We start from the raw sequence: 72,089 nt of genomic DNA, 5'->3' as shown, positions 1-72,089 counted from the left end.
TTTGCCCCAAATACCCTCCCCATTTTCTTTGGATATTAACCATTTTACCCTTTTTATATTTCTGCCAATGTGATATGCTTCTGTTCAAAGGCACTTTTAGTTGTTGCTTCCATTGCTTGGGACACTATTAACTCTACCTCACACATCCTCCCACTTTGTGAAATTGTACTCTTCCTTCTAATTTTAACTTAAAGATCACGTCTTCAGAGACTTTTTTTTTTTTTTTTGGTTTATCAAATGATTAACTCCTCCTCTTACACAATTTCAAGTTTATTTATTTTATATTTATTCAAGGTTACAACATGTACTGCTTCATCAGAAAGGTTAAGAACCTTGTGTGCTGGGACGCCTGGGTGGATCAGTCGGTTAAGCGTCTGCTTTCAGCTCAGGTCATGATCCCACGGTCCCGGGATCGAGTCTTGCATCCGGCTCCTTGCTCAGCGAAGAGTCTGCTTCTCCCTCTCCCTCTGCTGCTCCCCCTGCTTGTGCTCTCTCTCTCTCTTTCTCTCTAAGAAAGAAAGAAAGAAAGAAAGAAAGAAAGAAAGAAAGAAAGAACCTTGTGTGCTTTGCTCACAATTATCCCATTAATGTCCACTTTTAACTGAGCACACAGAAGGTCTTCATTAAATACTTGTTGAGAGAAAAACTGAATAAAAATACACAGAAACCCTGATGTAGAGCCATAGTGCTCCATAGAATATATTATAATTTCTCACAGATAGAGCCATTATAGGCTTACTGGAAGCATTCTGGTTTTAGGCTAACTTAATCATATTTTGTTTTTTAGTTTGTTTTGTTTTGTATTTTTCTTTTTAGAAGCGAGGTGCCAGAGGCATTCTGGAACCAATTGTTCAGAAATGCATAAGCTAAAAGAGGATTCTGGAAACATTTTTGTTTCTTGATTTGGACAGATGGCAGTTGCTCATGTAACAAAATACATGTCATGTTAAAAAAAATGAAATGAATTAAAGTCAAATAACAAAATTGAGCTCCCATGCCAATTGATAACAAGATGAAGAATTTCTTATATGTAACTACTCTGTTTTGTTTTACAAGAAGTAAAATATAAATGTATTATTTAATGAGACCAATTTAATACATATTAAAGTTTATTCACTAGAATTTTAAAATTAAGTATCATACCTCTAATCAATATGAATTTTAAACATAACATTAATGGAAAGTTTCATAAGGGAATTATTTTCTAGAATCAAGTCTTTCTTAAAATGCATGCCAGAGGGGAGGTAGGTTAGGGAATAGGCAAATGGATGAAGGGGAGTGGGAAATTGAGGCTTCCAGTTACGGAATGAATAAGTCATAGGAATAAAAGGCACAGCATAGGGAATATAGTCCATGATATTATAATAACCTTGTATGGTGACAGATGGTAGCTACACTTGTGGTAAGCATAGCATAATATGTATACAGAAATTGAATCACTATGTTGTACACCTGAAACTAATGTAACATTGTCAACTAACTCAAATAAAAAAAGGTTAAAATAAATGCTGTGTAAAGTCCTAATTTTATGGATAGCTCCTTCAATTTATATTTTGTATTTGTTACAGCTTAAGTAGTATAGTCTCCAAAAAGGACTACAGAGAATTCTATTTCCCTGGAGGCTCTGCTACTCACTAACTACTTGGCCTTGGGCAATGCACGTTGGCATCCTGGATCTTGCTCTCTCCCTATCTCAAATGAATGCGCTATTCTTGATTACTTCTAAGGGAACATTCAAAGCCATGATTCTGTGGTTTGATTTTCTTTTCTTTTTTTTTTTTTTTAAAGATTTTATTTATTTATTCATGAGAGACAGAGAGAGAGAGGCAGCGGGAGAAGCAGGCTCCCAAGGAGCAGGAAGCCCGATGCGGGACTCGATCCCAGGACCCTGAGATCATGACCTGAGCCGAAGGCAGACGCTTAACCATCTGAGCCACCCAGGCGCCCTGTGGTTTGATTTTCTAATTCAAATAGAATACAGTATTAATGTAGTTATAGATTTTTATCCCTGGAGTTTCTTTAATGGGGAAATTAAAGTAGCTTGAAGAAAATCACAAAAGTATAAGCAAAAAAGATACATAGATCTGCGGATTATTTCCCAAATTTGGACACTTTTATTGCTGAGAGATTGTTTCCATGGTACAGATTCTGTCAAAATCCCTCAGAAAAGACGTCTATATCACCATTATTTGCTCTGACAATATCAGCTGCTAACAGTCTTAACACCTCCTTTTCAAAAACAGAGTTTGAAGCAAGGACAAAGAATGAAATGGTGTAAACTCATTACTGTGTCAAAATTTAATTCAAACTCATTATCATTTAAAAACTATAATCTTGTGCTCTCTCAAGATGAGATACTCACTCAGGGATACTGCATCATTATCTTTCCTTAGGGACCATTGAAAGAAAATTCTCTGCAGGGAAGTGAAGGCCAACAAAAATTACCATCTCATCTATTTAAAACTAGAACATGTTCTACCTTTCGATGTATTAGATTTACTTAGAAATTAAATTTTTATTTTAAAAAATTAAATCAATTTTTATATTGCAACAAATAAATTAAATTGCATACAATAAATAAATTACATATTATATGTATATATAGACAAATATGTACATATGCATGCATCTACATACATATTTTATGAAATCAGAGCATGTATCATTTAGCAAAATTGTCCTCTGACATAACTTTGCCAGCTTATAATGAATCATAGATACCCATTAAAGTATATTAATCAAGATCTCACTCTTTTTTAAATAGTTAATTTTTCTCTACATAATTTTTTTTTTCTTTCAGGTACACACTTGGAGTAACTAAAATTAGGTAACATATTTTTGTATTCGACGTATTTTTGTATACTACATGTAATCAAATTGCTGAGTTCTGCTGATCCACTATTTTGTTAAAATTAACCATTATAATGAAATTTTCATGCCTTGACTGTTTATTACATTTTCCTGAATTTGGGTTTTCCTCATATATTGTGCCATTTTATACCTGTGGTATATACCAGAATACAAAATCTGAAACAGAACAAACTCACTGCTTTAGTATATTTACCTTTTATACAATGTTTTCAAAATTTACATTGCATTATGTTAATATTAATTCTGCTTTTTATGTGAGATATCTGAAAACTTTAGTTAATTAATTTAGATTCCAAGTGTTCCGTAGAGAAGCTTGGCCTGAGCTGTAGAAGGCATGCCCCACTGCAGAGTCCCAAGTCCTTGAGGGGGAATGGTAAGACCTGAGCTGGAGGTAAGGATTACTTACACATTTTAATGTGTGGCTACACTTTAAAAGCCAGGGACACAACATCCTGACCTTGCGGCTTCTGACACCCTGGGGCTGATGGACCAAAGAGCCACAGGTGAGGAGCATGAGCTCTCCTCTTCCACCTCTGCCCCAGAGTAACCCCTAGACTCATTTTAATCCATTTGCATTGCAGGTGCAGCACCCCAGGGAGAAAGGCTGCTATGACAGGTGCAGTACTAATCTTATAGGGTCAAAAACTCCCCCTCCCGGCCTGTTGGAGGAATCTGCCAAATGACTGGAAGCAGCCTCTCTAAGAGACCACCCCACTGTATGTCACAGTTCCTCCCAACTCAGAAAGACCTGATTGTATAGGATCCCAAAACAACCTAGGGGCTCTTCCATCTACGAGAATCTGCCTGCTCTCCCACCTTGAGTGTAGTTTCACTTTAATAAATGGCTTTGTGCTGGCTACTTTACTTCTGGCTGTATTTATTCCAGCATGGATCCCCACGTAAATCTTCTCGTGGGGAATCCAAGACCTCCATTCACACAACACAGACTCTCTCACTGGTAACAAAAGTATTTTTCAATAAAACTAGTATATAACTTTAATGCATTTAATTCAATTGAAAATAAAATATTTTAATGTTCTACTCCAAATTCTTTGAATTTAGTCATCCACCCATATGCAACCTAACACCTGGCATATATTGATTTATAAATACATACATACATACATACCTCAAGCATATGCATTTCTTTTTATTTGAACTTTGACCAAAATAACCTCATCTGGAAATATTTTTTGGATTGCTCTTGATCTGCTAGTTTCTGCTCTTACTCAGTCATTTTCATATTTCAACACTTGTACTTAGTGCTTGTGTTTCCTCTAATTTATCAATTTTTCTGACCCTTGTTCTGACCTTTGTTTATTTTGGCTTACCACTGTAATCATAGCTTTACCTGATCCCTGATTTTGACATTTCCCTACAGTTTTGAGTGGGGATCTCCCTACTCAAGGTTTGGGGCTAACGTAAAGGCTAGCCAAGAAGCCAGGTTACACAAGAGGGGGAATTAATGTGACCAGTTGTCATGGTTCTTATTGATGCAAACACCCAATTGGCTGCAAAGAATGGAGACTTGGCTGTTCTCCATCCTCACTCTCTGCATCTAGTCCAGAACTCAGACTCCCGAATGGTTTAGCTCAAAATTCAGTTGATATAAGGGTACTTCCAGTAAGTTGAAACATTCCATTCTGGTACTCTTTCAATTACCAAAGACGGAGATAGGATAGGAAATTTCAGTAATGTTTCTCCACATATGTATCTGCACAAGTATTCAGGACTTTTGGCTTGTGGTTGGTAAAGAAGGGATAAATTTTCTTATAACTGTTCAAACAGAGAGGACATTTTTACTCCTATAATGAGTAAAAATCCTTTTCTTAGAGGATTGCAAATAGACTAGTTCATTACAAATGGTTACTTGCCTAAGGGCAGAGTGGTTTCCATAGCCCCCCTTCCCTCCCCGCAAGGAAGCACATTGCTTTAAGATTCTTAGTTTGCATTTCACCAGCTAAGTGTTTGCCTGCAATTTTGAGACAATCCATAAAAAGAACTGCAAATCTTTCCAGGCTTCAGGTGCAAATTTTCAATTTCTATCTGTAATTCCACTACTTTTACTGATTGATAAAACCACAATGAATTAAAAGGTCAAGAACTTTTTTCTTCCTCCTTTTAAGTAGCAGGAGTGTACAAAGTTGTAAATCTCTTACAAACCAGTGGTATTGTTTCTTTTCACTGTTTCTGCCTTCCTGTACTTATTATGACTAAAGAAGTGAGCTAAAGAAGTGTATCTTTTTCCTACTTGATCTTCCAGCCAGCTACCTGTGTGGCTTTTTCTTTGGGTACCGCTAATTTCTTCATCTCTTAGCTTTGCAGGTAATGCTGTTATGGAATGAACTCTATCCCCCTCCCCCCACCCCCAAAATATATATGTTGTAGTTCTAACCCTCAGGAACTCAAAGAATGAACTTTTTGGAGATAGGGTCTTTATAGAGGTAGTGAAGTATTTAAAATGAGGGCCTTAGGGTGGGCCTTAATCCTGTATGACGGGTATCCTTATAAAAAGTCGGAATTTGGACACAGACAAGCCATAAATGAAGATGATGTGAAGAAATACAAGGAGAAGTTGGTCTTCTACAAGCCAGGAAGAGGCCTCGAACAGATCCTTCCCTTTATAAGAATAAATAAAAATAAAAATAAATAAGAGTTTCAATTCTCCCTCTTATGAATAAAAGAGACATCCCATCTGCTTCCCTTCTCTTAAATCCTTTACTTTAAAAAACTTGAGAGCCTAAGTTTTCCTCTGCTTCTTTGAAATGTACACAAATATTTTTAAAAATAAATGAGTTTTTTTGTCCACTTTATGACTTAAGAATGTCTTTTTTAAAGATCTGGGTGCCATTTCTTTGAAATAGAAATATCAAGAGAGATAGCATCCCCATCTCCCAGTGTCTGTAGAAGGACAGGAGCTTAACTTCATGACCATTTGCTCCAAATTGCAAAACCTCCTCCTGTGTCATAAAGACATGAGGAGTTTGTTTTCCATCTCATAAAGCCAATTAGCTAACGGAGGTGGTCACCCTAATTACCAGGTGAATCTGTCAAAAACTATGTGTGGAAAAAATGCTGCTGTGAAGACGAATTATTGTTCATCTTGAGAATACATATCTGTTTATCTGTTTATCTGCTTGACTATATAAAAGGCTGAGATTCCTTTCCGTCTTTGTAACTTCTTAGTGAATTGCCTGTTAGAGCATCACATTCTGCTTTAATGATCATTCAATAATAAAATTATTTTCTTTCTCTACTACTTTTATGGGGAAGGTCTCTAGGATAGGACAGAATTTTGTTTTTAATTATATTTCCGAAATACCTGATAGCCCTCAGAAGGAATGAACACTGCCAACACCCTGATTTTGTATTTTGTGCCTCTGGAATCTTGGAACAGTAATCTCTGTTGTTTAAGCCAACCAGTTAGTGACACCTTAGCAGACTAATCACATGTTGAGGCTGGGGTTTGCATTTAAGGACTGGGGAAAAAAGTAAAAAAATAAAACCTTAAGCCCAGGTTGTTAGACCTCTATTAAAATTTTGCCTATTTTATCCTATATACACATTTCCTTGTAATTTTTCATGGGAGCAGGCAATGTTGACAACATAGGATTCTGATATGTCTGGACTTTAAGAACATAATACTGTCCTAATACACATTTTACCATTATTTGACACATATTTGATAGCATTATGTTTCATCTACTGTGTTAAAGATTAATATCTCAGAAGCATATCATCAGCTTCTGTAAAGAAATTCTATAAGTTTTCACAAGTCCATAGTCTGCTTGAGACTTCAACCATTCCAGAACTTATTAAGAACCGAACCCCAGTTTCGTATCCACCCAAAAAATGTAATGATGAAAAATGATCAGTCAAAAGAGAGATTTTTAGATTTCCTTTAGTAACCAATCAAAAATGTCTTCAGCAGTCTGTCATAGTTTAAAGTAACTTTGTTCATTTTGGCCCTATATCTAGCACTCACACTACCAGAGTGAACCTCTGAACTCTCTCCAGAGTGATATGAATCTCTCTTTACTGCCAAATTAATAAATTCAGACTTGATATAAACTATTTTGCTGTGGTTTGTTACTCTTTGACACCTCTATTTGTGGAGATCAATAGGCAGATAGATAGAGATGACATGTTTATCTCTCAATCCATGATGAGGCAGACCACCATAAAAGAACATCACAGTTTTGGCTGAAACTTTTCTCCAACTTTTCACTGTCTATCGGATCTTTACTCTGAGTGCTAACATGGAGAGGAATCCAAGCAATTCCCCACCTGTCCCAGCTCTGTAGCCCCACTAAAGAAAAATGTAACATGGATAGGGGCTTGATAAAAGCAGAAGGGGCCACATCAGTGGAAATCTGCTGGGATTTCTTGTCAGAACAAACAGTTGGCCTTATTCTGCCCCTCTCTTTTCATCCTAACTCAAGCCACAGGGTGCTGTCAAATAAATATAAATCTAGACCTAGAGGGGGAAATACTTTACTTAGAACAAAGTTTATTATAAAGGGAGAATGCCTCAATCTTAGAAATCTACAAGTGTCTCAAAATCAAAAGGAAAAAAGGCTTTCCTTTATGTGGTGAGGTTTCTCTTATAAGAGAAAGTTGGACAAGTAAGGGAAAATGATCTTTATAGTCTGACAGGAAGAGAGTCTTGCTGCACTCAGTAGATTCCTAGGATAAGCGGATGAGAGGGCATGTTCCACTTTTTTTTAGCTCTTGCTCAGACTTGGGAGCAGTTAGCATTCAGGGACCTGCAGGGAGGAAAGAAGACTGACTGTTGGTCAAGACAAAACATAGGGTAAAAAATAGTCAGTGATATTTTAACAGTGACAGATGGTAGCTACCTTTGTGGTGAGCAGAGCATCACGTATAAACTTGAGGCACAACTGAAACTAATGTAACATTGTGTGTCAATTAGGCCCAAACAAAAAACATTACAAAAAAAGAGAGAGAGAAATGGGCAATTGAGAATATTTGGTCAGCGGGAATGGAAGCATTCTCTATTCTAGGAAATGTGGTTTCTCTATTCACAACTGAACTTCAATGGACAGGGCCCACTTGGTATTTCTGTGAACCAAAAGCCAGTTTTACTAGTAGCAATTCTTCCAGCGTCCCAACCTTTTCCCTACTGGGAAAGCACTCCCTTTGGAACATTTTAAAGCACTTCTTGCGGTGGGGGGAGATCACTTCAAAACCAGTCTCCAGGGAAACACTGTGCTTTTTAAAACTCAATAGATTAATAATCTTAATCTATTAATAATAATAATAATAATCTAATAATAATAATAATAATAAAACAAGCAAACATATTTATTAAATAATTATTCAAGTGTATTATCCTTTAATGATGCTTTTTTTCCATATATCCAAACGCTATTTAAAAATTGAGTTCATTTTATAAACTGAAGCAACATAAGAAATTACAAACACTTTAAAAATAATTTTATCTCCGGGCACCTGGGTGGCTCAGCTGGTTAAACATCAGGACTCTTGATTTCAGCTCAGGTCATGATCTCAGAGTGATGAGATCAAGCCCCACCTTGAGTCACCCCTCAGGCTCTACAAGGTCAGTGGGGAGTCTGCTTTTCTCCCTCTCCCTCCTCTCTGCCCCTTCCCCCACTCCAGTACACACTCTTTCTCTCTCTAAAATAAATAAATAAACCTTTAAAAAATACTTTTATCTCTTATGGATAAACATCAATGTGTAAATATGAAGCTATAGATTTTTTTTGGTATTATGGTATGAAATTTACTTATATGTGGCTTTAATGGCCCATTTTTAAATTATTTAATATGATTGTATTTAGTTATATTTGAAAAATAAAAGGTAGCATAGTATTTAGTTATATTTATCACATTTAGGACAGTAAAGTACAATCCAAAACTTCAGTAATGCAGAACACAACAATAAACCATATGAATAGAATATCTATGCAATCTATTTGCAGGTTTCCATTTATCATGGCACCTCACTATACATAATACATGAGTATCTGACAAGTTGCTTAAATATGATATCTCATCATTTTTCTTTTATTTAACTAATATATACTTGAAAATTTATAGGTGACATTGTAAGCAAGAAAATATCTTTGATTCTTAAGTTTGTGAATAATGTTATAATTATCATTCCCGTGATTTGTATTTACCACTGATTTAAGCTGATGTGATGTTCCCTTTAACCTCATAGCCTTTCAGCTTGTTGAAAACACTTTTGCATAGAAATCTTATTGAATAAACTAACACAAATATAAAAATACAAGACTCCTCATTAGTAATTGGTCAATTAATCACTTTTTTTAAAATGTAAAGAGTAGATTTTTGAAATTCTCTAGCATTGAATGGCCTAGATACACAAATCAGATTTGGGGCTCATGCTGATCTTCTGTTAGTGCCAACAATGGAATCACATTTTAAAAAAATAGATCTCTTCCTTGGGCCTTGTCATATTGCTATATTATAGACATTGGAAAGCTGCTGATAAAATATTGATGTTTTCAAAAGCCATTGTCACCTACAAACATCTCAGCTTGAATTCACTTCTGAGATTAAGAATCCTGTGTCTAAGCAGAATACCACAGGGATGAGAGATGACAGAGAGGAAAGCAATAAAATGATCACTGAGGAAGGTACTGAGCTCTGATTTAGTGGTGACCTAGTGATATGACAGTAGGCAAACTATTTCATCTTTTAATTTTTCAGCCTCCATATTTGCAAAAAAGGGCTAATACCTATACACCTATTAAATTTTAAGATGTAGATAATTTCTTTTCAAAATAGGGTATTATTAACCTAGCTCTCACCCTGACCTCCACAGGGTGGAGATAATTAACCAGGAGAAATTCAAAAGTCATAATTATACTTGCAAATAAAAGAAAGGAGTACTGTGAAATTTAGCTGGTTCTGGTCCACAGTGCATAGTTAGAAACCCCTGAGGCCAAATGTGACTTGAATTAAGAAATTTCAAATTTCAAAAATCTAATTTGATGCATATACTGTATATTGACTATTATACATATGTATTCTGCATACTTAAACAAGGGATTTGAAGAGAAACAAAATATTAGTTTGAATAAAATATGGAAATAGAGACATATTTAGAGATATCTTTCTAAATATAAGTTATGACCTGATAATCTAGAAGACAAAGCACTTACTTAATCTTTAAACTTTAGTGTCATTGAAAGGTACATTCCCTTGATATATGAAATAGAATTTGACCTTAGCCCATATATCACATACATCACATACATCACACCTTGAAGGTTCTGGGAAATTGACTACAAGTATTCATCATTATTCAATGTGACTAAAAGGTAATAACACTGACATTTGTAAAGTACACAGCAGGAATCATGTCCATCTTGTAGTACTGTCCAGTTTTTTATGATCCCATACAAGAAAAACTTAGCAACCATCTGCTATCTCTCCTTTTGTGTTTATTTCTTGTGCTTTTATAATTTGCCTACATTGTTTTTTTACTGCAGATATCATTTTCTAGTTAATGATCTCATCCAAATTAACCACCACTTGTCTTTCTCTCATGACCTCAGTTATCAAGTAAATGGCAGACTCCTTCATTTATCTAAACATCCACAATTCCTAATGTAGTCTTCCTTGCAGCAGTGCCTAGCCCATCCCTCTTCAGGTTGAGAAGGCCAGTTACTAAATTGCTCCCTTCTGTTGTAACCTAGTGTTAGACACCAGGCCTAACTCTTGCTGATTGAATCCAAAATGAAATATGCTGGGAGCTTCTGCAAGTTCTGATAAACTAAAAGATGAAAGAAGTAGAGCCTAGCCGTACTCTTCCTGCTATGGGCATTATTTTGGGAATACTAGAGGCTGAAAGTCACTGTCCTCATCAAAGAGAAGGGCCAGAAAACAATATAGAAGCTGACTTTGAAAAATGCTAACATTATTAAGTAATTAAGATAACCATGAAATCCATTACTCTTAGATTTCTTGGCATATAAGCCTTTTTAATGAAGCATGGTATATTTCAGCCAAACTACTTTAACAGATTAAAGGCCTTAAAATGATCAGTTATCATAATAATTTAGGGTTGTGCATTTATGACCCTCCACCAATTTTTTGAGTTAAAATACAAGAGATAATGTAATTTTCTGTTACTTAGGAGTGAGTTTTACATGAATATTAAGAACACAGAGAGTCATGCTGAAGATTCAAATATGAGAATAAATTAAATCTGGTCTTGATGACACTATATATTTTATCCATTCTAATATCACTTCTTTTTTTCTAATATCACTTATTTTATATGTTGATCATTAGTAAAACTGTTTAAAACAATCTTTAAGATCTTTATTTTTCTAGTATCAACTTTCTACCTGTTGTAAAATGCTGTGACTCTGTTTATGAGCTTACAGTATACATGCACAGATATTTTGGTATATTTTTGTCACCACTGAAGAAAGTAAGTTAAAATTTTCTCTTGGTAATTTCATGAAACTAAAGAAAATTGTCTTATTCACCCTAGTGTTAATGCATTTCCTATTTGGAGTTGATTTCTTAAGTAGTTTTCCAAGATTTCCAAAAGAATCATATTCACAGCATCACAGCTTCATTATACCATAAGCTTGAATTTAGTTTTGTCTTAATTTTTTAGAGAATCCTGCTGTGTTCAGGACAAATCACAAGAACTAAATGACTCACTAAACTACGGGTAGCCAGCTGTTTCAACCATTTTCTACAAATGAAGGGGAAAAAAAAAAAAAAAAAGACCTTCTCTGGCTAGAATTTGAGAAAACATGAAATTATTTAAGGTGTCAGCACATAATACAATAGTTGTCCAGACACTATTTATTTATAATAATATAGAAAAACTTCTCAGTCATTAGAGGGAACTTAACTTCAGGATGGTTTGGAATTATTAGATTGACAGTAACAAAAACCCTTCAGTCTTATATAATGAATACCTTTGGGAAAGTGTAGAGAATGGGCGTCCCAAGTAACTTTGCCATCTTTTGTACCCTGGAGAGAGACTCAGTCAACCTTCAAATATCACACATAAATCATCTTAAACTTCAATATCCATTAGGCAAAAGCTCCAAATTTCAGTGGGAAAGGGTTTTCTTAATAGGGTGAAGAAGGTTTATAAAGAATCTCTCATTGGTAACCTATCATCATTCTATTAGATAATATTTTTAAGATGCTAATATTAATATGTGCAGTTATATTAATTTTAATACCACTTTAGTAGAACTATTGAAAGTATTAGTACTGACTGTCATTTTGTTTTCACTTCTAATGACTCACTAGGTGTTAGAGCGTTACTTTTCATTATGTTGCATTCTTAAGACAGCAATTTATTGCTTAATAAACCAATATATGTTGTAAATGATTTCTTTATAGAAAACATACTAAAATGTGTATTATATTATTGGAATGAAAAGTGTTCATTTTAAATGTCTACCTATAGATAGATATATCTATATTTAGACAGGTAGATAGAAAAAATGATGATTAGATGCATTAAGTAAATTGCCTAAGCTTTAGCGTTAGAACCAGGATTTAAATACAGATCTCTTAATCCAAGGTGCTGTATGCTGTTGATGTCTAAGCAGTACTCCCTGTGTCTCTGGTAGGTTGGATGAAAAAGTCAGGACATAATGGGAAATAGGAAAAAAAGGTTGAATTACATTTGAGCCAAGAAAACATCATCATGCTCTGTGTCTATGAGTTACCTCTTTGACCACGGTCAGAATTTCCACAGGCAAGTTTTGTTAATCAAGAAGGGATACTGGTTGAAACTGTGTGTATATGTCAATGCATGTGCATATTTATAGTGTTTTCTAATTAATAAATGATTAAAAGACATTGAGTTAATATTGTTAGTAATTTGTGGAAGTTAAACACTTTTTTTTTTTTTTTTTTTTTTTAGAGAGAGGGAGTGAGAGGTAGGGTCGGTGTGAAGAGAGAGAGAGAATCTTAAGCAGGCTCCACACCCAGTGCATAGAGCCCAAAACAGGGCTCAATCTCATGACCCTGAGATAATGACCTGAACCAAAATCAAGAGTCAGATGCTTAACTGACTAAGCCACCCAGGCACTCCAGTAATTTATGGAAGCTAAAGAGAGAGAGAGAGAGAGAGAGAGAGAGAGAAGAAATGCACATTTACACATAAGATTCCACAATTGAAAAGAAGAATATCAAAATGAAGCACAGAAAAATCATAGCTCAATTCCTGGCACAAAGTAAGATGTTAATAATTGACAGCAAATATATGTTTTTAATCAAATGGATAAAAGATGAAAACAGTGATTAAACAAACCCATAAAAACTGTCCAAAAAAAAGCACAAACTCAGGAATTTGTTTTTTAGTTTCCTGTTGCTGCTGTAACAAATTACCACACATTTTGTGGCTTAAAACAACACAAATTTACTATCTTATAATTTTGGAGGTCAGAAGTCCATGTTGCATCTTCAAAATCTCACTCTGCTTCCACAGTTACATTGCCTTCTCTAGCTCTGACCTTTCTGCCTCCTTTTTATGAGGAGTCTTGTGATTACATTGTATTCACCTGGAAAATCCAGTATAATCTCTGCATCTCCATATCATTAACTTAATCTCATCTGCAAAATCCCTTTTTTCATTAAGAGTTACATATTTATGTGTTCTGGAAATTAGAAGATGAATACCTCTGGAGGGAGTATAACTGACCAATAACATATGTGCAAGTTATATCGGTGGTGTTAATCCATATACCAAATCTTTCAGGAAGACCAACTTTCTCACCTTCCCTGTTTGCCTAGGACTCTTACCAGTTTTATAACCTAAGTCCCATGTCCCACTATACCTTTTCAATCTTGGACAAAGAGGGATAGCTACCTTATCTAGGCTCCTAGCAATTCTAGTCTCCATTCATTCCTCATAAAACAAAAAATGGCATCTGTGTTTTGGGCAATGCTGGGTTTCATTTACAGAATACTTGGCTGGGTAAGGGATGTAGTGGTAGCCATGATTAAAGGTTAGGTTTGGAGAAGACTAGAAAGACTGTAAGGTATGTGAAATCCACGGGGACACTGGTATATTATAGTCTTCATGATATTTTTTGGCCATTGCTATGAGTTTTTGTGGACAAATGTATAATTAAAACTAACTTGATTCATCTTTAAAATGTGTCAACCTCTAGGTCACTCAAGTCAGAGAAGCAAGCATTCTTCAGAAAAGATTTAGTTAAAATCATAAAATTTTGGGGGGGAAGTTTTAGAATCATCATTTTTTTTTTTGCATATACCAGAAATGCTAGTATTGATTATTATCATGTCAAAACTATCATCCATGAAACCCATATACATATATACAAACAAATTAACTGGAAGTTTATACCTTATTTATTTATTTTTTTTTTCATCATGATGAGTGTACTCTTTAATCCCCATCACCTATTTCAGCCACTCCTCCCACTCCACCCCCCAATAACCATCATTTACAATATTTCCATATTTTGTCCAGCTTAACTAGTATTTTATACTTATTTCTAAGAAAACTTATTTTAAGTAAAATTCATATAGTGATCTTTTGGATACATGCTTTGCAATATCATTATTACTTAGGAACCACAGAATGCTTTTAACTATTGGTGATAATTAATTCTAAGATCCATATTAGTTATTATATTAAGTATTAATATAATATTAGTATTAGTATTATATTAATAACTAATAGTATATATAATAGTATATATAATAACTAATAGTATTAGTTATTATATTAAGTAATATTAATATAATAATATTATATTATAATATAATATTATATTAAGTTAATTATAAATATAATTTTACTTAAATTAAAAATGTTTTCATTTCAAGGAAAAGTTCTCACAATTAAAATATGTAACTGCATATAACAAGGTTATTTTCTTTAGTATTTAGGATTTCAAAGTTTAAAAGTTTCTAAAAAAATGTACTCTCAGGAAAGGACACAATAGGTACCTTCCAAGACTTTTCCTGCATTTTAATTATCTCAGTTCTTAAAGGAGATTTGGTTATTCCTCTTTCCTAAAATCATTCCTCTGAATTCAATGAGAAATTGATAGGCTTGCCAAATATAAAATATAAAAAAAAAAAATCCCTACTTTAAAAGCTATTTTATCCACAAGCTTCTTCTCAGCAAAATATAATGACCACACTGCAAATATGATAAACATCAAACACATTAAATACATACACACATACATACCACTACGACAAAATGACAAAATCACAACAGTTACTAAAAAAATGCATTTTCCAGGAAGCAAAATCTAATACCTACTTCCAGAGAAGTTTTGGAAGAAACATAGAAAGAAACATAAAAAACACGAGAATGTACTGGAATTAAAAGATAATCTCAATATGTGGTGTCATAATAGTCCTTCAAAAATTGCCCTTATTTCTTGATATTCTATTTATGAGAAGTCTAGTAAAAAGCAGTCTACAAAAGATTTTTGGACAGGACAAATAAGTATAAAAAAGTAATTGAAAATTAGAAAACACTTGAAGAAAAAAAGCCTTTATAATATACTAATTTGTTAATTTTCTATTCCATTAAAAGCAGAGGAAAGAAAATGTAACCAGGTATAGAGATGATTCGCTATTTACAAAGTATGAGCAGCTAAGCAAGGAAGCAAGGACATACACTATAATTAATAAAAGTAATAATATTAATAAAACAATAACAAAGCACAAATTGAAACTTTAAAAATGACAGCCATGAAGTAAAACTAAACTTCCAAAATATTTATGTGGCCAATTAATGTTATTATATCAATCTGGAAATCAGAACAGAGCTAAGAGATAAATAAGAAATAGACCACAGCTTTACACTATTTTACACCTAGTTTGAATAAAGGGTGTCATTCTTTTTTAGAAGATCTCAATGCTTCAAAAAAAGAAAAAAAAAAAGATCTCAACACTTCACATCAACTTGTCAATATTTAATATACTACATTTTGTAACACAAAATTGTTCTCTGATGGAACAAGCAGAAACATTTTTTAAATGTACTTTGAAAACATAGAGCAGATCTGAAAAATATAAGTAAAATAATTCAAAACAAACCAACCAATCTAACAGATCAAGATCTCATTTAAACTCCTTTAAAGCCTGGAAATCTGTCATATTCATATAACCCTGCCTATCTCCACACACACACACACACACACACACACACACACACACACACCTTCATACACACTGAAAACAACAGAAATTAGTATTTGCCACATTGTGCTGGCTCAGGCAGATACCAATAGTGTATGTGGCCAATGAATAGCACTTAGCTCATCTGTCCAAAGTCCACCTTTACAAACAAGTTGACTTAACCATTTTGTGAAAGAACTCTGGACGGTGAGAGTGGGTATGCTGACTCCTAGAGTTCCCACAATCCATTTTGGATTTTGGATATCAAAAACTGTAAGATAATAAATTTGTGTTGTTTTAAAACAATAAATTTGTAGTGATTTTTAAAGCAGCAATAGGAAACTAATTTAAATTGTTTAAATGTTTCATTTAGCTAAGTACTAATTTGAAAGGTGGATATAAAGGGAGCTATAAAACAGCATAAGTGAGTCCAATACACCACCAAGGAATGTAAAGATTTGTAGCATTGCCAGAGAGTGAATATTATAAGGCATTTTGTACTGTTTTTCTTAAGATATTCTTAAGGAATCTTGGAAGAGGTTACACTTAAATTGAGACATAAAAATCAGAAGGAGTCAGACATTTAAAGACAGAATGGGGAGCTGGCCAGAGAATATCATTCTGATTATTGTGAATATGAATAAAGGCACCAAGGAAGAAAATAGATTTTCATGCTTACAAATTAAGAGAGCAAAGAGGTACCAAGAACATTGGAAACTGGGTGGAGGAATATTATATTTAATCAAGGAGAGACTAGATTAGGTTTCTTTAAAGATCTATCACTGAGGAATAATTTGATACACTGAATTAGAGGGATATGGGAAAGAGTGAAACCTTTATGGGGCACAAGAATTCATCGTGAGGTCCTTACTACTGAAATGTGGTTCATGGACCAGTAGCATCAGTTAACATAGGTAAGATTGTTAGAAATACACAACTTTAAGGCCAGTCCTGACCTACTGAAGCAGAATCTGATTCATTTTAATAACATTCCTAGGTAATTCATATACACATGAGAAAGATGCAATGAGTGGAAGTTTCCTGGGAGAAAGAAAGAAAATCTAGAGACCCAATTATCATATGGGAGAAGAGCAGCCAGAAAGGGAGAGGGCAGAAACTTAGACAAGAAATGAGTACAACAAGAATTTTTGAAGTGAAATGCTGTAGTCAGTGTAATGGGCAATGTGACCCTTCTTATAACCCCACATATCTTGAATAAAATTACAGAAAACAAATTATGCCAGTGTGATAAGATGCTTTCTGGAAGCCAGTGAAGGGGATGAGTTTTATGTCAGCGTTATCCAGGGCCAAAAGGACAGCCACTTACCTGGATTACCTTCCATAATTCAGTGGATTTTTTTTTTCTCTTAGATATCAAAAGTAGAGAGGAAAATAAATTACATACTTCGAAGTTTGGGTACTCTACATAATTCTGAATGTTATTATTTGCTTTAAGTTGTTTTTCTTCCAAAATCTTTCTCATGCTAATATTAGTGTCAAAAATTATCAATTTAAAGAGAAATGTTCTGGGTAAATGTAATGGTACCAATGATATCAATGAGAAATATCAGGTAATATTTATTAAGGGAATCATACACAAAATAGTACACCAAACATTCTATAGAGCTGATTAAAATACACAATGTTTTGACTATAAGTAGCTAAATATCTTCATTGTACATGGTCCTTACTACTATATGTTCCCCAAAATCTGCTCCTAAAAAGGTATTTACATGACAACATCTATCAGGGACAATTTGAAGGGGCATTTGATAATTTTATAAATATATATAAAATTTATATATGTATACTCACATGAAAACATACACATATGTTAAAAAGCACTTTAGAAAAAAACTGATATTAATACAGAAAGCTGGGTGTTACATGCTCCATTTTTTTTGTTCATGAGGAAATCAAGGCATGGAGCAATAGTATTTTTTTAACCCCAATCCTCTTTCCCTCTGGCAAACACTTGTTTGTCCTCTGTATTCATGAATCTGTTTCTGTTAGGTTTTTGTTGTTGCTGCTGTTTGGATTCCACATATAAATGAAATCATATGGTATTTATCTTTCTGACTTATTCTGCTTAACATAATATTCTCTAGGTCCATCCATATTGTCACAAATGGCAAGATCTCATTCTTTTTTATGGCTGGGTAATATTCGTGTGTGTGTGTGTGTGTGTGTGTCACTTTTGTTTTGAAGGTTTATACACAGCATAGTTTTCTTTCTTTTTTCTTTCTTCAAATGTTTATTTTAATTCTAGTTAGTTAACATACAGTGTGATATTAGTTTCAGGAGTAGAATTTAGTGATTCATCATTTATATACAACACCTAGTGCTCATCACAACACATGCCCTCCATAATCTCCATCACTCATTTAGTCCATCCCCCATGCACCCTACAGTAACCATCAGTTTGTTCTCTAGAGTTAAGAGTCTGTTTTCTGGCTTGCCTCTCTCTTTTTTTCCCTCCGTGTTCATCTGTTTTGTTTCTTAAATTCCACATATGAGTGAAATCATATGGTATTTGTCTTTCTCTGACTTATTTTGCTTAGCATAATATACTCTAGCTCTGCCCATGTCATTGCAAGATTTCATTCTTTTTTTAATTTTTTTTTAATTTAAATTTCATTCTTTAGATAGATGATAGATAGATAGATAGATAGATAGATGCATAACTTCTTTACCCATTCATCAGTCATCAGTCAATGGACATTTGGGCTCTTTCCATAATTTGGCTATCGTTGATAATGCTGCTATAAACATCGGGATGCATGTACCCCTTTGAATCTGTATTTCTGTATCCTTTGGGTAAATACCAAGTAGTGAAATTGCTGGATTATAGGGTAGTTCCATTTTTAACTTTTTGAGGAATCTCCATACTGTTTTCCAGAGTGGTTGCACCAGTTTGCATTCCCACCAACAGTGCAAGAGGGTTCCCCTTTCTCCACATCCTGATATCTGTCGTTTCTTGTGTTGTTAATTTTATACGTTCTGACAGGTGTGAGGTGATGATATCTCATCACGGTTTTGATTTCTATTTCCCTGATGATGAGTGATGTTGAGCATCTTCTCATGTGTCTGTTGGCCATCTGGATGTCTTCTTTGGAAAACTGTCTATTCATGTCTTCTTCCCAGTTCTTAACTGATTGTTTTTTTTGGGGGGGGAGGGGAGTGTTGAGTTTTATAAGTTCTTTATATATATTTGTATACTAATCCTTTATCAGATAATGCCATTTGCAAATGTCTTTTCCCATTTCGAAGATTCCTTTTAGTTTCATTGATTATTTCTTTTGTTGTGCAGAAGCGTTTTATTTTGTTGAAGCCACAATAGTTTATTTTTGCTTTTGTTTCCCTTGCCTCAGGAGACATATCTAGTGAGTCGTTGCTATGGCCAATGTCAAAGACTTTACTGCCTGTGTTCTCTCTAGGATTTTGATGGTTTCCTGTCTCATGTTTAGGTCTTTCATCCATTTTGAATTTATTTTTGTATATGGTGTAAGAAAGTAGTCCGGTTTCAATATTTTGCAAGTTGCTGTCCAGTGTTCCCAAGACCATTTGTTGAAAAGACTTTTCCCATTGGATATTCTTTCCTGCTTTGTCGAAGATTAGTTGACCATATAGTTGTGAGTTCATTTCTGGGTTTTCTATTCTGTTCCATTGATCTATGTGTCTGTTTTTGTGCCAGTACCATACTGTCTTGATCACTACAGATTTGTAATATAACTTGAAGTCCGGAATTATGATGCCTCCAGCTCGGCTTTTCTTTTCCAAGATTGCTTTGGCTATGCAGGGTCTTTTGTGGGTTCCATATAAATTTAAGGATTGTTTCTTCTAGCTCTGTGAAAAATGCTCTTGGTGTTTTGATAGGGATTGCATTCAATATGTAGATTGCTTTGGGTAGTATAGACATTTAACAATATTTGTTCTTCCAATCCACAAGCATGGGATGTTTTTCCATTTCTTTGTGTCACCTTCAATTTCTTTCATGTGTTTCATAGTTTTCAGAGTAATGATCTTTTACCTCTTTGGATAGGTTTATTCCTAGGTATCTTATGGGTTTTAGTACAGTTGTAAATGGGATGGATTCCTTGATTTATCTTTCTGCTGCTTCATTACTGGTGTATAGAAATGCAACAAATTTCTGTATTTTTCAAATTTCTTGATTTTTGTATCCTGTGACTTTACTGAATTCATGTGTCAGTTCTAGCAGTTTTGGGGTGGAGTCTTTTGGGTTTTCTATATAGAGTATCATGTCATCTGTAAATAGTGAAAGTTTGACTTCTTCCTTGCTGATTTGGATGCCTTTATTTCTTTTTGTTGTCTGATTGCTGAGGCTAGGACTTCCAGTACTATGTTAAGTAACAGTAGTGAGAGTGCACATCCTTGTCTTGTTCCTGACCATAGAAGAAAACCTCTCAGTTTTTTCCCACTGAGGATGATTTTAGCTGTGGGTTTTTCATATACGGCCTTTATGATGTTGAGGCATGTTCCCACTATCCCTACTTTGTTGAGGGTTTTTGTCATGAATGGATGTACTTTGTCAAATGCTTTTTCTGCAGGGATTGAGAGGATAATATGGTTTTTATCCTTTCTTTTATTAATGCAGTGTATCACATGGATTGATTTGCGAATATTGAACCACCCTTGCAACTTGGGGATAAATCCCACTTGATTGTGGTGAATCTTTTATGTACTGTTTGATTTAATTTGCTCATATTTTATTGAAAATTTGTGCATGGAGTGATAATATTTTTTAAAGAGATAATTATTAAACATTAAATGTGTTGTGTTAATTTCCTAGGGCTGTCATAACAAATTACCACATAGGTGACTTAAAACAAGATAAATTGATTTCTCAGAGTTCTGGAGGCCAGGAGTCCAAAACCAGGGTGTGAACAGGGCCACACTCCCTTGGAAAGCTCCATCCTTCCTGGCCTCTTCCTGGCCAAGGATGGCTCCCAGCAATCCTTGACATTCCTTGGTTTGTAGATGCATACCCAATCTCTGCCTCCATCTTTACACGGCCTTCCTCCCTGTGTCTCCATGTTCTCTCATCTTATTTCAAGGACACATCTTTGGAGTTAGGGCCCACCCTAATCTGGTATGATTTCAACTTAATTACCCTGCAAGACCCTATTTCAAATAAGGTCACATTCACAGGTACTAGGGGTTAGAATTTGAACATATTATTTTGAGAGACACAATTCAACCCACTAAGATGCTAAATACTTTCATTAGTTACCTAATTTGGTTCTCAGAGTAACCCAATGAGGTAAGTAATAATATTCCTTCTACCTTTTATATGAAAATCCTACAGCTTAGAAATGTAGTATCTTATATGTGACTGTTCAGCAAGTTGGAGGTGGATTGGGATTCTGATCCAGACAGCTTTACATCAGAGCTCAAAATCTTAACTATGCTGAAGAACATTTAAGTAATATTCCCATGAGATGTCACAAACTAGCATGTGAAATTCTGTCTTTTGTCCCCACAGTTTGTGTTTTTTTCATTACATCAGAATCACTTCCAAATTATCCAGGTGTACCTTGTTCCTATGCTTATTCTGGATTCTCAATAACTAGATTATTGAAAAGTTAGCCGATACCATTTTTCTCTTTGTTTTTCACTATTTGTTTCAATTGGTATTTACTGAGTACCTGCTCAAAGCCAGGCATATCATCTAGTAATAGGCTACTATTCTGGTGTAGGCTCCATCATTATACAAAGGAAATTATGTATGCATGTGCATATATATATGTACATAAGTATATATTTAAGGATGAATATATTTACATAATGCCCTTGTCATAGGATTTAGTTCATTTATAAAGAGATTTTTTTAAAAATACTATTGTAAGAAATCACTAAAAGAGAGAATTTCAAGTCAGGTTCTCAAAATAGAAATGATGATTGAAATTTAAACCATTTTCTACAGCCTATAATTTGAGAATTTCTTAGGAGACAGAAATGGAATATTTTATAGACAAGTGAGGATAAGCTAATATGAAAGTATCAGGGAAGTTTTCTGAAATACATGCAGAATGTTTCTGTTGCAAGTTCTTGGTGTCTCTGTAGCGCCTTAGCTAATTCTGCAGTGCTTAAATGTAAGTAGTCCCCACTGTTCAGTAATTGATTAGTACTGAGAGCTGGATGACCTTTGAAAATGCCAACTGCTGATCAAGACCTGATGTAAAAGTCTTTAGGAGACCACAGATCTATGTACAGTACGCTGCTGCTCCAGTAGCTATCATTCTTTTACTCTTAATACCAAATTAGTATCAACTTCTAGTTGACACATTAAGGGTGATGACTATTGTTTCTCATGATAATAATATCCTGATTTAAAAAACATAGAACCATTGGAAAATCAAAAAATAGAGTGAAATAAAATAAATTTGAAGGGTACTTTTAAAGCATATTTTCTTTGCTTTTTATGCAGCTTATGTTGAAATAATTAAAATTAAACTTATATATTGGAAAATATGTCACAAAGTTTTGTTAGGCTTTCTATGTTGTAGATTAGAATAAAAGAAGTTCAGGGGTAGGTCATTGTATGGGTATGAACAGTATCATTGTGTGAATTGAAAACAGTTATAATGGTAAAATCCTCCTGATATTATTTTAAGGTACTCTGGAGAACTGATTTAAAGATTTTATTTATTGGGGCACCTGGGTGGCTCAGTCAGTTAAGCACTTGCCTCCGGCTCAGGTCATGATCCCAGGGTCCTGAGATCAAGCCTTGCATGGGGTTCTCCCTCTCCTCCCTGCTTATGCTCTCTTGTGCTCTTTGTTGCTATCTTTGTCTCTCTCTCTCAAGTAAATAAATAAAAGAGAGAGAGAGTGGGAATGAGCAAGAAAGAGAGAGAGAGGGAGCAGAGGGAGGGGAAGAGGGAGAGAGAGAAGCAGACTCCCCACTGAGCAGGGAGCCTGATGTGGGGCTTGATCCTGGGACTCCAGGATCATGACCTAAGCGGAAGGTAGACACTTAACTGACTGAGCCACGCAGGCATCCCACTTTGGAGAATTCATTTAAACATAAATGATGTCCAGAGTAAGATTAAATACCTCTGATAGTAGTGGAAATGTATAAAATATAGTCAAAATGATAAAACATTAAAAACACAACTTGGTATTTCTTTAGTTATATTTGATAACTAATAACTTTAGTTAAATTTTATAGACTAATAAAATAGTTTTGGGTAGAACCAGAAAGTCACAAAATATCATACAAGAAGAACACTACATTGTACTGACCTCCTAAATATTCTATGTACCAGCTTTTCTTACTATATGAAGTCATATTTTGAGTATTATAATAAAAAAAAGTTATGTGACTTTTAATATGGGATTTATTTTGGAGATCTTGGTATCACTGTCTTCTATAATTTTTTATTAGATTTTATAAGGGAAATTTTATTCCCAACTCCCAATGTCATGGGACCATAAGTTTTTCCAGGTTTATTTTTATCCTTTGCATATTGTGATTATTTTAACTCATTCTGATTTATTTTTTCTCTGCCTGACAGAATCTTATAGCTGACCTTGTAAAACAAGCCTACTAACTATACATGGCCTAATAACAAACATTCCATGTATTAACTTTTCCTTAATTAATACCTTAATTTCTATTTTTCTCATTTAATTTAATATTTCCTTTAATTACTCTTGAAATCACCTTAAATAATTTATAAGTTAAGTACATTATGAACAAACAAATGAAAGAATGAATAAACAATATAGTAATAAGAGAAAATCTTTTAGCAGTGGTTATAATTGGGGAACTATTGATATTTTATTACTTTTATTTGATTTCTTTGTAGTTATAAAACTACATGTATTTTATTTTCAATATAAAAACAAACAAATATAATAAAGTTGTATTAGAATTTTTAATGGAATGAATTATTATTAGAATGATTTCTTTAATAGAATGAACTATTTTAGAAGAATATTTTTAGAATAAATTATTGACACATAGTAAAGGACCTAATTTATTACAGATATTGATCTAACAGTATTTTCTAATCTATTTACTGCACCAGCTTGCTATTCAAACTACAGTGGGAGGTATCACCTAGGGGCTTGTCAGCAATGATGATACTGTGCTATCTATAGCCTCACCAGAAAACTACTGAATCAGGATTTGAACTTTAACAAGGTTTTAGGTTCTTATTTGCATGATTAAAGTTTTAGAATCACTACTGGAAACTGCATCAAACAAAATATCTCATGTAAAGGAATAATTCTATAGCCCAATAGGTTAGAATGTTATTTATGTTATCTTCTGCATCTGTATAGTACATCTTAACTTTTTCAAATTTCTGAGATCACAAACTATATATATATGTACATTTTTTTTTAAGATTTTATTTATTTATTCATGAGAGACAGAGAGAAACAGAGGGAGAAGCAGGCTCCCAAGGAGCGGGAAGCCCGATGCGGGACTCGATCCCAGGACCCTGGGATCATGACCTGAGCCGAAGGCAGACGCTTAACCATCTGAGCCACCCAGGCGCCCTATATATGTACATTTTAAAGTTTATTTATTTAAGTATTCTCTACACCTAAGGTGGGGCTCAAAGTCACAACCCCGAGATGGAAACAGCCACATCCTTTCCCAACTGAGCCAGCCAGGCACCCCACAAACAATATATTTTAAAAATCAAACCCTAAATATTGCAAACACATTTGATAAAAATGACTTTTTTCAAGTAAAGATTATTTAGCATACTAAAGAATAAATGTTCCATATAATATACTTTTAAATTATTGGTTTAAGCCAAGAGAAAAATAAATAAAAGGAAATCATTTTAGGTGCAGAAAGATAGAGAAGGACTAAGAAGCAAGATTGGATTTATAATGGAATATTTTTTTTCTATTTTCCATGCTGAGAATTTTCAGATACATAGAAAAAATATATTTTTACAATTCATTCAGTCCCTCATTTATCAAGTAGATAAGTATTAATTCATCCAGATATTAGATACAAGTACATATAAGAATATATTACCAGTGAAGTAGAAATTCATAAAAATATTTTTATGTATGCTATTATCATATGAAAAAATTATTATATTTTAAATTTATTTAGGGGGCGCCTGGGTGGCTCAGATGGTTAAGCATCTGCCTTCGGCTCAGGTCATGATCCTAGGGTCCTGGGATCGAGTCCCACATCGGGTTCCTGGCTCAGCGAGGAGCCTGCTTCTCCCTCTCCCTCTGCCTCTCTCCCTGCTCATGCTTTCTCTCTCTCTCTCTCTCTGTATCTCTGTGTCTCAAATGAATAAATAAAATCTTTAAAAATAAATAAATAAAAAATAAAGATTTATTTAGTTTTTTAGAGCGAGAAAGAGTGGTGGGGAGGCATAGAGGGAAAGGGAGAGAGAGTCTTAAGCAGACTCCATGTCAAGCATGGAGTCCATGCGGAGCATGGAGACAAACACGGGGGATGATCTCACAACCCTGAGATCCTGACCTGAGCTGAAACCAAGAATCGGATGCTTAACCAACTGCGCTACCCGGGCACCTTGAAAAACATTATTTTTAATAAATTTTGCTTAAAATGCTATTCAGAGATAAATATGGTTAATGGTTTTTTTTTTCAAATTTACATTATTATCCTTGATATTAGAAGTGTACTTTCTTTTTTTTTTTTTTTTAAAGATTTTATTTATTTATTTGACAGAGACAGAGACAGCGAGAGCAGGAACACAAGCAGGGGGAGTGGGAGAGGGAGAAGCAGGCTCCCTGCAGAGCAGGGAGCCCGATGCGGGGCTCGATCCCAGGACCCCAGGATCATGACCTGAGCCGAAGGCAGTCGCTCAACCAACTGAGCCACCCAGGCGCCCAGAAGTGTACTTTCTAATACATTTTATGAATATATTTTCTATATAGGGTATATTTTTAAAACAACTTTCAGTGTATTTTACATCAGAGTTTACATATCACTAGTTCATGGAATATGACAAGACTGCCAAGTCTCACACATTCAGAGAAACCTCAATCTTTAAAAAATTGTGACAATACATTTTCTATGGGTTGGTGAATGAAACTAGAATTTATATATTTCTTTGCATAACATCCCAATCTTAATGAAATCTAGTCCTATCAGTAATGGTTAATTGAAAGATCTAGAAAGGATTAACTGTTTACTACTTTGAGCTGGTCCTTATGCAAACTTATCTGAACTCCTAAGGACAAAGAAACACCAAAAGGAGAGGAAGGTGGCCACATTTCTTTAAAAATGAGTTGATTGTACATCTCTGGCAATATTTTTTAAACATGAGTCTATGCTGAAACTTTCACAGAGTTTTTATTGGTTTGAGGCACTCCCCTTAGGATTTAAATACATACTCCGTTCAACTTTTTTTAAGAGGATCCTGAAATATATAAATCAATTAAGAGCCTGGTGGGGGAACATCTTATCTGACACCACTTTTGTCAGACTCCTGACCTGTCAAAGCCAATTTGTTTTTGGTCCTGATGAAGAAAAGGCAAGGGATGATGTTGGAGTCTTGGAAGATATTATCTCTCAGAATTTTTTGATTCATGAAAACAATTACATTTTGTTTACAAAAATAATTACATTTTGACGATACTGAATTTGCTTCCATTTTTGCTAATAAACCTAAGTGAAACCTAACTCTGTAGGGATGGTGGCTTTTAAAAAATTAATCTGAAATTCAATTCTGTTGCGATGTATTATATAGCTACTAAGTTAACAAAAATATATCATTGAAACAATGCAATGTGTCAAAATAAATTTTGCTGCTTATGCTTTGTTGCCTTTAACATACATTTATATTACAAACCTTGTAAAGTTTCCAATATGAGTTTTGGTGGAAAGATAACCTTTTATTATTAGATAATATTATTTTAAAAGCTCAGGTTCTACGATAGCCTCCTTTTATGAAACATGGTGAGAGTAAATGGTGCTTTTATTTGGGTTGCTGTGTTTTTATTTTTCTTTGTTTTACATTTGTCATGTCCTTACCATTAAATTGAGAAGTGGATTTTATAAGTTTACTGCTTTACAGAATATTAAACAGGAAACAATTCTCTAAGGCATCTGCCACATTTCATATATGTGGGTTTTAAACTTAATGTTAACTTCACATTAAAACTCTTGCCCATATGAAAGTGAAAGACACAAAAAGCAAAACAAAACTAAATTTCAAGTACTATTTAAAGACACTTTAAAAAAATTCTATGAGGGCGCCTCGGTGGCTCAGTTGGTTAAGCAACTGCCTTCGGCTCAGGTCTTGATCCTGGAGTCCCAGGATCGAGTCCCACATCAGGCTCCCTGCTCAGCAGGAAGTCTGCTTCTCCCTCTGACCCTCCCCCCTCATGTGCTCTCTCTCAAATAAATATATAAAATCTTTAAAAAAAAAAATTCTACATGAAAATTAGCACCATCTAACACACTTTGCACATGTCTGATTTTAGTGTGATTTTTTGTTTCTGCTTCATTTCATTTTCTTCAAAATATATGCAAACTATTCAGCATTTAATATAACTGAATCCTAAATCTTCCTTTAAATCTGATATATATCAACTCATTTAAGTTAATTTAACCTCCATACTATCAAATTTGATATAATTTTTCTTTCTGCTTAATATGGGCTAATATTTAACTGATAAAATATAAAAATGAATTGCTATCTCATTCTGACCCTTAATATTCACCTTAATATTAGTAATACTGCTTCTTATCATTTCATATGTAAACTGTGGTTAGACCAATTTAATTCAATTGCTATAGATATTCTAAATCTCTTACTTAAGCCCATTTTAATTTTAAAAGCATGACTTAAAGTTTAAGTTGAACTGATTTAATTTATATTGCACATTGTTGAATATAAAATATGTCTTTAATATATAGAATTATGTGATGTTTCATATATATGCATTACTGAATCAACTATATCAAGTAATAAGGTGAGCCTCGACATTTTAAATGAAAAGTAAATTAATTAAAACTAATTTATTATTTATAAATTCAAAATAACTTGATAACAAAATTTAAACAACTTTGAGCATTATGTGTATATTTAAAATTTCTGAACTTGAAAGGATAATAAGCAAAGATAGAGTCTAAGCTTGATTTTCTAAGTTGAATAGTTGAATAGATTTTTCAGTTAAAAAATATCATGAAGTGCCCTGCTTCCAATACTGAAGTATTGGAAATATATAATATTTAAGTATTGTGAATACATAATACTATTACATATTAATAATTTCCCTAATTTTAAAACACATGTTGATTAATAGAAACTGTGTTGTTGTTGTTTTTTAACCCAGTACAGATATAATCAAATATTTTAACAGAATCATGATTGAATTTCCAGGAAAATCCTCAAGCAATATATGTTTCAAATAATTTTCCTATAATTTCCTTGTAAGTCATTGTTTTGTAAATAATTACATGGAAACTGTAAAATAAACAATAAAACCTTCTAAGGAAGGGGGATATTTTTTTAGTGGGAATTAACAAAGTCTGTATTTCTAGGAGATAGAATCTAACCCTTTTCAATTTAGATTCGACCTGAATGCTGTTAATACCATTTCCCAGGACTTTCCAATCCCACTGGAAAGAACCTTTCTATCCTGCCTCTAAAGAGGTTTTACAAGATTGATCTATAGCAGAAAGTGGGATAGAAGCTTAGAGCCAAACATGGCACAAACAAAAATACCTTAATAATAAAATGATTATTAGTTACTAATTACTTATTATGTATTAGGCAGTTTTCTACACACTTTACATATATTAACTCAGAAATCCTTCCAATTGGCCTTAGCATAAGGTTCATTTATATCTCTCTTCTTTTCTTTTCTTTTTTTAACAGAAGACAAAACTGGATAATATTATAAGCAATATTTGTTGATGAACATTCTTCCATATTTAAACATTTCTGGAGGATATAGCTTACAAATAATGATATCTTATGTTCATGGAGGAATAAATTACTCAGGGTTACCCAGATAGTACTTGTTCAAGTTTAGTTTCAGCTCCAGGCCTACTGCCTTTGTTCTCTTGCTAAGACACACTCTGCCTTTGCATAGGAAGCAATGGAAGACATGGTTTTGTGCTTAAATATATTCACTGAAGATCATTAAAGTTTAGATTTCAGGCAACTGCCAACTAAAATAAATTGAATTATATTAGGTGGTCAGGGAAGGCCCTGATTCTGGGGAAAAGCTACTCAAAAGTACAGTGACCTGGGAAAAAGATCTGTGGTAAAAAGATGAAATCAAAAAGGAAATGATTATCACAACAAAGAAAATGTCCTTATTCATTTCTATTACTCATATTTTAAGTTTTTTTTAAAGACTACTTTTTAGAGTAGTTTTAGGTTCACAGCAAATTAAGAGGAAGGTATAGAGATTTCCCATATACCCCTTATCCCTACATATGCATATCTCCTCCATTATCCACATTTCCCATCAGAATGGTAGAGCAGAACCCCTTATCCATGAGGTATACATGCCATAGACTCCCAGTGGATGCCTGAAACCACAGGTAGTACTGAATCCTATATATACTATGTTTTGTCCTATATATACATACCTATGATAAAGTTTAATTTATAAATTAGGTCCAGGAAGAGATTTACAACAATAACTAATAATAAATAGAACAACTACAAGAAACATAGTATAATAAAAGTTATATAAATGTGGTCTCTTTCTCAAAATACCATATTGCGCTGTACTCGCCCTTCTTGGGATGATGTGAGATGATAAAATGAGATGAAGTGAGGTGAATGATGTAGGCATTGTGATGTAGCATTAGTCTACTATTGATCTTTTGACACTATGTCAGAAAGAGGATCATCTGCTTCCAAACTGCAGTTGACCGCAGGTAACCGTAACTTTGGAAAGTGAGACTGCAGATAAGGGGGGGCTACCATACAGTTGCTCCAATTGATGAACCTACACTGATACATCATAATCACCCAAAATCCATACTTTACATTAGGGTTGACTCTTGGTGTTGTTACATTCTATGGGTTTGGACAAATATATAATGACATGTATATACTATACTGTCATACAGAGTACTTTCACTGCCCTACTTGGCGCTTTGCCTATACATCTCTCCTCTACCTCTGCCCCCCTGGTAACTACTGATCTATTTACTGTCTCCAGAGTTTTGCCTTTTCCGGAGTATCATATAGTTAGAATCATACAGTATGTAGCCTTTTCAGATTGGCTTCTTTCACCTAGTAATATGCATTAAAATTCTTCCATGACTTTTCATGGCTTAAGAGCTCATTTCTTTTTAGCACTGAATAGTATTCTATTGTCTTGATGTACCATAATTTATCCATTAGCCTACTGAAAAACATCTCAGTTGCTTCTAAGTTTTGGCAATTATGAATAAAGCTGTTATAGACATCCATGTGCAAATTTTTGTGTAGATGTAAGTTTTCAACTCCTTTGGGTAAATACCAGGGGCATGGCTGCTGAATCATATGGGAAGAATACATTTAGTTTTGTTGAGAAATCACCAAACTGTCTTCCAAAATGGTTTTTATATTTTTCAATTCCATTCCCATTAGCAGCAAATGAATTCCTGTTGCTCCACATCCTTACCAACATTTGGCATTGTCAGTGTTCCAGATTTTGACCATTCTAATAGGTGTGTAGTTGTTTCTTATTGTTGTTTTAGTTTCCTGTATTTATTTGCCATCTGTATATTCTTTGGTGAAGTGTCTGCTATGGTCTTTGGCCTATTTTTTAATCGGGTTGCTTAACTAATCCCAATAGTTTATTTTTCCTTTTGTTTCCCTTGCCTCAGGAGACTCATCTTATAATAAATTGCTATGGCCCATGTCAAAGAGGTTATTGTCTGTGTTCTCCTCTAGGATTTTGATGGTTTCCTGTCTCACATTTAGGTCTCTGATCCATTTTGAATTTATTTTTGTCTATCACTCATTTTGTAGAGAAGTGTTCAAATCAATATTTGAAAAATGCTCAAGAGAATTTGTTATCTGCTATGCATGTAATGTATTTAATTTTGAAGGTACATTAAATACATTTCATAATTTGTATTGTAGTGTATGATTTCTCAACATATTCTTGTTAATTTTAGCCATTTTTAATGGAAGTACATTTAGCTACTTCAACAAAAAGACTATGGAGTTAGAAGATACCAAAATACTAATTTTGGCTATAAATCTGATATCAAGAATAAGCAGATCAGGAAAACAGCAATATTTTTTTGAAAACTGTCCCAATAAGTTTTCTACTAGTGTATTTGACACTATATCTATGTACTGTAAGTAAAGCTTTGTATTATTTAGATAAACATTATTTCCTCTTTCTTTAAATCCAACACTGTGTCACTAAATCTTTCTGATAAAGCTTCCTCAGGCTCATCGCATTGGACGGGCAATCAGAGGCTTCTAACATCCTCCCCTCTCTTTGGAATGTACTTTCTGCCCACTGTTCCCATACTAGAAGCTTTTCCAAGGATGCAGCTTTAAGAGAGTAATGTGTGGTTGAGATCATCAGGACTCTGTATGTTAAGTTCCCCAAATAAACTCTTAAGATTCTGGCAGACCAGTGTGGAGATCTACTTGTCTTGAGGTCATCCAAAACAACCCTTGTTAGTTCCCTTGCTGGTTAAAACTGTCACCTACCAATCTGGAGTGGTCTGCCTCTTTCTTCAGTCTTTCCTTTGTCCTCCATGTATGAGGGCCAGTTTCAAATTCCACCCAGGGGAACTCCTGAGGTTGTGAACTAATACCTTGCCTTATACTTTGTCAGGAAAATATCCAGATGAATGTATTTAATTAATCTTCCCAACATCCAAAATCAAATTCTATCTGCATGCCTCTCATTGTTGTTCAATCCTATATGCCAGAAGGAATTTTACTTCTCTTGCCTAGGATCAGTCTCTTGTAGTCTAGAATCCAAAGCTATCTGCAATCCCAAGGAATTATCTCGCCTGCATCATTAGTTTACCTTTTTATCATTCTCTCTCCACACAGCTTTTGATATCTCACATCTTAAGACAGTCACCCTAGCATTTCTACTTCAAAATAGCTTAAATATCTGAACTAATTAGTAATGCTCCACAAAGTTGCATTACTGGAAAATAACATGAACACTAACCAGCCCAAGTTGTATTAAATACCATTCCATCCTCACTATCCCACTAACGAACAATTTGTTTTTATGTCCCCTTTACAAAGCAATGTATACACTGTCTTATTTTTTCATAGAATCAAACCATTTCAACTACCTTCCCACCACTCCATGGAACTTGCACTTTTCAGATTTCTCCATCAATTCCATTTTTCATTTTCATCTTATTCAATTTGACCTAATTCTCACAACACTAATATTCCTCTGTTTCTACTACAGTCTCCTGAGTTGCTACTTCTTAACAAACTGATATGTTTCATTATCTTTATTTGGCTCATAACCCTTACAAAAGTCAGTTCCTAGAATTTCTCAAGACTCATTCTCAGAATAACTTTTCACTATCCTCTCATCTTGGAAGTCTTACCCTATCTAATGGCTGTAAATACCCTGGGTTAACTTTTGTATTCTAATATTCTCTGAGTTTCAGATTATTCAAAACCCCAAATACCTTTTTAATATTTTCAAGTTCATGTTTTATAAATTTCTCAATTAAATGCTAAAAAAAGGTAGAATTCTTTATATTTTCTCCCCAAAGCTAATAATGCTTCCTTTGCTTTCATCTCATGATAGGGCAGCAACTAGCAGCTAACAAAAGAAGAAGGAGGAGGAGGAAGAATAGGACAAAGAGCAAGAGAAGAAGACATGTCCCATATCCTGTCTTCTCCCTCTTCGTCCTTACAATATTCAATCTCTATGCAGATCTACTTCTCTTTGTTTCCACTGCCACAATTACTACTCAAATTTTGTCATTAATTGTAAGAAGACATACAACTTTTATCCTAATATGATAAAGAATCTCTCTTTAAGACACATTTTTCTTTATAATTTTATTCTCTTCAAGGGAAAATTTCAAAACCGAATGTATATATGCAAAAAATATGTCATGTATATATATAATATATATGAATAATCTCACTATGACACTTTCTTTCTCTGTAAAATGTAGATAAAAGCATTTACTTCCCAAGATTATCTTGCAGATTCAATAAGATGATGTACATAAAAGGTTTAGTGCAAGGTTGGCCCATTAAAATTCATCTGTACGTGTTTAATTCAATCACTTTCACTTGAGATTTGAAGATCTAGTATGATATTTTACATAAAATATCAATGTCACTGTTGATGTTATGAAGGTTTAAAATATTTTTATAGGTAATTGTAAAAACTCATCACATTTTACATCAGTCTATACTATTATTTAGTTTACTCAATACTCAAATTATTTTGTAATTGTAGCTTACAAATAATCATTAGCAAATGCTCAGTGGCAATAAATGATGCACAGACTATCTCACTAACTGATTGATTTTACATTTCTTAGCTTTATTTTCCTTTTACCTTTGGGTGTTTATTGTTCAAAATGACAAAGAGCAACCTGAACAAGGGCATGGTAGAAACCCATCACTGTGAACTGAAGGCCAAATAAGCAGAATCTTTGAAGTTATACTTTGAAGTTCCATGAGACAGAAAATAGGGTGAAACATGATTTGTGATATCAGAAATAACCCTGAAGGAAATCTAGAGAAATGAGTGTATTTTCATTAGTTAGCTTTATGTTTCATAAGCTGTGTACTTCGATGTATTTTTGGTATTACAATACATCAAATTGAAAATTCTGAGAAATATATTGAATATATTTTCTATCTCAGAGCTCACTGGGAAGTTTCACTGTTCAGTTAATTTTACCTCCATTGGAAAATTATTCATAAAAATATACCTAATGAATGCTTCTACATGAAATTATTTATTGATATATACACCAAATATGAATAATTATATTTGATTAAATATTAAATATATATTGAAACATAAAAAGATTCCAACTATTTTTGTTTACTAATGTAGTTTGGAGTATGAAATAAAATATTTAAGATACCAAAGATTATGCCAACAAATTGGACAACTTAGAAGAAATGGATAAATTCCTAGATACACATAACCTGTAAAACTAAAGCAGGAAGAAATGGACAATTAGCAGCAATGAAATTGAATCAGTAATTTAAAAGTTTTCAAAAAACTAAAGTCCAGGACCAGATGTCTTCATAGGTGAATTTTACCAAACATTTAAAGAAGACTTAATACTTATTCTTCTCAAATTATTCCAAAAAATACAAGAGGAGGGAAAACTTCCAAACTCATTCTATGGGGCCAATATGACCTTGATAACCAAATCAGATAAAGACACCACAGAAGAAGAGAATTATAGGCCAACATCTCTCATGAATATAGATGCAAAAATCCTCAACAAATTATTAGCAAACTGAGTCCAACAATATATTAAAAAAATCAAATACCATGATCAAGTGGGATTTATTCACAAGATGCAAGGTTAGTTCAATATTTGCAAAACAATCAGTGTGATATGTCACATCAGTAAGAGAGAATATAAAAACCATATGGTCATTTCAATAGATGCAGCAAAAGCATTGACAAAGAACAACATCCAATCATGATAAAAACCCTCTGCAAAGTGGATCTAGAGGGAACATACCTCAACATAATAAAGGCCACAGTAATTAGACAATATAAAGAAACAAAGGCACTCAAATTGGTAAGGAAGAAGTAAAATTCTCACTATGGGTAGATGACATGATACTATATATAAAAAACCCTAAAGACTCCACTAAAAAACTACTAGAACAGATAAATGAATTCAGTAGTCTCAAGATACAAAAAATCAGTGTACAGAAATCTGTTGCATTCCTACACAGTAATAATGAATAGGCAAAAAATGAAATTAGGAAAACAATCCCATTTATAATTGCACTAAAAAAAATAAATTATCTAAAAATAAATTTAACCAAGGAGGTGAACGATAGGTATCGTAAAAACTGTAAAACACTGATGAAAGAAATTCAAGATGACACAAAGAAAAAAGACAAGCAAACAACCCTAAAATTTGTGTGGAACCACAAAAGACCTCAAAAAAGCAATCTTGAAAAAGAAGAACAAAACTGGAGGTATCACAGTTCCAGATTTTAAGTTATATTACAAAATAATACAGTAATAATAATATAGTAGTAATTAAAACAGTATGGTATTGGCATAAAAATAGACCTATAGATGAATAGAATAGAACAGAAACCCCAAAATAAACCCACAATTGTATGACCAATTAATCTTCCTCAAAAGGAGAATAAATACACAATGGGAAAAATACAGTCACTTCAACAATTGGGAAAACTGGACAGCCACATGCAAAAGAATAAAACTGAGCCACTTTCATACACCATACAAAAAAATAAACTCAAAATGGATTAAACACCTAAATGAGAGACTTGAAACTATAAAAATCCTTGAAGAGAGCACAGGCAGTAATCTCTCTGACATTGGCTGTAGCAACATTTTTCTAGTTATGTCTCCTGAGGCAAGGGAAATGAAAGCAAAAATAAACTATTGGGACTACATCAAAATAAAAAGCTTCTGCACAGTGAAGGAAACAATCAACAAAACTAAAAGGCAACCTACTGAATTGGCAAAGGTATTTGCAAATAACATATCCAATAAAGGGTTAGTATTCAAAATATTTAAAGAACTGGGGGACGCCTAGGTGGCTCAGTCAGTTAAGCATCTGCCTTCAACTCAGTTCATGATCCCAGGGTCCTGGGATCGAGTCCCACGTTGGGCTCCTTGCTCAGTGGGGAGCCTGCTTCTCCCTCTCCCTCTGCCTACTGCTCCCCCCACTCATGCTCTCTCTCCCTCTCTTTCTCTCTCTCTGATAAATAAATAAATAATAATAATAAATAATAATAATAAATCTTAAAAAAAGAATACCCCAAAACCAAAAAATCCAATTGAAAAATGGGCAGAAGACATGAACAGATATTTCTCCAAAGAAAACGCAGGTGGCTGACAGACACATGAAAAGATGCTAAACATCACTCATCATCAGGGAAATGCAAATCAACACTACAATGAAATGTCACCTCACACCTGTCAGAGTGGCTATAATCAAAAACAGAAGAAACAAGTGTTGGTGAGGATGTGGAGAAAAAGGAATCTTCATGCATTACTGGTGGGAATGCAAACTAGTCCAGCCACTGTGGAAAACAGTATGGAGATTCCTCAAACATTAAAAGTAAATGACCCTATAATCCAGGAATTGCAGGATTGGGTAAAAATACAAAATACAAAGTAAAAATACAAAAAAGTACAAAAACACTAATACAAAGGAATACATGCACCCCTATGATTATTGCAGCATTATTTACAATAGCCGAACTATGGAAGCAACACAAGTGTTCATCAGTAGATGAATGGATAAAGATGTGGTGTATATATACGTGTGTGTGTGTGTAATGGAATATTATTCAGCCATAAAAAAGAATGAAATCTTCCCATTTGCAACAACATGGATAGAGCTAGAGAGTATTATGCTAAGTGAAATAAAATTTGTCTTTCCCTCAGTCAGAAAAAGACAAATACCATATGGTCTCACCCATATGTGGAATTAAAGAAACAAAACAAACAAGCAAAGGGGAAAAAGAAGAGAGAGAAACAAACCAAGAAACAGACTGTTAACTATAGAAAATAAACTGATGGTTACTAGAGGGGAAGTGGGTGGCAGGATTGGGGGAAAAGGGGATGGAGATTAAAGTGTACTGATAAAAAAAAATTGTAAAAAAATGAAAATACCATAGGTTACCAATTTTTTTGTTGTTGTTGTTATTGATGTGATTTCATAAAAAAAATCAAACAAAAGTTGTAGACATTTATATTTCTATATAAGAACCACTCTTTATAACTGAGGGATGCTGGAGGGGAGGTGGGCAGGCTGATAGGTTAAATGGGTGATGGGTATTAAGGAAGGCACTTGTGTTGGGCACTGGGTGTTGTATGTAAGTGATGAGTCACTAAATTCTACACCTGAAACTAGTATTACACTGTATGTAAACTAATTGAATTTTAAATAAAAACTTGAAACTACAAAAAGAAAAGAACCACTGTTTATCTAGCGAAAAATACATTTTAAAGAGTTAAAGATGAGCTGTGTGGGGTTTTTTGTGGATTTTTTTGTCTGTTTCTTTACAAACAGACAATAGTTCTAAACTTTCTTACCATCTCTGTGATGGCATATTGTTCTAAATATACCGCTTCTGTCTACTGGATACTTCCTGGCCATCTAACAACTGAAAAATAACTTTTTCATATTTGTATAAACTTTCTTCTGGAATAATTGTAGAATTAAAAAAAATTAGTGTAGAAAGCAACCATAGGCCTTTCACCCAGCTTCCCCTAATAACAGCATCTTATAATCATGATATATTTGTCCAAACTGAGAAACTAAATTGAGTACAATACCATTAACTGAATGACAAACATTACTTGCTTTTCAAGTTTTTTCACTAATGTCTTATGTTCTAGAATATCACATTGCATTTAGTCATATACATAGGACATTTATATCTAAATTTCAATCTATATATTTTCATCTATATCTACTTTGCTTACAGTTTAATTTTTATGTAATGTGCCAATTAAAAAATAGATTCTTTCTTGTAAGTTGTTATATTTGTAGGTATAAGTTAGTTCCCAATATAACTATTTTCCTTTAATATCACTGGGATAGTAGGAATGCCCCCTCTTCTATTTCTGATATTTGGAATGTATTAATTTCTTATGTTACTATGACAAGTTACCACAAACTTGGTGACTTAAAATAACAGAAATGTATTCTCTTACATTTCTTAAACAGGTCAGAAATAAGAAATTAGAATAAACAAGAAAATATATGAAATTCTCTGACAGAGGTCAAAACTCTGAAACTGTATCACCAGGCCAAAGTCACAGTGTCAGCAAGGATGAACTCCCTTTGGAGGCTCTAGAGAATACATCCCTCCTATTCCTGCTTCTGGTGGCTTCCCAAATTCCTTGGCTGGTGTTCATATCACTCCAAAGCAAAAAACTTTGTTTTCATATGAATTAATATTTACAAATTCAAAGTATCAGGATGTAGATATCTTTCGTGGGGCCATTTTTAAACCCATGGCAGATTACTTCTGTCTTTCCTCATTGTTTTCCTCACTGGCTTTATTACAGGTTTATCAGTTCTATTACATTTTTCAAAAGATCATCCTTTCAATTAATTGGCTTTATCATTCTAATTTTAGATTTATTAATTTTTACACTAATCACAGCGATTTCCTCCCTTCTTCTTGCATTGGGTTTAATTTTCATTTCTTTCTCTTGTTTTTTCAGGTGAAAACATAGGGTATTGCTAGTAAACCTGTTTTCTAATATAAACATTTAGTGCTGTTTTAGTTCAAACTACACATTTTGATTTTATTTTTATTTTCATTTAGTTTAACTATTTTAGCCTTTCTCTTAAGACTTTCTCTTGGACCTTTCTGTTACTTAGATGTGTGTCTAATTTCCAAGCATTTAGGGATTTCCAGATCTCCTTCTGTTATTCATTTCTAATTTATTTTCCTTTGGTCTAAGAGCCCACTCTGGGGATTTCAAATCTTGTATTTGTATTAGTCTTATTTAATTGCCCCAAATGTAATCTCTCTTCATAAATGGTCAATGTCCACTTGAGAAGAATGTGTATTCTGTTCTTATTGGATAGAATGTTATAAATGTTAATTAGATCAAGTTGGTTTGTCAGGCTATATTAAATTATTACTTATTTTCTGCTTCTCTGATCTATTGATTACAGAGAACTGAGTGAAATCTTCAATTATAATTGTGGATATGTCTATTTCTTCTTTCAGATCTATCATTTTTAACCTCACATATTTTGAAGTTCTGTTATTATACATACTCCTTTAGGGTTGGTACATCTTCTTAGAAAATTAATCCCCTTAACAACTATCTAATGCCCCTCTATGTCCCTGATAAGTATCCTTGTTTTGAAGTCTAATTAGTCTGAAATTAATATAGCTAGTTTAGTTTTATTATGAGTTAGTCTTTACATGGTCTATCTTTTTTCATCTTTTTAAAAACTGGCTTATATATTTATATTTAAATTAGGAATTTTTTTCCATTGGTTTATAAACCATATATATATAATTTGAATATAGTTGACATGTAATGTTACACTAGTGTCAGATGTACAACATAGTGATCTGACTAATTTATACATTATGCTATGCTCACCACAAATGTGGCTACCATCTGTCACCATACAATGCTATTCCAATATCATTGGCTATATTTCTTATGCTGTGCCTTTTTTTCCTGCGACTTACTCCCTCCATAACTGAAAGTCTGTGGCTCCACTCCCCTTCACTCATTTTCCATCCCCAGGCCCCAACCCCTCCGGCAACCATCAATTTGTTCTCAGTATTTATACGTCTGATTCTGTCTTTTGTTTATTTGTTTATGGGCGTTTTTAAAGGCGGGATATATCGCAGTTATGCATTTTAGAATAAATCAATTTAACTATTCTAGCAATTGTATTTAGACCATTCTTACTTAAACTGATTATAAATATATTTGGATTAAAATCTGTCATCTTTCTAGCAGTATTCCATTTGTTTTTTTTTTTTTTTCCTCTTTATTTTTCTCATTGTTTCATTCTTCCCTGGTTTTAATTCAGCATTTTATGGCTTTATAGTTTTTATATCTCCTCTATTTTTATTTTTTTTTAATTTTTATTTTTTCTTTAAAGATTTTATTTATTTATTTGAGAGAGAGAGAATGAGAGACAGAGAGCACGAGAGGGAGAAGGGTCAGAGGGAGAAGCAGACTCCCTGCCCCAAAGCAGGGAGCCCGATGCGGGACTCGATCCCGGGACTCCAGGATCATGACCTGAGCCGAAGGCAGTTGCCCAACCAACTGAGCCACCCAGGCGCCCCATCCTCTATTTTTAGATTATTTATTTATCTTTTGTTATTTGTTTGACTTTTCCAACAGTTTCCTAAGGGTTTACAATACACATTTGTAAATAACATGAGCTTATATTAATATATTATTACAGCACTGACACATAATGTATGAATTATAGTCTTGATATCTTCCTCCCATTCCATAGTCTATTATTGTCACATATTTTACTTTTATGTATGTATACTGCCCTATATACTTAGGTACATATGCGTATTACCAATTTTGCTTTAATGAGTAAATTGTCATTGATTCCAAAGCTGATTCCCTTCGTTTTTCTAAGCAGATCCAAGTTTCTAACTATATAATATCTTGTCTTATTGAAGAAATTCCTTTAACATTTTCTGTAAAGGAGAAAATCCTGTAACATTTTCTGCTAACAATGAAATCCTTCGGCATTTGTTTGTCTTAGCAAGTCTTTTTACTTCTTGTAATTTGGAAGGATATTTTCACTGGTATTGAATTTTGGGTTGAAAATGTTTTCTTTTAGCACATTTAAATATTTCACTCTTGCCTTCTTGTTTGCATTGTTTTTGATGATTAGTCTGCTGTATTTTTTACCATTGTTTCTTGGATTGTAAAATGTTTATTCCTCTAGTCATCTTAAATGTTTTTTTTAGTCTTTGCTCTTTTTTGACTATAATATGCTTATGTGTGCGGGTATGTATTTGTGTGCACATACACATGTGCAAGCAAACGAGTGTGTGTTTTTGGTATTTATCTAGCTTGTGCTATCTGACCTTCTTAGAACAATGATTTGTTGTCCGTCATATTATTTTTGGAAACATATCAGCCTTTATTTCTTCAAACATTTCTTTTTTTTTTTTTTAAAGATTTATTTATTTATTTGAGAGAGCGAGAATGAGAGAGAGTACCTGAGAGGGGGGAGGGTCAGAGGGAGAAGCAGGCTCCCTGCCGAGCAGGGAGCCCTATGCGGGACTCAATCCCGGGAATCCAGGATCATGACCTGAGCTGAAAGCAGTTGCCCAACTGAGCCACCCAGGCGCCCCTTCAAACATTTCTTCTTCAGGGATTTCATTATACACATATTCAAACATTTGACATTGTGCCACAGACCTTGGATTTTAGTTCTGTTTTGTTTCTTCTCTTCTTTCTCTTTACATTTCTTTTTGGGTAATTTAATCACCCTATTACTCATTCTTTCCTCAGCTGTGCTAAGTCTACTGATGAGCTCATTAATGGCATTCTTCATCTCCATACATGGTTTTAAATCTATCATTTCCATGTGATTCCTTTTTTATAATTTCCATTTCACTGCTGAAATTATCCATCTGTTCTTGACTGTCATCTACCTCTTTCATTTAAAGGCCTTATCATATTATTTATAGTTATTTTAGGTCTCTGTCCATTCTATATCATGGTATGTCTGAACCTAGTTCTCCTGATTGCTTTTTGTTGTCTTTTTCTTTGCCTTATTAACTTTTTTGGTTGTTGTTCAATACTAGATATGTTGTACAGGACAGTACATATTGAGATAAATATTTCCATGCTTATCCCAAATACTTTTTTATGTTTTCTTGTTGTTTCAGTTCTAAATATATCATAATTTTCTTAATGATTATATATGCACATTTCTGAAGTATGTTTAGTTCCCAAATTATGGTATTTTGGCTATCTTATTAAGCTACTTGGTTTTCATATTATGGCTAAAAAGGAGACATGTATGATTTTATTAGCATTTTCTGAGACTTCTTTTGGTGGAAGAGAACACAGGCAACTTTCATTTCATGTGTGCTTGAAAGGAATGACCATTTTCAGAGTAAGCTTATATGTGCGAGAAAGAAATTTCATACTATTTATTAAACTCTTTGCCACATCAGAAACTCTCAATATGTGTGTGTACTTTGTATGTATTGTGTGTATATATATATATATATACACACACACATATATATGTATATATATATGTATATGTATGTATTATATATATATGTATATGTATGTATGTGTATAAATATATATACATATACACACACATGCTAGGTCAATATCTTTAATACTCATAATCCATACTTGCACATTTTTAAAATACCCACCCTATTAACACGTATAAATACATATAAATTTTCCCTAAAATGCAGTGTATATAACAACTAATCAAAAATGTCTACTATATAACTGATGTGTATGTGTCTGTGTGTGTGTTCACAGGCACATGCGGATGTGTATATGTGAAGGAGACCTAAGACATTGTGATTTGCTTAGCAATTTTATAAACAAGGAGGTCAGAAGATGGAACAAATGCATTACTATAAGGGTCCTTGCATCTTCGCAGAGCAAGAATAGATACTACTCTTAGATACTACTTTATACTACTTTAGAAGTCGTCTTCAGTTTTTTAAAGTTAATTAATTCTGTAATTGGAAGACAAAGAATAGGAACATATACATGAGTGGCATCATGCAGTAGCTCTTTAAAATACAATGTGGATTTTGGGGTGAAAAGATACATGTTTTTAGGTTTGCATACCTTAACATAAATAAGCAAAAACAGGAAAATTATTTGTTTGGTTTCCTTTTTTTCCTAATTAAACCATTATATTTTCTTCCTTCCTTCCTTCCTCCTTCCTTCCTTCCTTCCTTCCTTCCTCCTTTCCTTTCCTTTTTCCTTTCCTTTTTCCTTTCCTTTTTCCTTTCCTTTCCTTTCCTTTCCTTTCTTGGAACAAGCCATTCTGATTTATTACAGTGTTTTCTATGGTAGGCACTAGCTTTTCAGTTAAAATGATTTCTTTAGGTTTGCTACTGTTTGCAAATGCACATCAGTTATCACCTTTACCCTTCATATCCTAAATCTTTAGTGCCTGATTCCATCTTAAGCCAATCTTCATTTTTGCTTCTCTCTTGGATCAGATAACATAAATAGATTTCTTAGAATCCCCTTTACATTTTATAATACCTTGTTTTCTAAGACTGCAGTAATCAGAGGTGGAATGAAGAACAGAATCAGTAAAGGAAAAAAAAAAAAAAAAAAAAGCATCACTCTCTCTTCTCGCCTAGGGTGAATGTGACAGTGGGACTCCCGAGCAGCCGGGGGCTGACTCCGTATCAGCATTTCTGCACCAGAAGCAGCATCTTCTGAACAAAAAGAAAAAATGTGAAATGACAGCAACGAGACCAGAATTAGTGGAAAGTAAGCATTTGCTAATAAAACTCAATTTCTTTTCAGGTCATTATTAGAAATGTAAATAAAGGAAACTGAAAATATTAAGTATGTTAAGTTATAATCAGGGTTTATAAATCGCTAAATTAATCTTTCACTTAAATATGGCACTCTGAGGATGATTTAGCATTCCTAATTTTTAAAGAAGGGACTATCTTAGATAATTATATCATTAGATCTTCTGTTAAAGAATAATTACCTGCACTTTAAAAAAAAAAATTCACATTATAACAACTAAACCATCTTTTTCAGTTGGCATTTTATCCTGACAACTTTAATCAAATTTTGTGAATTAGCACCAAAATCCACCATGGTCAGTAAACAATATCATGTGGAATAGTTATTTTTAAATGGAATGAGTTGTCATTTGTCTTCTTGTTAATAGTTTTTTTCAAACAACAATAACTAAGTTCAGGTATATGATAAATTTAATTTTAATTCTTTAGGGATTTAAAATAAAACTTTATTTTGGGGGCGCCTGGGTGGCTCAGTCGGTTAAGCATCCGACTCTTGATTTCAGCTCAGGTCATGCTCTCAGGGTTGTGAGATCAAGCCCCAACTCTGGCAGGGTGCTGAGCAGAGCCTACTTAAGATTTCTCTCTCCCTCTCCCCTTCCCTTCCCTGCTGCTCCCTCACGCAGTCTCTCTCAAAAAAAAAAGAAAGAAAGAAAGGAAGAAAGAAAATTGAAAAATAAATAAATAAAACTTTATTTTTATCACTTACATAAGATATTGATACAATCCTGTATAAATAACAATAAGAATTGGACAGAAGAGAAACCAGTAACTATATTTGAATGAGGCTCCCTCCTTCCGTTCAGGTAAAAAGGTTACAAGCTTATACTTCAGAATTTCTATAAAAAGGGTGCTTTGTTTGGGACTCTATCACACACACTAGCACACAATAATTACCACACAGTTTTACCTGTGCCAGAATTGGGCATTAAATGAAGGAAAGTTCATCAATTTTGTATAAGAACAAAACGAGCAGACTTCTCAAGTTCTATTTTCTTTGGCCAAATATGCTTCTCTTTACTTATGCAAGATCTATCTGTGTGTAGAATTACGTCTCTTGCAGTTTATATGGAAAGACCAACACATCACAACATTAGTGCTCAATGTGGAGTTTACTATATGATTTTGTAAAAGACTTGAATTCAGCAAAATAGGTTTCATCACATACCCCTGTAAAGTGATTCAAAGTTGTATTAAACATTAGATATCTTAATTATGTTCTGCCTTGAGTATCACAGCAAACTGTCCACTGTCCAAAAACTTTGTATTTTTCTCCCCCTTCTTTTACTCAGTTTTTTCATTCTTCTTTTGAGATAACAATCAAGTTCTAGAGTTTGAAATCCTTAAAATATTTTCCCAATAAAAGCCAGTCTCTAGTTCGAGAAATTTTTGTAGTAGCTGGTTAGAGAATTAAGTGTCTCCCCATGATTATATACATTAATTTCTAGCCTCTCTAAACACACACACACACACACACACTCACAATCTTTTCCTATTTTCTGCTTCACAGGATCTTTTCATTTAGAGGTGCTAGAAATTAATTTTTTCTGAAAACAGATAATTTTCCAGGTGCTTACATATTAAATACTGCCAAGCTCCATATGTGAGAGGATTAGATTATTCCTGGATCAAAGCCTGAAATGTATTAAAAATTATTTTAAAAGTCCATATGAAAAATTCAAATCTGTGTATTTCCTTAGCACAGTTTATGTTGTGTTACAAGACTACATTTTATTTTTCAAATGTAATCAGTATTCTCAGGCAGTACAAGACAGTGAACAAAAATAAGATTAATTTTTTTTTTCTCTAAACATCTCTGAGCTTGTACTGTGCTAACCTTTGTAGGAATACACCTCAAAGAAGTTTTATGATGTGATGATTTTCTTGGCGCTTCCTTGTGTAACATAACTTTCAGTTTTAGGCAAGATCATTTTCCAGATACAAATCCCTGAAGGGATAGAGATGGGATAGAGGAGGATTATTTTACCTATTATTGCAGCCACTCCCTGAGGCCTGCATATTGCATATTTACACATGTGTGATTTATTACGGTTTACTAGTCTCTCTATATATTGTTTACCTTTTACTTGAGTCTAAATCTGTAGATCTCTCTTTTCTCTTCTGCAAGTTGGCGGCCACCTTTGCTTTCTTAGGACCACTCACTTCAATTGGCGGACCACTTCTTGGGACCACCCACTTCATAGCTATGCTTATGAGGAGCTTCCATAAATAAGCACCTTCATATATACCATAGCTTCTGCCCCCCCCCCCATAATACCTGACTATTCTCCTGGATGGGAAAGATTAAGGATAAGAGTATGATACAGAAGAGCCTCAGACTGGACCTGGTACAACTGCTTGATAGAGTCCAAAGAATAACACTAAAGTATCTCTAAGCAGTCCACGAGCATAAATAGTTTTCTCCTCAGACCACACAAAAGACTAAATGGGGGTTGATATTGGTAATACTGGCTGTTAGAGGAACTTGCCTCATAAGTTTTGTTTATATAAATGCTCCATAAAAATGAAAACACTGCCATCTATTTATAATATATTGTAGTCAAGTAGAAACCCCATCTTACTCTCATATATGCTCAGAAGAGAGCAGGACTAATTGATATCACATAAATTCTCAGTGGGTCTATGTGCCATACAGTAAACTGAATGTTCATTATAAATTCTAAGTAATAATGACTGTAAGAAGTTCAAGAAGTTATCAAGCCTTAGAATAATATGAAGTAAAAACAACTGAAACGGAGACCGTTATATTTAGTTAGGAAGTATAAATTTTAGGCTTAAAAAAGAGTGGAGGTGAGAAAACCAGCTATTCATGTGGGTCTTTGCCTGAAGCTGAAGAGGATCAAGCCAATCAGTTCTGTGCCTCATTTGTAGTAAGATTTTCTTGAAGGGGAATCCCAAACCATGATAAAAGACTGCTCCTGAAGTGACGTAGCTCAGTCTATTCACGAAATGAAAGAAACAAGAGTGTTCTCCACTCAGTAATGAGTAATTTTTTAAAGTAATTCTTTCAAAGTCAAATGTGAATACATCGTTCATCACAACCAGGCAGATGTCTAGTTCCATCTGTGTGTGGGGGTGTGTATCATTAATTTCCATCATAGAAGTACATATAAGGGGGGCACCTGGGTGGCTCAGCCAGTTAAGCATCCAACTCTTGGGTTTGGCTGGGGGCATAATCTCATGGATTGTGGGATCAGGCCCTGTGTCAGACTCCACACTCCACGGGAGCTCTGCTTGAAAATTCTCTCCCTCTGCACTTCCCCCAACTCACTCACACCTGTCCTCTTTCTCTGTCTCTCTAAAATAAATAAATAAATCTTTAAAAAAAAAAAAGAAGTACATACAAGTATTTTGAGAGGTAGCGGTAATGAAAATTTTGAAGAACTGAAAAAATCAAGAGAGTAGAGTTTATAGTTTTTCATTCCTTAGTTGAATGTCTTTAACAATATCATAGGAGATTTTGACAAGAAGCTCTGCAGACAGACAGACACACACACACACACCCTTATAGTCATGTCTAGACAATGAAATTCATGAAAGCACATATTATTTGGCTCCAAGAGACTTTTGAAGGGCAGTAAAGCAAATGTTATGAGAAAAAATATAAAATATTTTATTTCCTCAATAATGACATATTAAACAAAAACCTTAATATTACTTGTAAAAAATTTAGAGTATTTTTAGATAACATCTAAATCTTTAAATATATTCTTAATAGATCATCTCATCTAAACTCCTTACTGCCATATTAAACTGCTACATAATATTCCTAAATATTGTTTATTTAGTCTATGCTTATATTATTCCACTTTTGAAGGCTTATTTATTTCTGACATTTTATTCCATTTTTGGATATAGCTTGATTTTAGAAAACATCCCCATGTAATGATCCTAAAATTCTACTTCTTAGTCAAAATTTTGCTTCTGACACTACAAATTACATGAATATGGCTTTCTCATAAACTCTTCAAATATTAGAGGATGGAGATAGTTACCCCTTGATTATTCATGATGTCAAAATTTTGAGGTTTACCATATATACACCATGTATCATATATACCATATATATGTATAATTATATATATATACATTTATATTCTTTATGAATATAAACATTCATATCTCAGTTCTCAATGTTAAATAAAGCTCTACATTCAAGTAAAGTATTCTGTGCATAATACACAAACAAAATAATCCTACATTTGCTTGATACCATTGTTAAGATGTTCTTAATAAGTTATTTTTCCCACTTAATTGAATCTTATTCCTTCATATATCTCCATGCTTTTTTTCTAATACATGCTTTATTTCCAATATGCCTAAAACATATTAACTATTTCATTTATTGCAAAGTATACTCAACATAATCTAATCCTCCTATGATGAGTCATATTATAAAAGTAAACATCAGTTATTATATTAAGTTATACTAAAACATTTTCTTAATTTCCTATACTGCTTAAGTTATAAGTGGTCACTCCTGCTACTGTGGGACCTATATCTAATGAACAGGTTTCTAACCTTAATTGGCTGTTTCTAATATTCTGAGGTCTGAAAATTATATAAGAAAGCTTTTTAGATTGTCTTTAAAATAAAGCAATATCTACTTTGTAAGTGTCTTAGGATGCTGACAGTGGAAAACTCTTTATATACTTTTAATTTGAGAGCTTTGTGATACTTTTTCAATGGTTCAGCACTCAGACAAATTTTACATTTTCTTTTGGTTTTAGAACTATGACAAAAACAGGCTTGTGTTTGAATCCTGGATCCAACCCTCTCTTGCTAAACAAATTGGGCATTCTAAACCCTTAGAGAGTCTCAGCATCCACTTAGAGGAAATAAGAATAATACTATCTACATTTAAGAAATATTTTAAAATTAGGGGCACCCGGGTAGCTCAGTTGGTTAAGCGTCCAACTCTTGATTTTGGCTCAGGTCATGATCTCAAGGTCCTGAGACTGAGCCCTACTCAGCTCCACACTGGGTGTGGAGCCTGCTTAAGATTCTCTCTCTCCTTCTCCCTCTGCCTCTGCCCCCGTGCTCATGTTGTCTTTCTCTCTCAAAAAAAATTAAAAATTAAATGAAGAAAAGAATATGAAGTTCTTAGTAAATTGCATGTAAACTGTAAATACCCAAAAAATTCTATTTACATTTTCTATCCTTTTCTACCTCATCTAAAGCTATAATTATACATACAACTCAACTGAAGTCTATACTGTCACATTTATCTCCATTTATATCTATATTTATGCCTATATCGATATATAAAAGTTTGCAATTGGGAGACATGTAGAAGCAAAACAAACTCAGTAGCATGATGAAGCTCATATCTATATCTTATTAATTTGAAAAAAAGGAGACCATAGGTTAGCTCCATGTCATTGGTGGAGAGAAAATATAGGTATACTTAAGAATAAGGAATGATTCAGTGAAATTCACTTAGAGAAGAGGGAATCAAAATAAATAAAATAATTTATATATGGACATTTCTTATTATTGCTCAGAATTTTTATGTGATCTAGGCAAATTTATATAATAAAGATATTCTCAATGACATTCTTATTTTTGCCATTGAAGCTTCAATATTTGCTCTACTTAGTGTCTAATAATCAAATCCAAAAAAAATTCTGTAAATTTTTGAGGAATATCATTGAAGAATATCATTTGAAGATTTCATATGAAGAATATCATTACTGAAGAATATCAGTGATTTCATAAAATTCTTTAAATCCACAAGTTAAAAATTTTCATAAATGTAATAAAAATATGTTAATTTAGAAACAATCATTTAGAGCATTGTATGCGTATGCTATGCATTCTTCCCCTAGACAGGAAAACAGAATGTAATCAAAGAGCATAAATAATATCACAGTAATAGAAAAATCTAAACTATGGATTTAGGATGGTATACTAGTAAAATTAATTAATACTGCTGGTCAAGTTGTAGTAACCATCAAAGCAATGAAAATCACAATACATTTTTTTATTCAGGTCACCATATGCATTGGTTTTATTTAGTTTTATATTCACCACAAAACAAATTTTAACATTTTTTTAAAGATTTTATTTATTTATTTGAGAGAGAGAGAAACAGCATGAGAGGGGATAGGGTCAGAGGGAGAAGCAGGCTCCCTGCTGAGCAGGGAGCCCGATGTGGGACTCGATCCCAGGACTCCAGGATCACAACCTGAGCCGAAGGCAGTCGCTTAACCAACTGACCCACCCAGGCGCCCAAATTTTGACATTTTTATATGGAATCTTTATGCACTACAATCTCAAATAAACTTTTCAATTTTACCTAATGTAAATGTGAATTTCAAGAATAATAATTAAAAAAAATCTTATAATCTCTCAAAGATGTGTTGTAAATTTTTTCCTGCACCTCCTAGGAAATGACCAGAATTGTACTTCAACTTCTTTTTTAATAATTGATAATTTAAAAACAAACCCTTGTAACTTTAAAATTAGTATGTACTCTGATGTTTGTATAAAGTTAAAAGTACAAAAATGGTATATTTTTTAATTTTTTCATAACAAAGAAGAGTCATGAAAAGAAATTTTTCAAGTTTTGCTTTTCAAAAAAACTGTCCCGGGTGCCTGGGTGGCTCAGTTGGTTAAGCGACTGCCTTCAGCTCAGGTCATGATCCCAGGGTCCTGGGATCGAGTCCCACATTGGGCTCCCTGCTCAGCAGGAGGCCTGCTTCCCCCTCTCCCACTCCCCCTGCTTGTGTTCCCTCTCTCGCTGTGTCTCTCTCTGTCAAATAAATAAATAAAATCTTTAAAAAAAAAAAAAAAAAACTGTCCCCAGCACTTCATGAAATACTCAGAAGAAATTTTTAAAAACTATGTTACTTTGTCCTAGGTCAGAGGTTTCATGTATTAGAAAATAAAATATCTTTAAAGCAATATCTGAGTTATGCCATTTGAAAATTTTTTATCGGCTGGAATTAGGCCAATACATGACTTGAATTTTAGGCTGAAGTTTGCTTCTAACTATGTATCCTTGGAAACAAAAAAAGTTCCCCCAAAGATCTCAAATTTCCCTACAAAAGTTATGAGTTTAACTAGATCATCTATAAAATGTATGTCAATACTAAAAATGTAGTGCTATACTTAACTATAACTTAGTTTTCCAGAGCTCACATTTTGACATTTAAATAGCCAAACGCTAAATCGTGGTGTGCTTTTGTGCTTATCATGACAAATGGCTTTTTTATAAGGATCATAATTTAAAATATTTATAAGTCTTCACCATTTTAATAAACTACTTACTTGATTGCACTATCCAGATATAATTTAAGTAGAATATGGAAACATGGATTTCATTTAATAACTAATTGTTAAACTTGTTGAAAGTGACAGTATGTACTTTTAACCACAGAGCAAATTAGTTCTATTTTGGGTGGTGTATTCTGTGGTCCACTTAGAGATCATAAGACACTTTACATAAATTTCATCATTTGACTAAATCTTTTTGCCACTACTTTCTCTTAAATGATAATAAAAAGCTAGAACAAGAAATAGAAATTGTTGATTAATACAGAAATGCCAGGAAAGATGGATTAAATTAACAAATTACAGATTCAACAAAGAGAAAACCAAGAGCAAATGACTGGACTTAAACCTACTTATGATAATAAATGCATCAAAATAAGTAGTCTAGTTAAAAGACAAAGATTAAAAGACTGGATAAAAGACTTAATTCAGTGCTGCTTACAGGAAACACACTAAAATTTAAAGAAATAATCAATCAATCAATCACAGACAGGATGAAAAGAGAATATGGAAAAGATACACCAACTAAAAACTAACCAAAGAATGGCTTAGCTATATTAATACCAAGCAAACATATTTAAACACAAGGGGTATCGCAAAAAATCAAGACTGAAGTCACCCAATGAAAACATATCAAGTCCCCTACACTAATAACGTATCTTCAAAATATATAAGCATTGACATAAGTGAAGAGCACTAAATTAGATCACAAAATGTGTAAGAAATTTAATAGTAAAGATAAGAGCAGGAATAAGTAAACTAGAAACCATACAAATAAACAAAGCTAAGATTATATCTCCAAATAAATTAATAAATTGGATAAACTCTTAAAAGACATGAAAATTCAAAACCCACATAAAATTCTTTTTTAAAAGAGATACCACTAAAAAATAAATAAATACATAAATGTATAAATACATAAAATAGATATCACTGGGTGCCTGGGTGGCTCAGTTGGTTAAGCAAATGCCTTCGGCTCAGGTCATGATCCCGGAACCCTGGGATCGAGTCCCACATCGGGCTCCCGGCTCAGCGGGGAGCCTGCTTCTCCCTCTGGCCCGCTCCCCTCTCATGCTGTCTCTCTCTCTCTTTCTCTCTCTCTCTCTCTCTCTCTCTCTTAAATAAATAAATAAATAAATAAATAAATAAATAAATAAATAAATAAATAAAATCTTTAAAAAAAAGTTTTGTTTTTTTTTTTTTAATTTTATTTATTTATTCATGAGAGACAGAGAGAGAGAGAGGCAGAGGGAGAAGCAGGCTCCCAAGGAGCAGGGAGCCCGATGTGGGACTCGATCCCAGGACCCCGAGATCATGACCCGAGCCGAAGGCAGACCCCAACCATCTGAGCCACCCAGGCGCCCAAAAAAAAAGTTTTAAAATAGATATCACTAACACAATATAGATATCCAAAAGACAGTAATTGGATATTCTGAAAAAGTTTATCTCAATTAAATTTTAAAGATTAAATAAAATCATAAATTCCCTGATAAAATTTGCAAGCATTATCACAAACAGAACTAAAATAACTGGAATAGAACTATGAATATTAAAAAACTTGAATCCATAATTTAAAATACTTATGCAAAAAGAAATCCCCAGCCACAGATGGTATCACTTAAATGAGAATGCATACCAACAATTCATAAAAAAAAACCTTTCAAAGAATATAAAATACAAAAATACTTCCAAACTCCTTTATTTAATAAATAATGAACTCGACACCAAAATTTAAGAGTGCTACAAGTGAGGATAATTGCAAAGTGATATTTCTCACAAAAATACACCAAATAATTTTAAGTAACAACACTAGCAAATAAAATCCAGCAATATTTAAAAAGGATACTACATCATAACTAAAGTTTATTCATGAACTGTAAGCTAATTTGACACTTAGAAATCACTGAATATAATTTACTAAAATGACAGTACAAAGGAAAAAATAATCATTTATTCTGATGCAGGAAATCATTTGATAAAATTCAACACTTATCCTGGGTTTAAAAAATTACTCAAACTGGGAATTAAAGAGACATTTTCTGATGAAGAATATACACAAAAATAATCTACATTAAATATAATATTCAATACTGAAATATTAAATTACTTCTTACTGAGGTTAAGAGCAAGCCAAGGATGGTCAATTTCACTACATATATTTAAGATAGTACTAGAAAGCCTAGGTGGTGCAGTAGCATACATGGAGTGCTTAATATTTAAAGCTGGCTATTGTAAGTTAAAGATGCATATGGTAAACCCTTAAGTAACCATTAAAAATTAAAATAAAGAAGCTAGCTAAGAAGCCATTAAGGAGTTAAAAAGGAATTCCAAAACTGCTCTAAATCAAAACTATGGAATAACAAATCAGATAAATAACCAAGTGGGAGACTTAAACCCAGTCAAAATAATAACTTCTTATGTAAATGGTCTAAATGTGAAATAAAAGATAAAAAGTACCAGACCAGATTAAAACATCGACAGATGAACGGATAAAGAAGATGTGGTATATATATACACACACACAATGGAATATTATGCAACCATCAAAAGGAATGAGATCTTGCCATTTGCAACGACATGGATGGAACTGGAGGGTATTATGCTGAGCAAAATAAGTCAAATAGAGAAAGACACGTATCATATGACCTCACCAATATGAGGAATTCTTAATCTCAGGAAACAAACTGAGGGTTGCTGGAGTGGGGGGTGGGGTGGGAGGGATGGGGTGACTGGGTGATAGACACTGGGGAGGGTATGTGCTCTGGTAAGCGCTATGAATTGTGCAAGACTGTTGAATCTCAGATCTGTACCTCTGAAACAAATAATGCAATATATGTTAAGAAAAAAAAAAAAGAAGAAGATAGCAGGAGGGGAAGAATGAAGGGGGGGAAATCAGAGGGGTAGATGAACCATGAGAGACGATGGACTCTGAAAAACAAATTGAGGGTTCTAGAGGAGAGGGAGGTGGGAGGATGGGTTAGCCTGGTGATGGGTATTAAAGAGGGCACGTTCTGCATGGAGCACTGGGTGTTATATACAAACAATGAATTGTGGAACACTGCATCAAAAACTAATGATGTAATGTATGGTGGTTAACATAACAATAAAAAATTAAAAAAAATAAAACAAAACGCACATCAAATAAAAAGAGAAAAACTCAGAAAATAAGAAAGACTTGCCTAGTGATTTTATGAAGCTAGGAATTTTCTGGACTTTTGTGAAGACAAAATGAGATAGCTCAAAATTTTTAAGATGTAAGTTTCTCCAAGTTAACCTATAGATTCTAAGCAATGTGAATTTAAGCATATGAATCATAACTTTTTTTGAAATGGCAAGAACTTGTAAGTGATAAACATTAGATGAGATCATCTTGAATGAAAATAGAAGAATTGGAGAACTTATAATACTATTTAAGGAAATACTATAAAGTTAAATGTAAGATACACTGTGATATTGACATGAGAATGAACAAATACAAGAATAGAATAGAAAAAAATTGTTCAAATAGATCCACACACATATATCACTGGATTTGTAACAAACATGGTATTATAGGTGGAAAATGATCTTATTAATAAACATTTAGATGTCTATAAAAATGTTGAATCTTGACTCTACATTGTGTCTCAAATAAAATTAATTCAAAATGGGTCACAGACCTAAATAAAAAATCTGAATCTGTAAAGCTTCTAGAAGAAAACATAGGAGTATTTCTATTTGATCATGCTATAGGTAACAATTTTTTAAACAGTACACAAAACAGTAAAATAATCACAATGATGAAAAACACTAAACTGAACTCTATTAATAGGAAGAATTCTGATTCATCAAACATTCATTAATAAAGTGCATTGGCAAACCAAAGGTTGAGAAAGGTATGTGAGCAATAATTCATATTTCAAAAATTCACATTTTAAAATGTACAATTCAATAGTTTTTACTATATTCACAATGCTCGACCACCAACAACATCTCATTTAAAAAGTTTTCATCAACACAAAAAGAAACCTTTGCCCATTATCACTTACTCTCCAGTCCCCACTACCTGCAGCCACTGGTAACGACTGATCTACACATGTCAGCAAATTTGCCTCTTCAGGATACTTCATGTAAATGGAATCCTACAATATATGGATTTTTTTTTTCTCAAGTTTTTATTTAAATTCCAGTTAGTTAACAAACAGTGCAATTTAGTTTCAGGTGCAGAATCTAGTGATTCATCACTTACATACAAAACCCAGGGCTCATTACATCAAGTGCCCTCCTTAATACCCGTTGCCCATTTAACCTATACCCCTCTAACCTCCTCTCCAGTAATTCTCAGTGTGTTCTCTATAGTTAGTTAAGAGTCTGTTTTCTGGAATACCTCTCTTTTTCTCCCCTATGTTCATCTGTTTTGTTTCTTAAATTTCACATATGAGTGAAATCATAGGGTATTTGTCTCTCTGACTGACTTATTTCACCTAGCACAATATACTCTAGCTCCATCCATGTCCTTGCAAATGGCAAGATTTCAATCTTTTTGATGGCTGAGTAATTTTCCATTGTACATATACACCACTTCTTTACCCATTCATCAGCTGATGGATATTTGGGCTCTTTCCATAATGTGGCTATTGCCAATAATGCTGCTATAAACATCAGGGTACATGTATCCCCTTGAATCTGTATTTTTGTATTCTTTGGGTAAATACCAAGTAGTACAAATGCTGGATTATAGGGTAATTCTATTTTTAACTTTTTGAGGAACCTCCATATATTTTTCAGAGCAGCTGCACCAGTTTGCATTCCCACCAACAGTGCAAGAGGGTTCCCCTTTCTCCACATCCTTGTCAATATCTGCTGTTTGCTGTGTTAAATTTTATCCATTCTGACAGGTGTGAGGTGATATCTCATTGTAGTTTTGATTTGTATTTCCCTGATAATGAGTGATGTGGAGCACCTCTTCATATGTCTGTTAGCCATCTAGATGTCTTCTTTGGCAAAATGTCTATTCATGTCTTTTGCCCATTTTTTAACTGGATTATTTGTTTTTTGGGTTTTGAGTTTGATAATTTCTTTATATATTCTGGATACTAACTTTTCATCAGATACATCATTTGCAAATACATTCTCCCATTCTGAAGGTTGCCTTTTAGTTTTGCTGATTGTTTCCTCCACTGGGCAGGGCTTTTTAGGTTGACAAAGTCACAATAGCTTATTTTTCCTTTTGTTTCCCTTGCCTGAGAGATGTATTTAGTAAGAAGTTGTTATGGCCACTGTCAAAGAGGTTACGGCCTGTGTTCTCCTCTAGGATTTTGGTGGTTTGTGTCTCTCATTTAGGTGTTTAATCCATTTTGAGTTTATTTTCGTCTATGATGTAAGAAAGTGGTCCAGTTTCATTCTTTCGCATGTGACTGTCCAGTTTTCCTAACACCATTATTGAAGAGACTGTCTTTTATCCATTGGATATTCTTTCCTGCTTTGTCAAAGATTCATTGACCATAGAGTTGTGAGTCCATTTCTAGGTTTTCTATTCTGTTCCATTGATCTATCTGTCTGTTTCTGTGCCAGTACCATACTGTCTTGATCACTACAGCTTTTAATATAATTTGAAGTCCAGAATTGTGATGCCTCCAGCTCTGCTTTTTTCTTTTTCTTTTTTTTTTTTTTCAAGATTACTTTGGCTATTCAGGGTGTTTTGTGGTTCCATACAAATTTTCGGGATGTTTGTTCTAGCTCTGTCAACAATGCTGGTGGTATTTTGATAGGGATTGCATTAAATGTGTAGCTTACTTTGAATAGTATAGACATTTTAACCATATTTGTCTTCCAATCCATGAGCATGGGATGTTTTTCCATTTCTTTGTGTCCTCTTCAATTTCTTTCAACAGAATTTTATAGTTCTGAGAGTACCAGTCTTTCAACTCCTGGTTTAGTTTATTCTTAGAAATTTTATTGCTTTTGGTGCAACTAAATTAGGTAACTAATTTAAAGTATTTAGCTTCTTAGTGAGTGGAATTGTGTCTCTCAAAAAATATGTTCAAGTTCTAACCCCTAGTACCTGTGAATGTGACCTTATTTGAAATAGGGTCTTGCAGGGCAATTAAGTTGAAATCATACCATATTAGGGTGGGCCCTAACTCCAAAGATGTGTCCTTGAAATAAGATGAGAGAACATGGAGACACAGGGAGGAAGGCCGTGTGAAGATGGGAGGCAGAGATTGGGTATGCATCTACAAACCAAGAAATGTCAAGGATTGTTGATTTTGGGGCGCCTGGGTGGCTCAGCTGGTTAAGCGGCTGCCTTCGGCTCAGGTCATGATCCTGGAGTCCCGGGATCGAGTCCCACATCGGGCTCCCTGCTCGGCGGGGAGTCTGCTTCTCCCTCTGACCCTCCTCCTTCTCATGCTCTCTGTCTCTCATTCTCTCTGTCTCAAATAAATAAATAAAATCTTAAAAAAAAAAAAAGGATTGTTGATTTTTGTACATTGATCTTGATTTTTTTTTTACCTCCCTAAACTTGTATGTTAATTCTAGTAGGGTTTTTGTTTATTTGTTGCTTTTTGTTTTTTGGGTTTTTTTTTTTGTTTTTAGTGAATTCCTTCAAATTTTGTTTTGTTTTTAGTGAATTCCTTCAAATTTTCAATATACTAGATCATGTTATCTATGGAGACAGTTTTATTTCTTCATTTCCAATTGGTATAACTATCATCTCTTTTTCTGGTCTAATGGCCCGGAATAAAACCTCTAGTATAATGTTAAGTATAAGTGGCAAGAATAGACATCTTGGTCTTGTTTCTCATCTTATTGGGGAAGCATTCAGTCTTTCACCATTATGTGTGATGTTAGTTGTGGCTTATTCAGAGAAGCAGATTTTTTGGTTGAGAAAATTGCCTTCTATGCCCAGTTTGGTTAGTGTTTTTATCATGAAAACATGTTGGATTTTATCATGTGCTTTTCTGCATCTATTAAGATAATCATGATTTTTTTCCTTTATTCTCTACTATCGTGTATTGCATTAAATGATTTTCCTATGTTAGACCAACTTTGCAGTGCTGAGATAAAATCCCACTTGGTCATGTTGTATGATCCTTTTACAAAGGGCTGGATCAGGGTTGGTAGTACATTAATGCGTAGTTAGTTAATTTGTCTGTATACTGTTTTTATAGTATTTTTCTACAATTCTATTTCTATCAATTTAGTTGTGATGATCTGCTTTCATTTCTGATATTGTTCACTTTTTTTTTGACATTCTTGTTAAAGGTTTGTCATATTTGTTGATATTTTCAAACAGGAAACTTTTCGTTTCATTGATATTATGTAATAATTGTCTATGATCTATTCTACCTATTTGTGATCTAATAATCTTTATTATTTTCTTCTGTTGGGTTTAATTTGGTCATCTTAGTCTTAAGCTTTCTTAAGGTTTTTGGTTACATTGTGGAATTTATATCTTTTTAAATTTAGGTATTTATCTCTGCAAATTTCCCTTTAAAATATTGCTTAGGTTGTATCACATAACTATTGGCGTGTCACATTTTTGTTCTTATTCATCTAAAAAAAGTACTATTTTTCTGAATACCTTGTGGTCTCTTCCTTGAAACACTCTTTATTTAGGAACTTGTTTTTTAATTTCCATACATTTGTGAATTTCCCAACTTACCTTCTGCTTTTATTTCTAATTTAATTATGCTATGTTTGGAAAATATATTTGGTATGTTTTCACTTTTTTTTTTTTTAATTTACCAAGGCTTGTCTCATGGCCTAAACTATGGCCTAGAGAATGTTTTATATGCATTTGTAAAAAAATGTGTATTCTGCATTGTTGGGTAGAGTGTTCCATAGACACCTGTTAGGTCTAAGAGGTTTATTGTATTGTTCAATAGTGTATCTAGGAATCACTTAAAGTCTCTTTAATTTTTGACATATAATTTTGCTGGATATAAAATTCATCACAGGTAGTCTGTATCCTTCAGTTATTTTAATATGTCATCTATCACATTTGGCCTTCCTTATTTCTGATAAATCAGCTCTTAATTTTACTGAGTATCTTTTGAACCTGAAGAGTCAGTCATCTTCCTCTTATTTTCAAGAATGTCTCTTAATCTCTCAACAGTTTGAGTATAATGTGATTAATTCAGGGTGTCTTTGAATTTATCCTACTTGGAATTTGATGAACCTCTTGCATTTCCAGATTAGCACTTTTCATTAAATACTAAGCAAAAGCAGAAGGAGAACATTCACCCTTCCTCTACCTTTTCATTCTACTCAAGCTCTAAATGAATTGGATGATGCCCACAGGCACTGGTGAAGGAAATCTTTACTCCGTCCGTCTACTGATTCAAATGCTAATCTCTTCTAGAAACACCCTCACAAAAATGCCCAGAATTATTTTGTTTACCAGCTATCTGGGCATCCTTTAGTCCAGTCATATTAACACACACAGCAATAACCATCACAATAGATATCTTCTCAAGTAAACTGTAAGCTCCTTTTGGTCACAGCTATGTTTATTTTGTCATATACAAAGCATGTACTTAAATATGTATTGAATAAGTAAATGAGTAGATTAAATTAAGTTTGGCAACTTAATAATATATACTGAATCCTGGAAAATATTGAAAATAAGCTCATTTTTAGTGAGCAAAATTTTCAGTGGGTACAAATAGGTTTTAGAAAAATTCCTTTCATATTAATAGATTCAAATAAGTTTTCTGCTGATGACATGTTTCCAATTTCATAAGGCTTATTAACTTGCTTTTTATGATAAAAGTAATAAATATGTTTGGTAGGAAAAAGCCAATTTTATTATTGCCATTATTTATGTTTTACTGTATGAGAGGCTCCTTTCTTTTCAGTATCACAAACTATCAATGTCTCAGTAAGTTAAATCTGTCCTCTGTCCAGTGTTTCTCACCTTTATCTATTACTCTAACAAGTTCAAATAGTCACAAGTTTTTTGGTTATTAAAATAAATTTTATATAAATAAAATATATAAATGTTTACTTCATGGAAAAGATGTGATTAGATAACATCATATTTAAGATTAAGCGTATGGTAATATATGGCATGAAACCTGTACAACATATCAACAAAATACAGGACACATAAAAAAGTTCAGTTCTACTGTAAGACTAAAGAATGATAACTGATGCTCACTGTGATAAACTAAGGAATGGCATGATCCTAAAAGAATGTGTGGGGTTTTTTTGGGGAAAAAAAATGGGCAGGGATGAAATGTTGAATGTTTACCCTTATGCTAAATCATATTAGAGAAAAAGGAACTTGTAGTTTGGGGTCTGCTTCTTCTACTTGACAAGTGAAGGGTCACTAAGTGTTCCTGAATTGTAGTTTCTTTATCTATACAATAAAATAAAATATATAAAATAATTATAAAGATAACTTCAAAAGATTTATGTGAATAGAAAAATATTTAACAATATTAATTTTAACATGCAACTACTACAATCAGCAGCACACATTGTTGATAATTTATTAGGTCTTTCCATTTATTATCTCATTTTCCCCTCATACATACCGTATTGGACATGTCCTATATTTTTGCTTGTTATAAAGGATGAACCTGAATTCTACTGAGATCATATAAGCTGCTCTTGAACACACAATTCTACCTTTTGGGCAAGAATTTCAATGCATGCAGTTTGAAGTCTTTACTCTTAACTATAATATGTAACATGTGAAAACTCTTTATTAGTAGCTTAATCATTTGTACAATCTTTCTCACTTATCCTGCATAAACAGAAGCTTCAGCATATTCATAATATATAAATGCAAAGCTAAGTCAGTAAGCACCTTTTTTTTTTTTTTTTCTAAAGCTTGGCAAGGTTCAGCTGCAGTAATACAAATCAATTTGGAGTATCATTCTAATGGCAGCAAGAATCTCCAAGTGAATGGAAAATTACAAGTGTTGGATTTATTCCATTTACCAAATGAAAACTACAGTGTTGTCTTCTTCTTAGTATAGAGAGATCCAATAAAAATAGTTCATTCTGCAATGCCAAGCACTGCTTTCTGGACAATTACAGTACCAACTCTTCCCTTCTAACTGTATATTGTAGGTTTTATGTACCGACCAATCTAGACTATTTACTTCACTTAGAACTTCTCCTGCCAAAAAAACACATTTTGTGCATAAATGGCTTCAATCTGGGAAGCCATCCAAAAGAAGCTGTCCAGGTGAATAACAGTGTGATTTACATGCAGGTGCAAAACATAAAACTAGAAATAGTTTGAAAATGCTAACTAAAGATATGGAGTAGAATTAAGTTAACTAGACAGGTATATCACTTTTCTTCTGGTATTTTAAACACCCTAGAAATGTTCTATTTTTGTTTTATTATTGTTATTTTTAGACTTACAATAATGCATCTTCCTTTAAGGTTTGCTTATGCATTTGATTTTTAGTAAAATAGATATTAGAGAAATGACTCATAGTCATACAATATCTTATGGTAAAAAATACTGTGGAGTGAGAAAGATCTTTCCTGCTTGACTAAAAAGAGAATCACTCCCAGGAAATATTTTCAAATACCTAAAAATATAAGGCAATTTTTCTCTATTTTCATCTTCTCAGCCCTTCACACAACTATGATTTTGTTTGTTTGTTTACTAATAGCATGCTGCATAAACCAACCATATAAATCAACAAACCAAAATTAGGAAAAAAGACCACAGGTTGTGCAAGAAGTTCAAAATACATCTACCTACACTATTGCCCCTAGATCATTACAGAAATTTTAAAAAAATTATGACCACAGAAACTATGAAATAAAGAATCATAGTTTGAGAGATGCAGACGTTTTATGTGTTTCTTTCCTTTGTCTTGGGTACTCTTTTAAGTTCTGGTTGGCTAACAGTAGTAGCAGGGATGTACAAAAGCTGATGGGGACATCCAATGACTGGTATTTTAGTGACAGCACCAACAGATACTAAAAATGGAAACTTAAGAGCATTGAATCTTAATTTTATTAGAAAATCATTCTTCCACTGACTACCCTTTAAATCTGTTACAAGAGTAAAGTGATTTAATAGTTATAAGACTTTATTTTTATAAAATGGAATTGTAAATGGGTTTTGCAGGAATAAAAGGAAAAGCACTTTAAAATTATCTAATGAATAACTAATGATTTACAAAGTGTTACTAGCAAGTATCTTAGAACCTCCAGGTACTATAACATTTTTTTTTTTTTATAGATTCCTATTTGAGAGATTTAACAACAGTGGTTCTAATATGTTAAACAAAATGTGACAAAATCTTTCCTAAATATGAGAACTAAAAACATATGAAATATATGTATTTTTGGCTCTGTGTGGCCACTGCTGTATTCCAAGTATTTCAAACAAACAGTAAATATAAAAGTTTTGTATGAAAAAATAGCCTTAATATTTCTCTGGTAGCCTAATTATTTCTCTAATAAGTAGATGAACATTGTCCATAATCAGTCTTTCCTGAATATCAGATAAATTGCTAATTTTATAGTTAACCATGCTTGAATTTACACTTTATTTCTGGCACATATTGAAGTCTGTGACCTTGGATAAGGCACATAACTGTTTGAATCTCCTTCTCTTCATTTATAATAGTTAAGAGGCCATAGAAAATAGATATAAGAGAGAAGAGAATTAGGAGAAGAAAAAGGAAGGTAATTCAGAAATAAATGGAGACAGAAATTAAAACTACATGAACCCTAAGCCTTTGGCTTATAAATTTTTTTAACAATATATTTTTATCCTAGTTGATGACAGGACTCAAAGGGAAAGTTTTATGATGAAAATCACTATGTAAATTTAGTTTTGCCCTTTTCTACAAATGATTTTTAATCTAATAATATTATGTATATATATTCACATTCCTGTGAATTACTCTGATAGAATGTGACTTGTATTTTCATGGCTTACTTATTAATTAGTAATTGATAAAGTACAGATATGATTTTGATACTTTATCTAAATTCCTAACCCTGAAATTTGATCATTTTTCTCCAATAATTCTTGTGCATTAACCAACTATATTGTATTTTTAATGCTTAGTTGGATAACCATCAGTAGGGCTTACAAGAAAGTACTGATTAAGTCACTAAAAAATAAAAATTGTTTTAAGCAAATATTAGGCAAGTATTCATTACATAATAGTGGTCCTGGTACTATGGGCAATTGAGTAAATGTGTAAGTGATGGCTTCCAAAGGAACATCTGGTAATTTTAGATAAAAGATCTGGTAATAAATGGAGTTAGATTTGCATAAAGATTCTGAGAATTCACCTGGGCTCAAAAGGAATTGAATAGGAAGAGGGAAGAAGGGGATACTATATATGAATGGAATCAGGTTAAATTGCTATTTTCAGAAGTAGACACTTCTATATTTGGAAGTATCTGCTTTAGTGATCTACAGAATTAGGGAAATGTGTAAGGTTAAAGTAATTGTTTTATACTATACACTATATATATATTTTATTAACCTCTGGTAGAAATATAATGGCCATCTCTCTATAGTCAGTAAACACAGCATCATAAATGCTTTCCATATTCTCATTAACATAAAGTATAAAACACAATTACCATAAAATAAAACTTTAAAAATTTTACAAATATTTAAAGCATAAAAAGTATAATATAAAGTGAAATTCCCCAGCAAAAGAACTGCTCCCAAAATAAGTTTTCAATCATGTTCATGGTATGCTTCTACAATATTTCCTATTATATACACATACCTGCAAGGGCATGTGATTTTACAAAAAATACTCCTACTACGTAGTATTCCAATATGTGAAAATATGATTAATTAAATCAATTAGACTATTAGAATTTATTATTATAAATTATGATATTAATTGTTCATTCAGAGTATGATCTACATTAATCTGTGGAATCTCGAGAAATACTTATACATACACTTACACAGGATACATTTTAATCATGAAATTACAAAGTTTATGTGTATTCCATAAATAAACAGATATTACTGGGGCACCTGCCTTTGCCTCAGGTCATGATCTCAGGGTCCGGGGATCAAGCCCCGCATCGGGCTCTCTGCTCAGCAGGCTCTCTGCTCAGTGGGAAGTCTGCTTCTCCCTCTCCCTCTGTGCTCTCTCTCTCTCTCAAATAAATAAAATCTTTAAAAAAAGTAGATATTGCCAAATTCCCCTTAAGGCATATGTTAACAATTAGAAATCTCATCAAGTCTGTCACAGTGTGTTTTCTCCTCATTATTGATATTTAACAATATATTTTTAAATATTTTCTAAAATGATACTCAAACACTAGTATAAAATGAATGCTATCATTTTAATGTCTCTATTTTTCATCACATTTCACTTCTTTACCCATGTTTATTTACCATTTTTTTTCTTCTGCTATAAATTACCTTTTAATATCTTTGTACATACACTATTCTGCTATCTTTTTATTACTGATTTGTTGGCTATGAACATTATTTTCTTTTTAACATGTATGAAAAATAATCATGTAAATTTGACATGTAGTTTTTTTTTTTTAATGGAAACCATTCTCTAGTGAGAGTTTGTAATCTGACAGTTTTTGCCTTCATACCAAAAAAACTTCCCTAAGACACTATTCTTCTTTTTAATATTTTTTTTTGGCTTTGCTCTCTAAGTAAATTACTGTTATATGAACTTTAGTGAAATTGTTTAAATTGTTAGGCAATGGGTTAAATATAAAGTACTGTATATTACTACTGTCCAGTGATTCAAAATGCTAAATTTATTATATGTTAAATTTATATAGATAGATAGATAGATAGATAGATAGATAGATAGATAGATGATAGATAGATAGATAGATAGATAGATAGATAGATAGATAGATAGATAAAATTATGTCCTCCATCACTGCTTCACTCAGATTTGATGGAGCCCTGAATGTTGATCTGACAGAATTCCAGACTAACCTGGTAACCTATCCCCATATCCACTTCCCTCTGGCCACATGGGTTCCTGTCTTCTCTGCTGAGAAAGTCTATCATGAACAGCTTTCTGTAGCAGAGATCACCAATGCATGCTTAGAGCAAGCCAACCAGATGGTGAAATGTGACCCTCACCATGGTAAATACGGGGCTTGCTGCTTGTTGTACCATGGCGATGTGGTTCCCAAAGATGTCAGTGCTACCATGGCCACCATCAAGACCAAGCATACCATACAGTTTGTGGACTGGTGCCCCACAGGCTTCAAAACTGGCATTAATTACCCACCTCCCACTGTGGCATCTGGTGGAGCCCTGGCCAAAGTAGAGTGAGTTGTGTGCATGCTGAGCAACAGTGTTGCCTTTGCGGAGGTCTGGGCTTGCCTGGACCACAAGTTTGACCTGATGTATGCCAAGTGTGACTTTGTTCACTGGTATGTGGGTGGGGCATGGAGGAAGGGAGTTTTCTGAGGCCCGTGAGGACATGGCTGCCCTTGAGAAGGAATATGAGGAGGCTGGGGTGGATTTTGTTGAAGGAGAGGGTGAAGAAGGAGAGGAATGCTAATTAAAAAATGTCACAAAGGTGCTGCTTTTACAAGGAAGCATATTCTGTTTTAAACATCGAAAATTGTGCTCTGATCAGTTAATTTGTATGTAGCAGTGTATTCTCTCATATGTAATTACTAACTTATGCTTTAAAACATACCACTTTGTTACAGACCCAAGCTGTCCATTTCCCTGATGGGTTTGAATAAAATATTGCCTGTCTTAAATGAAAATAAATAAATAAATAAATAAATAAATAAATAAATAAATAAAATATTCTCAGTAACTTTTATCAGTTTGAAATACTGTATAATAAATATGGTAAATTGTATGTCCCTTCTGCATTTAGCATTACACATGACTATCTGGAGAGGTTAAGTATGACATAAGATTGATGTCGTTGTTTGTCAGAATCTGAGTAAAATTTTGGAAAGCAGACTTAGATGCCCTCCTAGAGGAACACATTTTTGTTCAAATTAAGGGCAGTGGGGACATGAGAGGACTTTCAGGTAAGACAGAGCACGTATGGTAAAATGCAAATATGGCCATAAGTCGTTCCTTTCTTTATACTCTTGCCCTTTGGTAATACTAACCCTGAGGTTGGCCATGGGAAATACCATGGACAAAGGAAAAGTGGAAAACATAAGGCAAGCAGGGCTTTGAAAGGCATTTCTCTTGTTACATTTTAGACCTTTCTACCATTATGTCATTAAGCCTGGGTAAGCCTGTTTCATCAATCTGATGCCCTGTTGGCAGATGGTTATGTTATTGACAGACAACAGAGCACCAACACAGATTGAGCTTAGTTCCAAAACACCAGAAAAAATTCTCAGCCAAATCCAGACAAATTGACAAGCCACAAACTCATAAACTAAATGGTAGTTGTTTTAAGACATTAGATTTGGGGCAAAAAGTTTGGGGTCGAATAACTGTTATGCACGAAGAGCTAACTTATAGAACACAAAATAATAAATGTGATGGGCTAATGAAAGCATTTATGTTATGTCTATTCTTATACACTGATTTAAATCAAAAAAATTATTAAAAATTAAACTCCATGTTTAGAAATGAGATATAAAAATATTTTATATGTAAATCCTTCATTGCTAATTTTATCTTATTCATAAATAGCATTTTTAGGTTCATTTACATTACACTCATTTCTGTTTGCTAATATACACATCAAATAATATCTTAATTGACCTATTAAATTTAGTATATAACAGGTACAAATCTACCTGGTTTTTAATGATTCTAGCAAACTACAAAACCACTTTGGTGATTAAATATTGTAACTATCAGTAATTTAATCTTGTATATCATTCTATGTAGAGAAATTAACCCAAATACACACATTTTAAATGATTATTCCTGAAGAAGTTAAATAAACCTATTTATATAGACTTGGAAGACAATTTAATATATGGATTTAACATTAAAATTGTGTTTAATTATATCAAGAATTATATTTAATCACAAACTCTACCAGCATGATAAACAATAATAAATGACAAGGAGTAATTTGTATTAAAATCCTATAAAATAAAAATAAAAAATGCTCATGGTGGTTTTTAAAGTTCACTAAAATAACAATTGAATAATTTTTATACAAGTATATTTTTCTTTGAGATTTGTCTGTCTTTCAATTTTCTTCTTGCTTTTCTTCCTTCTTTATTCTACACTTACTGCTTATCTTCCCCTTCTTTTCCTTTCTCTCTCAGTCTCTCTCAATTCTAAGCTAATTGCTTCTAGATGATCCTTTTTTTCTCTATCTCCAGAGATAGGTAAGTAAATTATTTCTTAGAAGTGCTGCTATTTTGTATCCTCAATACTAAACAAATTAAATCATTAGTGATTACCATGTTTCCACTCAACAATGTGTATTTTGGGGGCTAAAGAAGTCTTATAGGTTGAATTTATAAACGAGAAACTCCAATGCTCAAAGTAAACTAGGCTCCATTAGGGTGACAAGACACCCTTCAGTTCTTGAAGGCTTATCTGCAATCTAGGATCTTTAGATGTAGGTTTACAGAGTGTGACAGAGGAATGTATACCTGTAATGAAGAAGGAATAAAAGGAGATGAGGCAGGCAGTCTCTTGACTTGGTAAGAACTGAAGTTGTAATTTAAGGTGAGAGTAAGCTGTTGACCAGCAGGTTGCTCCAGGACCTTAAGCACTTTCCTCAACTTTATTTTTTCACTGGTATTTAGGTAGTCTAATCTAATCTTTTTTACTAATAGTAACTCTTGTAATTCTTTTTTAAAAAGTAAAAATCACATGCTTACAGATATGCTATCTATTCCTGTTTCTTCCAAATATTTGATCTATAAATGCTGGAATTTTATCTGGTATTAAAAAGATATAATTTCACAGTATCACTTTATGTTTTGAAGTTTACATGGCTAAACACTCATCTAATCATAGGAAAATGGAAGATTTTTACCTTTCAGTGACTATAAATTCTATTCAATTTACAAATTCTAATTATTAGAATTTAATAATTTAATATACAGAGGTCCCTAGTTAAATAATACTTGGAGTTGATTTAGCTCCATATTTTTTTTTAAAAACTTTATTTATTTATTTGACACAGAGAGACACAGCGGGAGAGGGAACACAAGCAGGGGGAGTGGGAGAGGGAGAAGCAGGTTTCCCGCCGAGCAGGGAGTCTGATGTGGGGCTCCATCCCAGGACCCTGGGATCATGACCTGAGCTGAAGGTGATGCTTAATGACTGAGCCACCCAGGCACCCTGTTAACTCTGTATTTTTAAAGATGTTTACAATAACTAAAATAAAATTTAAAACTAAAATAACCAGAGTGTACTGGGGCATATGTGTAATCTAATATAGTCAAATTCATAGAAACAGAGAGTAGAAAGATGTTTGACAAATAGGGGGAAATGGGGAGCTGATAGTCAAAGAATACAAAGTTACAGTTATGCAAGATAAATAATTCTGTTGATTTTCTATATAGTGTTTATAGTTAACAATAATTATTGTACTCCTAAAATTTACTAAAAGGGTAGATATTGTGGTAAGTGTTATAACTACATATAATAATAATAAAAACAACACCAATAATAATAAATAGTAATTTCAAGGGGGCAGGATGAAACGTTAGGGGATGATGTATATGTGTATGACCTTGACGGTGCTGATGGTTTCACAGATGTATATTTATCCTCAAACTCATCTAACTGTATACATTAAATACATACTGCTTTTACATATCAAGCATACCTCAATAAAGTGATTTAAAAACTAAATTATTGTGGCTGTTTTCATACTATCGAGCTATTGATGAATTTTAACATGTTTAGATCATCTCTCACACACACAGCCCACACACACAAATAGTTTATACTGGCTAGAAAATAACTATGGATTATATGCATCTACTTCAGTTTAAAATATCAAGAGACCTTGCATGCATTCAGACTGACTGTAAAAAAATCAAAGAAAATATACACATGGATACACTTTTTGTTATAAGAATAATAAATAGAAAATAAACCTTAAATATCATGTCATTTGAAAATTCAGTGTAATAAACAGTGACATAAACATACAAAGAAAATTTACAGGACAGCTTTATTGCAGAAATTCAAAGAATTTGTTTAAAATAATCTGCTTTGCAAATTAAATATATTCTAAAAAACAAAAGACTAGTGAGTCATGAGAAAAATCAACTCATGAAAATAAAAAATAAAATGTTATAGGGAGAAGGAAAGATGGCAGAGGAGTAGGGGACCCTATTTCAACTGGTCCCCAGAATTGAGCTGGATATCTACCACACCACTCTGAGGACCCAAGACACCAACCTGAGATGTAAGAAGATCTGGATCTCTACAAGCAGAATATCGCAGGGGGTTGGTTTTGAGGTACGAAGCTGGGAGCCCTGATTCCACGGGCAGATATCAGAGGATAAACAGCAGCAAGAGGGTGCCTGGCCATGGGGATCCTACACCACCGGTGAGCGACAGCCTCGTGCACTGTGGACGGAGCACAGACTCGCAGACTGGTAGCGGCGGGGAAAGGACTTTAGGGCAGCCCCCGGGGCAGAAACCCGGAGTGGCGGGGTTGCAGGTGAACTGGGAGTGGTTGGCGGTTTTAGAAGCACAAAGGGCAGAGACATGCCCCAACCTGGAGGCAGGACTGGGGGCACTGCAGAGGGGCGCACAACCCAGGACGCTGCAGTTTATAGCAGCACGGACAGAAACAGAGACAGTGTGGCCTGGAGAGCTCACTGAAGAACAGACTGTGGTCTCTCTGCTCTGAGGCAGAGGGTTTGAAACGGTCTTTTCTGCCTTGACTCGTGGAAGAGAAGTGGAAAGCAGCCAGAGAAAACTGCCAGAGAACAAAGGCCCCAAAAACTGATTCCTGCTGAGCCCATCCCCTGCCACAGGGGGGCAGGGCAACTCCGCCCAAACAGGGTTGCCTGAGTAACAGCCCGGCAGGCCCCTTCCCTAGAAGACAGCCTGGGAAAACAAGAGGCCATCAACCCTAAGGTTCCAAGAAAACAGGTGCATCTTGCTTGGGTTCTGGTCAATAATTTGGACTCTATACATTCCTTCAAACACCCAACAACAGAATGACTAGGAGGAGGAACCCCCATAATAGAAAAGACTCAGAGATTATGACTTATGCTGCAGATTTACAAATGGATGCAGATTTAACCAAGATGTCGGAGAAGGAATTCAGGCTAGCAATTGTGAAGACAATGGCTAGAATGGAGAAATCAATTAATGACAACATAGAGTCTCTAAGGGCAGAAATGAAAGGTGAATTGGCAGAATTTAAAAATGCTATCAATGAGATCCAATCCAATCTAGATAATCTAACAGCTAGGGTAAGTGAGGCAGAAGAATAAATAAGCGACCTGGAAGACAATATAATAGATAAAAAGGGAAAAGAGGAGGCCAGGGAAAAACAAGTCAGAATCCATGAAAATAGAATCAGAGAAGTAAGTGACACCATGAAGCGTTCCAATGTCAGAATAATTGGAATCCTGGAGGGAGTGGAGAGAAAGAGAGGACTAGATGTATTTGAGCAAATCGTAGCTGAGAACTTCCCTAATCTGGGGAATGAAACAAACATTCGCATCCTAGAGGCAGAGAGGACCCCTCCTAAGATCAAGGAAAACAGGCCAACACCCCGGCATGTAATAGTAAAACTTGCAAATCTTAGAACCAAGGAAACCATCTTAAGGGCAGTTAGAGGGAAGAGATCCATACATACAGAGGGAGGAACATCAGAATAACATCAGACCTATCCACAGAGACCTGGCAAGCCAGAAAGGCCTGGCAAGACATATTCAGGGTACTAAATGAGAAGAACATACAGCCAAGAATACTTTATCCGGCAAGGCTGTCATTTAGAATGGATGGAGAGATGCAGAGCTTCCACGGCCGGCAGAAACTGAAAGAATATGTGACCAGTAAGCCAGCCCTACAAGAAATATTAAGAGGGGTTCTATAAAAGGAGAAAGAGCCCAAGAGTGATATACAACAGAAATTTATAGGGACAATCTATAGAAACAACGTCTTCACAGGCAACATGATGACAATTAATTCATATCTTCCAATAATCACTCTAAACATGAATGGCCTAAATGCTCCCATAAAATGGCACAGGGTTGCAGATTGGATAAAAAGACAGGACCCATCCATATGCTGCCTACAAGAGACTCATTTTGAACCTAAAGATACATCCAGACTGAAAGTGAAGGGATGGAGATCCATCTTCCATGCCAGTGGACCTCAAAAGAAAGCTGGGGTAGCAATTCTTATATCAGACAAATTAGATTTTAAACTAAAGTCTGTAATTAGAGACACAGAAGGACACTATATCATTCTTAAAGGGTCTATCCAACAAGAAGATCTAACAATTGTAAATATCTATGCCCCCAACATGGGAGCAGCCATCTACATAAGCCAACTGTTAACCAAAACAAAGAGTCATATTGAGAACAATACGTTAATTGTAGGAGACCTCAATACTCCACTCTCAGCAATGGACAGATCATCTAAGAAGAAAATCAACAAGGAAACAAGAGCTTTGAATGATACATCAGACCAGATGGACCTCATAGATATTTACAGAACATTCCACCCTAAAACAATAGAATAGTCATTCTTCTCGAGCACGCATGGAATTTTCTCCAGAATGGACCACATACTGGGTCATAAATCAGGTCTCAACCGATACCAAAAGATTGAGATTATTCCCTGCATATTCTCAGACCACAATGCTTAAAACTGGAACTCAATCACAAGAAAAAAATTGGCAGAAATTCAAACACTTGGAACCGAAAGACCACTCTGCTCAAGAATGTTTGGGTCAACCAGGAAATCAAAGAACTTAAACAATTTATGGAAATTAATGAGAAAGAAAACACATCGGTCCAAAACCTATGGGATACTGCAAAGGTGGTCCTAAGGGGGAAATACATGGCCATCCAAGCCTCACTCAAAAAAGTAGAAAAATCCTGAATTCACCAACTAACTCTACACCTTAAAGAACTAGAGAAAAAGCAACAAACGATGCCTAAGCCACACATTAGAAGAGAAATAATTAAAATTAAAGCAGAAATCAATGAATTAAAAACCAGAAACACAGTAGATCAGATCAATGAAACTAAAGTTGGTTCTTTGAAAGAATTAATAAGATCAATAAACCACTGGCCATACTTATCCAAAAGAAAAGAGAAAGGACCCAATTAATAAAATTATGAATGAAAGGGGAGAGATCACAACTAACACCAAGGAAATAGAAACAATTATTAGAAATTATTATCAACAACTATATGCCAATAAACTGAGCAATCTGGATGAAATGGAGGCCTTCCTGGAAACCTATAAGCTGCCAAGACTGAAACAGGAAGAAATTGACAGCCTGAATAGGCCAATAACCAGTAACGAGATTGAAGCAGTGATCAAAAACCTCCCAAAAAACAAGAGTCCAGGGCCTGATGGATTCCCTGGGGAATTCTACCAAACATTCAAAGAAGAAATAATACCTATTTTACTGAAGCTGTTTCAAAAAATAGAAACAGAAGGAAAGCTTCCAGACTCATTCTATGAGGCCAGCATTACCTTAATCCCCAAACCAGGCA

General features: G+C 33.7%; 1 pseudogene; it reads left to right on the top strand.

Annotated features, from left to right (window-relative positions):
* Window positions 1–29,853: 29,853 nt before the first annotated feature.
* On the top strand, window positions 29,854–64,993 carry LOC118006213 (annotated as a pseudogene).
* Window positions 64,994–72,089: the final 7,096 nt, after the last annotated feature.

The sequence above is a fragment of the Mirounga leonina genome, unplaced genomic scaffold (assembly GCF_011800145.1).
Source record: "Mirounga leonina isolate KUSES-001 unplaced genomic scaffold, KU_Mleo_1.0 Mir_95, whole genome shotgun sequence".
Lineage (NCBI taxonomy): Eukaryota > Metazoa > Chordata > Mammalia > Carnivora > Phocidae > Mirounga > Mirounga leonina.
This window is presented reverse-complemented; position numbering and strand designations above follow the sequence as displayed.